Below are 71,184 nucleotides of genomic sequence, written 5' to 3'. Positions count from 1 at the left end.
ATCTTTAACCACCTCATCTTCCGTGTACAGTAATAAACATAATTCATACATCTTCTTGATTAAATGATTATCATCTTTACATAAATATAACTCTAATTGTGATTTTTCAACTTCAAATTCCCATAGCTTCTTATCCCTTTCATATCTGTCCTTAATCTGTCTATAGAGCCACCAGTCTACATATTTATATTCTTGCGCTAATTTCTCGTAAGATTTAATTCTCAACTGCATTATTCCTTCTTGAGTAAAAGTCTCAATTATATCCTTATAATTTAACCATTTAGTTTCTGATGTTGCTTGCCCTCTGAACAGAGCTTCCTGTGGTGACAACCATAAAGGAATTTTAGAATATAATTTTCTTTTATACTTATTCCAAACCTTAAATAAAGCAAATCTTATAACATGATGCAAAAATTGTTTATTTGCTTTCTCTTTTTCGTACCATAAATATGCGTGCCAACCAAACCTCAAGCCTGCACCTTCTAATGTTAATAATCTCTGTTCTCTCAAAACTATCAATTCCTTTATCCAAACCAGACTACATGCATCAAAATACATCCTTAAATTTGGTAATGCCTGTCCTCCCCTCTTTTTAGCATCACAAAGAATTTTCATTTTTATTCTAGGTTTTCTCCCTCTCCAAACAAAGCTTGCCAAATCCCTCTGCCAGATTCTGAATGGCTTATCCGATTTAATAATTGGAATATTCTGAAACAAATACAAAATTTTTGGCAAGATATTCATCTTTATGGCGGATATTCTACCCATAAAAGATAAATTGAGAGTCTCCCATTTTTTAAAATCTTTTTTGACCTCTGTCCATAGTTTCTCATAATTATCCTGGAATAGACTCAAGTTTGTGCTAGCAATATTGATACCTAAATATTTATAAGTTTTAACTATTTGACATCCTGTTTTCCCTTCTAAACCTTTCTGACTCTCCTTATCCATATTTTTCACAATTATTTTTGATTTAATTTTGTTTATTTTTAAACCAGTTACCTCTTCAAAATCTTTAAGCTTGCCTAATACCACATCTATACAATCTAAAGGATCCTCCAAAATCAATATTAAATCATCTGCATAGGCCCTCAATCTAAAGGTCTGTTGTTTAATTTTCAGACCTGTAATATTTTTGTCTTCTCTTATGTCTTGATTAAAGACTTCTAGAGCCATGATAAAAAGTAAGGGTGAGAGTGGGCAACCTTGCCGTGTTCCCTTCTGAATATTAAATTTCTCTGTAAGCTCACCATTTACTATTACTTTTGCCCACTGTTCTTTATAAATCTCCCTTATCCAATTTATAAATGTTCCACCACATTCCATCCTTTCAAGTAAGCTAAATAAAAAACTCCAATCAACAGAATCAAAAGCTTTTTCCATATCGATAAAGAATAAAGCCAGTTGTTTATCCGGTCTCAGTTGGTAATATTCAATAACATTTAGTATTATCTTTATATTATTTCTAACTTGTCCACCGGGCAGAAAACCTGCCTGGTCTTCATGTATTATCTTAACCAGTATCCCTTTCAGCCGATTAGCCAGTATATTAGTAAAGATTTTATAATCTATATTTACTAAAGAAATAGGCCTAAAATTTTGCACCTCATTTGTCTCCAGTTTAGGTATAACTGTAATATGTGCCTCTTTCCAGGAGTCTGGGATGCCATCAATTATAATCTTGTTCATTGTCTCCTTTAAAGCTATTAATATTTCTTCTTTAAAAATCTTATAATATGCACTTGATAACCCATCAGGTCCCGGAGCTTTACCATCTTTTAGATTGTTAATTGTGTTTATAATTTCCTCTGAAATTATAGGCTGATTTAATAATTCTAACTGTTCTGAATCCAATTTCAAAATATTCTGTTTTTCTAAGTATTTCTCTCTTTTCTCCCTAGAGATGTCCTGCTTCTCATATAATTTTAAATAAAATTCAAAAAAACCTTGTTTAATTTTTTCTTCCTCCAGTAATATATTCCCATATTTCTTTAGAGCTGTAATCAATTTATTTTGTTGTTTCTTCTTTAATTTCCAAGCGAGCCATCTGCCTGGTTTATTTCCCAGTTCAAAATATTGTTGTTTTACTTTATTTAACTGTTCACCTAATCTGGCCACCTCTAAGAGTTCCAGTTGTTTTCTTAATAGCTTTAATTGTTGTAGAGTATTTTTATCTTTTGGTTTTTCTAACAACATTTTTTCCTTGTTTTTTATTAGGAACTTTCTGATGCTTTTCAAATAGTTTCCTCCTAGGTCCTGATTGGTTCAACTGGTCATTTCCTGTTCCTTTGAGCACATTTCCTCCCTGCTTGCCTCCAGAACTGTCAGAATGAAGATAACAGAACAGTTGGACAGTTAGTTAGGTCTTTTCTCTCTCTCTCTCTCTCTCTCTCTCTCTCTCTCTCTCTCTCTCTCTCTCCCCCCCCCCCCTCTATAGAAAGTTGTTTTCACAATAACACTATTATATTCTTTTAAGCAGCCTGGTGTTTTGCCCCTTTCTTGCCTATTCAAACTCGGCCAACATCATTTGCTGTAGCAAAGTACAATCCATAAAGTATTTGGAGCCCCTTCAGTTCTGAGCAGGCTTCACTTGCAGAGCTGGCAAGCTGGTAACCCTTGTTTCAGTTCTCCAGCCTGAAATGGCACGAAACATTGTCTTTCTACTCACAACATCATCCTCAATGGAAAGACCTTAATTTCACATAAGGGGTGTGGTGCACAGAAGGGACCCTGTTCAGTTTCCATTGCAATCATTTTGCAGCAGTGCCAGAGCAGTCAAAACTTGACACTATATCGCTGGAAAATCTTGGGTTTGTGCTTTAGTTTGCCCAAAAGTTCAGGAATGCTCAAATATGAAATTTCTAGGCTGGCTCTTGAGATGTATGCCATCTACTGAGTGTTATTGGTATCAGATATGAGGCTCTCAAGCCAATCTCTGTGACAGGTTTTGTTTAGACTAGAATTAGACTAGTCTGTAGGAGAAATGAGTCAGTTGGGGGAGGGTGCAATTCCACCCCACCCCCCACCCCAATCTCCATCAGCACTGCTACAAGGCAATTCTAGTCAATATTGGGGAGTAAGGAGCAGAGACAACGTCTAGTAACAAAAATTAGGTAAGTGCTGAGGGGGTATTGCTGAGGGATGATGGGTGGTCTGATGGTCAGAAGCAACCTCATAAATGCTGAAATTGAAGTTGGTCCAAGTAGCACATCATCCTATCAAAAAGGCCTCCAATTAAATTTGGTTTCGGTGCTACTGAGTGGAACCCCTTGCTTTCGCCTGTAAAACTGTCATATGCACTCTACCAATCTTCCTTTCTTTTAAAAATAATGTTTATTTCACACGTGTGGCATGCTGCAGGGGGCAGTAGTCTCCCACACACTTTTTAACATCTACATGCGCCCTCTGGCACTGCTGGTACAGGGCTTTCGGATGGGCTATCCTCAGTATGCAGCTGACACCCAAGCTCTTTCTCCTGATGGATGCATGGCCTCCCCCCCCCCACGGATATAGTTGCCAGGTGTTTGGAAGCTGTAGTTAGGTGTTTAGAGCAGAGTCACCTGAAACTCAGTCCCTCCAAGATGGAGGTCCTGTGGCTGGGTATAGGGGGCAGGACCTATATAGGCCCCTGTAGAGTCCTGTAGAGCAGGGGTAGTCAACCTGTGGTCCTCCAGATGTCCATGGACTACAATTCCAATGAGCCCCTGCCAGCAAATTCTGGCAGGGGCTCATGGGAATTGTAGTCCATGGACATCTGGAGGACCACAGGTTGACTACCCCTGCTGTAGAGGTATGCCTTTGGTCAACTGGGCAGGGACACCTCTCTCAGGGATGATGGTGGATATTGGGGACCGGTGTGCCCTGGCATTATAGGCTGCAGTCAGGGTAGCGGGAGGGATAGAGATTATTTCACCCACCATTGAGGGCTATTGTCATTTGTGTTTTATGGGGTTTCGTTTTTTAATTGTAAACTGACACGTGCCAGATTGGTTTCGGGAAAAGAAAGAAAGACAGAAAGACAGAAAGACAGAAAGACAGAAAGACAGAAAGACAGACAGACAGACAGACAGACAGACAGAAAGAAAGAAAGAAAGAAAGAAAGAAAGAAAGAAAGAAAGAAAGAAAGAAAGAAAGAAAGAAAGAAAGAAAGAAAGAAAGAAAGAAAGAAAGAACGGTTACAATTTATAATACATCAATCACAATTTTTATTACAGATATCTCACCTTCAAGAAGTATTAGGAATAAACAATTGGTACAGTTATTACAGTGGCATCTTTAACCCTTATTGGCATAACAACCACCCAACTAATCACTCAGTCTTTAACAATTTACTCTTTTCCAATATCCTATTTAAAAGGCTGAGAACAGCTGCTCTAGGGAATGGGAACCCCAAGAATACTAGATGCCAATGTTCACCCACGGAATGGTTCACATTTTGCTCATAAAAGATGCTTCCCTGATAGGGACTATTCTCAATGACGGGAAGAATTAAGCCACTTTGTTGGAGATATCAGGGCTAGGGAAGAGCTACACATCCCCCTCCATGGTCCCTTATATGGGCCAGGGCCCTGTGGCAAGGGCTCTCATAAGGCTCTCATAAGGCTTCCTGGTGCCATTTTCCTACAGCTGATGTGCATAGAATTCCAGAAGTACCACCACTGAACAGTCTCATCCCTGAATCCTGACTGGCTAGCTGAAGAGGAAAGCAAGAAGGAAGGAATCAGACATTAATCTGGACTGCTCTGCAATTCCAGGGTGGGGGCCTGCCCATTATTCTGAAAGCCACTCAGAAGAAAACCTATGCCTCTTTTCACATGTAATGCTGTGTCCCACACAGCCTGTGTCTGGGATGTGCTCTAGGGAGCTTCTTTTCTGCTAGACAAAAGGGGCAACTTGCACAACAGCATGCATGCTTTGTTCTGCTTTTTGCCACTGGGGTGATGGAGACCTGGAACGGGAGGACCACCTGTTGCAGCTGCTCACAATAACTGCGAAGAATTTTTGGCAGGTGCCCTGGAGGAATCCTGCCAGTTCGGAGCAGCTCATGTCTGGTTGCAGTGACCATGCTGGGCAGAATTCAGCTCAAGTATCGAGCTACAATCACATCACTTCCCCACAAGTGGTCTCTCCTGCCAGAAGATTTTTGTGTTACATGCAAAGTTTTCCACATAAAAGATTGGAAACAAATGTTATTAAGCTTTTACACAGAACAGGGGGAGAAAAGAAAACGAGATGAAGGCAGCCTCTACTCTTGAGCCATTTTGAATTTCTGACGGAGCCATTTTCTGTGCAGGTCCTTTGGAGCACAAGAGATTGTCCTCCTGGTCTATGAAAATGTAAACAAGGTGAAACCTGTTCAGTATCCCTGCAGGACTAGCATCTGAGCAATCGAATATTAACAAAGAATGGAGGTGATGTACTCCTGGCAAAGCAACCTTCTGATCCTTCCTTGGAGCCAAGCAAAATGCCAGCTTGGTGTAGCGGTTAGGAGCGCAGACTTCTAATCTGGCGAGCCGGGTTTGATTCCCCACTCCCCCACATGCAGCCAGCTCACCACTGCACTGATAATGCTGTTCTGACCAAGCAGGAATCTCAGGGCTCTCTCAGCCTCACCCACCTCACAGGGTGTCTGTGGTGGGGAGAGGAAAGGGAAGGCGATTGTAAGCCGCTTTGAGACTCCTTCAGATACGGAAAAGTGGCATATAAGAACCAACTCTTCTACTTGGATCTCTTCTGGTGACATCAGCTATAGCTAGTTCACACACAGTGTCTTCCAAATGTTGAACCAGGTTTTGGAACCCCCTTCATAACCACAGCAAGACCACAGACACTGCAGCAGATCTATAGCTGTGGCATGGCTGTTCCTATAATTGAGTTCTCCAAATGAACTTGGCTCTGCAGGTCTTTGGAAGCAATTCACTGACGTGCAGGCCATGTGGTACACTGGTTAAGGTTGTCCAATTAGGAAGCTTGCTGAGTAGACTTCCTCTTGATCTAATCCACCTCATAAAGTTCTTATGAAAGGAAAATTGGGGAATGTAGATCCTGAATGCTGCCTTGAATCCCTTCATGGTGAGATACAAAGGTACGAGATCCATAGGCCTTGCAGGAAGGGAGATAAATATTTCTTGGGGGTAGCAGTGGCTACACACTACCATCTCCTTGACCTCCAATATGTAGTATCTACAGTCATTAGATCCACCAAGAGTAGCAATGTATGTTAGAAGAATTCCTTTGGCAAGCAGAGTATCTCTTGCAGATATCAGATCTGCTGCACAACACTTAAAACCATTACTGTGTCCCTGCTGAGGCATCGATCTTCTCCAGTTTCATCAAGCTGCCAAGAAATGCTATTAAAATTTGGCACTGCAGAACCATGTCTGGCATTCATGACATTTTATTAACATAATGGGTCTCACTCTGACCTGCACTAATTTAATGCCCATGGCTATTGTGGAACTGATCCAAGTCTTTATCAGCTGAATTGGACCTAGTGTGTCTAATTTAATTTACAGGATTTTTTTTTAACTTTGAACATTTTAGCTGTATTTTTGAAGTAGTGTCACTGGAAGCCTTAAAGGATTTCTAATTCTCTTTTTTTAAACGCCTGCTGCAGGTGAATCATGGCTTTTGGCTCTAGAGTAAACTCCCTCCCCAAGGAAATGAGGGCAATGAAATCCTTTTGAAGTCCTTTAATTGATCTTCAGTAGCTTAATCAAGTAAAATTTTAGGTGATTAATTGACAGATGCAAATCTTAGCTAATGGAGGCAAATTTAACTGGTGGGCGAGATTTCTCAAAGGCTTGGATTCTAACCATTTTTTCTCTGGCATGTCACCTCTACAAGAGAACATACTGCAGAAAAGGTCAGAAAATGAGGCTATTAAAGCCAACATTTCTGTCTAACAACAAATGGTTGAATTGATTGGTTTTTAAATAGTAAGCTCTCACAGTTCCTTTAATATCCTTCACAGGACTTTTCTGCAGACTTTTCTCCAGAGTCGATCCACAAGCACTGGGATTTGATTGAGTTCTCCCACCCATCTCCTCTCTGCCTTTTCACAGTTGTGGAGTCAGTTTATTTTCTTCCCCATTTTCAAAGCTGTCTTCATTGCTGTGCCTCACAGCAACTTCTCCTCTCTTTTTAAAAAGACCCTAAAACATTGATATCCAATATACTGTTGTAAAGACAGTTAAGCAGGTTCTCTGTATTCCCAGCTGGTAAAAAGATATCTATCCAAATGAGTGCTTAATTTCTTATTTGATTTATGTTTCTAAGCTGCCTTGTTAAACATTGCCACTTGTTAGTTCTAGTTCCAACCTTGATGAGAGAGGGAGAGAGAGATTCCAGACTTTATTTGCAAGTTTTCTAATGTCAAAGTAGGGATCAACAACCGTGTTGCCAGTATTCCAGATCCAGCCTTAATGTCGATGAGGAAGGTGTGGCTGTGATGGAAAGAATGGAGGTTTGGCTGCCAATATCAATGGCAAAGAACCCAACGACCCAGGAATGGCTACAATGGAAGCTGCCGCGATGAGGCAGGGGACGGACAAAGGAAAACAGGTGTTTGGGCAAAAACAAAAGCAATTAATCAAGTAAAAAATAACTCTATTTGTGAAGTGGAAACTCAGTGAGTTTGGCAGTGATGCAGAAACAAACCACTTTTCTTTGAAAAATGAGTTGTTTCGCAGGCCATTGGTTCCTTCTTTTTAAAATGATCATCAGACCACAGAATATTCTCTTGCTGAAATCAATATTGTTACCGGCTGAAAAGACAAGATTGTCAGTACTCTAAGCTGTGAGGCGATGGGGATACCAAGAAAGAATTTTATATATGAAAATGTATCATATTCATCTGCTTCAGACTTCTTACTGAAGCAGAGTACAAAAGCTTAAAGAATACAATGAAAGTATTGCAAGCCCCTAAGGCTGTCTCAAGCAGACTACATGCCTACATATCAGTGGATGGAGAGTGCAGAGAGCCTAGTGGAATCTGCTGCTTGCTTCAGAGCACATACGCTGGTCTTCTCTTCCTGAAGAAAGAGGAAATGGACAGCCGCCCATCTTAAACAAAGGAATTCCCTGGACATGTGCTCAGGGTTTTTCCATTGCAACTTCCCCTGTGACCACTTGATGTACTAGTGAGCCCATAGGTACACCTCAGCTGCCTAAACAGCTTAACAACAGCCTTTCAAGGCTGACTTCACCAAATTACTTGCTGATTGCAATTCCAACATGGAGCCTTTGGCAGAAGCTCAGTAACAACTTCAGACCATTCTATAGAAACATGGACCTGAGAGATCTGTCCCCTGGTCCTACCAGCTCCATGCCTTCATCTGTTCCAGACATAATATGAGACCAATAGCTTCACTTGATCTCCTTTCTGGAACAGATCTTCCCACAATGCATTTATCCAGTCTTTACATATAAGAATGAACAAATGGAGCTCAGCCATTAAAATGGGAACATACAAATCACGATTAGAGTATTCCAACTTTTCAGGACATTCTGCACCACACCAAAATATTCAAAGGAATAATATATCTGATGTCAAACCTGACATTGCTCATGAGTTATGTTCAAAGAGTAACTGGGTCAGATGCAACCAGCTTTTCCATACAATGTCACCTGTATCCCCTCCATGTGGGACCTTTCCTCCACATGGCTTTCTCAATACACTCCTAGGATCAACAGCATAACCTTTTTGGTGAGCAAAGGGGACTCCATCCTCGCTTCATGTTCATGCTTTTACAATTGAGTTATGCATTGTATTCACATTGCAAACCTATTTGTCAGGACATGGAGAGCCCATGGTGGTTAGCTCTTGCAAAGTGTTTTTCCTCCCTCACACCTCATATATTTTCACTGTTCATGCACCTGGTGCAGCAGGTGTTCCTCATGGGCAGAACGCTACATGGAGCAAGGGCTGGGGAACAAACTGAAGAGACTTAAGTCGGCTCCTCTCTTGTCCTCCCTCCAACGGGTTACAGAATGCCAGTGAGCTCTGCAGCCATCTGTGCTGGCTAGCTGGCGTATCTTTGGGTTAGGCCATGTTGGTGTTAATGCTGACCTAGGGCTTAGTCAGTATCCCAAACCATTCAGAGACAGAGTTTAAGATTGTTTTGTATGGTGATGATGAGGGATCATATTGATTCAGTCGCTGGGTAACATCTTGACATTCACATGAAGAAGATAGAAAAAGTAAGGCTCCCTCCAGTCCAAAAGCATGCATCTCATGAAGGGTGGGTCTGCTGTGGATTTTAGTTCTGAAGTGCTTTGTCATTCACAAATGCTGTTCTTAATCATACAGGGCTGAAGAATCTTCCATTATTTTTTATTTAATGACTTATTATAGTTATACTAGAAATAAAGCCCATGTTATTACTGAATAAAATGGGCGCTAGGAGCAGGTCTTCTCTCGGCTCCGGGAGCAGCCTCACCACAACGAGGCAGCTCCGGGGGCCGAGTGAAGGCCGGCTCCCGCCCCCCCCTCCCCAAAGGCAGAAACGGCTTTCTCTTGGCCCCGGGAGAGGCCTCGTCAGGCGAGGCCACTCCCGGGGCCGAGAGAAGGCCGGCTCCCACCACCCACCCTCCCCAAAGACAGAAGAGCGGCCTCACCAGGCAAGGGGAGCTTACCGGCGGCTGAAGGTTGAGGGCGGCCATTTCGGATTGCGTGACGGGCTGCTGGGGGCTTGGCGGCGGCTTGGGGGTGTTGGCGGCGATGTCCGGGGGCTGTTGGCAGCTCGGCGTTGTCGTCTCCGTGGCTCGGTCGGGGGCCAGGCTCGTCGTCTTGGGGTGGAGAAGGCTTCTCCCGGCCGTTGGAGCAGGCTCGCCGCGTGTGCGACGTGGCGAGGCCGCAGCAGCGGCCGGGAGAAGGCGGCGGGCCCTGACGGTGACGGGGAGTTAGCGGCAGGCTTCTCCCAGCCGCTGGAGTGGAGTCGCCGCGTGTGCAGGTGTGGGGGTGCTTTCCCCGCATTGATGCGGAGCCAATGGCGGCCAAGGAGGCAATGGGGAGGTGTGCTTCGAGGCATCCTTGGTCCAGGATTGGGGAGGCATCCTTGGTCCAGGATTGACAGTCGGAGGAGCGAATCAGGAGCCGCTTCGCGGCTCCTGATTTGCTCCTCCGAGTTTTTATCCCAGACAGAGCCCACCCTAACTCCTCCCCCCAAGCCCTTACTGCTTTATTTAGTCCGTGGCGCCCGCGGCGCCGCGGGAGGTTTTAAGATACCACCCTCCACTGAGGCTCAAAGAAACATAGAATCATAGAATCATAGAATCATAGAGTTGGAAGGGGCCATACACGCCATCTAGTCCAACCCCCTGCTCAACGTAGGATCAGCCCTAAGCATCCTAAACCATCCCAAAAAAGTGTGTATCCAACCTTTGCTTGAAGACTGCCAGTGAGGGGGAGCTCACCACCTCCTTAGGCAGCCTATTCCACTGCTGAACTACTCTGACTGTGAAAAGTTTTTTCCTGATATCTAGCCTATATCGTTGTACTTGAAGTTTAAACCCATTACTGCGTGTGCTTTCCTCTGCAGCCAACAGAAACAGCATCCTGCCCTCCTCCAAGTGACAACCTTTCAGATACTTAAAGAGGGCTATCATGTCCCCTTTCAACCTCCTTTTCTCCAGGCTGAACATTCCCAAGTCCCTCAACCTATCTTCATAGGGCTTGGTCCCTTGGCCCCAGATCATCTTCGTCGCTCTCCTCTGTACCCTTTCGATTTTATCTACGTCCTTTTTGAAGTGAGGCCTCCAGAACTGCACACAGTACTCCAGGTGTGGTCTGACCAGTGCCGTATACAATGGGACTATGACATCTTGTGATTTTGATGTGATGCTCCTGTTGATACAGCCTTAAATGGCATTTGCCTTTTTTACTGCTGCTTCACACTGCCTGCTCATGTTTAGTTTACAATCCACAAGTACCCCAAGGTCTCGTTCACACACAGTGTTACCTAGAAACGTATCCCCCATCCAGTAGGCATGCTTTTCATCTTTCTGACCCAGATGTAGAACTTTACACATATCTTCATTAAATTGCATCTTGTTCTCATTGCCCATTTTTCCATTGTGTTCAGATCTCGTTGAACCCTGTCTCTATCTTCCGGAGTATTTGCCAGTCCTCCTAATTTGGTGTCATCTGCAAACTATTTGGTGTCATCTGCAAACCCTCCACCCCCTCATCTAGATCATTAATAAATACATTAAAAAGTACCGGGCTGAGCACTGAGCCATGAGGTACCCCGCTACTCACCTCTCTCCAGTCTGATGAAACACCATTGACAACAACTCTTTGAGTGCGGGTCTCTAACCAATTCCCTATCCACTTAACTATTTGAAAATCCAGATTGCAGTCCTTCAATTTATCCATCAAAACATCATGGGGAACCTTGTCAAAAGCTTTACTAAAATCCAAGTAGATGACATCAACCGAATTTCCCCGATCCAACAAACCTGTTACTTGGTCAAAAAAGGAAACCAGGTTGGTCTGGCAGGACCTGTTGGAGACAAATCCATGTTGACTTCCTTGGATCACCAAATTGTTCTCCAGATGTTTGCAGATCGCTCCCTTTAATATCTGCTCTATTATCTTCCCCACAACAGAGGTCAGACTCACTGGTCTGTAGTTTCCCGGATCATCCTTCCTCCCTTTTTTGAAGATTGGAATAACGTTTGCTCTCTTCCAGTCCTCCGGGACATCTCCAGTCCTTAAAGAGGTTCCGAAGATGATGGACAAGGGCTGTGCAAGTTCTCTGGAAAGTTCTTTGAGTACTCTCGGGTGCATTTCATCCGGACCAGGGGATTTGAACTCATCCACTGCAGCTAAATGTCTCTCGACAACCTTTTTATCCATGTTAACCTGCCACCCAGACACTATCCTTTGGCTACGGCCATCTCTAGATGTGCCTAAACACTTTGACCTGTGGGAAAAAACAGATGTAAAATAGGCACTAAGCCTTTCTGCTTTCTCTGCATCCTCTGTTAGAGTTTGTCCATCCGCACCCAACAGTGGGCCTATTGCCTCCTTTACTTTACGTTTGCTCCTCACATAACTGAAAAATCTTTTCTTGTTACAATGGGCTTCCCTGGCCAATCTTAGCTCACTCTCAGCTTTGGCCTTTCTGATGATTGATCTACAGTGCCTAGTAACCTATAGGTACTCTTCTTTAGAGCTCTGTCCTTCCCTCCATTTCCTGAACATTTTCCTTTTCTTTCTTAGTTCCTCTTGAAGTTCTCTGTTCATCCAAATAGGCTTCTTAGAGCTCCTGCAGTGTTTTCGTCTTTCTGGGATAGTCATTGATTGAGCATGCAATAACTCCTGTTTAAGTAGCGCCCACCTTTCACATGCTCCCTTCCCTTCCAGCATTCTCGTCCATGGTACGACACTCATCATGTCTCTGAGTTTATTAAAGTTTGCCCTACAAAAATCCAACATCTGCGTCTGGCTACAAGCTTCCTTGGCTCCCCGTCTCAAAAGGAATTCTATGAGGACATGGTCACTTCCCCCTAGGGTCCCCACTAAGGATGGGCGATTCGGATTCGGAAACGCCCGAATCGGACGAATCGGGGCCGATTCGGGCGTTTCCGAGCCAGGAACGGTCCGAATCGGACCTCTGGCTCCCCCTAGCGGTCCGAATCGCCGAGATTCGGCGTTTCGGACCGCCGAATCGATTCGGCCCGAATCGATTTGGCTTGAGTCGGAGGCTTCAGGCAGCCGTTGCCTGAAGCCTCCCTGGCTGTCTGGAATGTTTTTTTTTTTTTACTGAATTTTTTTTGGCGCCTAAAATGGCGGCGGGGGGGAGGGGGGGAGTGAGTGGCCAACCAGAATGCCTGTAGCTTTTCAGCTCAGGCATTCTGGCCACTCACAGAGGGGTTTTTATTTTTTAAATCCCCTTGCTTTGTAGCCTGCACAGGAGGAGGCTACTTAAAGCAAGGGGCTGCTTGCTGGATCTCACTTTGAGCTCTGGCTGGCTGGCTGTGTGCTGCTCCTAAGCTCCTGCTTGGTAGAGCGGCCGGCCTGCCTGCTGCCTTCTGGACTCCTGGACTGGTGGACTTCTCTGGACCTGGCCTCTGTGGACTGCGCTGGACAAGACAGCAATAGTTTGTTTTAGGGGTTTTTTTCTTCTGCTTTTCTATTTTTCTCTCTCTCCCTCTCTCTCTCTCTCTCTCTCCCTCTCTCCTCTTTTCAAAAGTTTTTTGCCTTTGGGTTTCTGTGGGTGGGGGCCTGGGGGGGGTTGGGGAATTGTGTTTGCTGTTCATTGTGTTAACTGTTTGCTGTGTTGTTTTTTGTTAAAGTATTTTGGGGATGGGGGTTGGGGCTTGTATTTTAAAGTTGCCTTGTTTCTGATTGTTTGTTTTTTTTGGGGGGGGGTTGGTTGTTTTGGGTTTTTTTCTACAGGTTTCCTCAGTTGCCACCTTTGGGCTTCGTGCCCTGGGTGGCAGCTGGTTGTTTGATAGGTGTGTAGGTGTTTTTTTGGTGGGGGGCTAGTTTTAGTTTAGTTTTTTCTTTAGTTTAGTTTAGTTTAGTTTGTTAGGTTGTGTTTGTTAGGTTGGTTTAGCTTAGGGCCTTGCAGGGCCAGTTTTTGCCAGCCACCTTTGGGGGAGTGCCCTGGGTGGCTGCTGCTTGTTTGCTGGGAGCTGTTTCTTTGGTAGAGTTAGCTTGTTTGGTTAGGGCCCTGCGGGGCAAGTTTTTCTTGGTGGCCACCCTTGGGGGAGTGCCCTGGGTGGCTGTGGTTGTTTGCAGAAGCTGTTTGGTTGGCCTAGGCTAGGCTTGGTTTGATTTGGCAGTTTGGGCCTTGCAGGGCCACTTTTGCTTGGTTGCCACCTTTGGGAGAGTGCCCTGGGTGGCTGGCAGCTGGTTGGTGTTTTGGGGATTGTTTGTTTCCTTCCTGGGGGGAATTGCTGCGTTCTTCTTGGGGTGTCCAATTAGTGACCCTTTAAATAGGCAGTAAAATCCATAGTGTTAGGAGAAATTATAAAGTGCAAATAATTTTTTAGAATAGATAGTTTCTTTCCTAAGTAGCCAGATAGGATTTTTATAAGAGAACAGTGATTTGGGTTTTAGGTTAAAATTGTATTTTCTTGATAGTTAAAAAAACATTTAAACCAGCAGGGGCTGTGTCTTATTGAAGGCCAGCTTTCCTGGTAGAGACAGGAATTTTAGAGGCCAACAGGTTTAGGGGTTCTTCTTAGCAGATCAGGTGGGGGCTTGGTGCACAAATCTGCTCCAGCCTTCCTTCTAGCTAGTAACACTCAGGTAGTTTAAAACACTTTAAAAGTCTAAAAAGGTTTTTTTTCCTAATTTTTCCCTGCTGTAGGTTAGGTAGGGACAGTTAAACTTAGCTAGGACCAGACAGGTTCCTTTAGTTTAACAAAAAAAAAAGGGGGGGGAGAGAGAGAGAGAGAGAGAGAGAGAGAGAGAGAGAGAACAGGAAAACTCCATAGAAGTTAGGTCAGCTTAGGGTCTAAAAAAACTAAACAGGTAGCTGGTGGGAGGGTTTTATAAGTTTCAAGGTTTCCTTAGAAACAAGTGTTAGGGCAGTTAGTGGTAGGGCCTCAAATTTCCCTGTCTCTTAGATTACAGACAGTTAGTAGGAAAAGTTTGTCCAAGGGAACATGAGTGGGAAGAAGGAAGGTCAGGCTAGGGGCCCTGGGGGAAAGGCCCTACAGAAAACCAGAGGGGTGGAGGGGAGTGAGAGGGGGAAGGAAGTGTCCTTCCCCCCACCTGAGAAGAGGCCTGTCTTGGGTCGACCTTCCACCACTCCGACCTCTGGCCGGAGTGGTGCAATAAAGAGTGTCTGCAAGGGTCTCTTTATTGAGGCGGCTGACGGGGCGCCCCCTTCTAAGGTGCGGCAGGCAGGGGTCTTTGCTGGCACTTCTGCGGGGCCTGCTGATCAGGCAGCCCCTCGTGCCGCTCCTTTTGCTAGCGAGGCATGGGGGCGTCAGGAGGATTTGCCTGATCTCTCCCTCGGGGTGAGCCTTGGGGACATGAGTGGCTTGTCCTTCATGACCCCAGGCATCACCTCGGGGGTGCAGAGAGCCCTGGAGGAGATGGGTGAGGGACTGGCCCGCCAGTCTACTCCCCTTTCTCCTCCAGGATCCAGCAGGCTTCAATTGGGGGGGGAACAGGAGCAGATGGTTGAGGTGGTGCAAGAGGGAGAGATGGAGGTGGCACCCCTTGCCCCGCCATCTCGACCCCTTCCCCCTCTCTCACCTCTTTCTGTCCCCACCTCAGGACACGGTGTGTCCGGCCCGAGCTCCTCACAGGAGGCAGCTCAGAGGACTTCGCAGGCTGCAAGCCAGCCTACGTCGTCCAAAGCCTCCAAAGTCTGGAATTACTTCCAGATAGTGGAGGGAACCCACCTAGCAGAGTGCCAGCTCTGTAGGCAGAGGGTTAGTCGTGGAAGGCAGGAGCGCCACTACACGACTAGCGGCCTCATGAACCACCTGAAGAGGCACCACCAGGCTGTCCTGCTTCAGGGGGAGAGACAGGCTGGCAGTGGGGTGCCTGCGCAGGCACAACCTACCAGCACGGGGCTGGAGAGTCTCCCTGGGACCTCCACCTCGAGAGCTCTCCCTAAGAGTTCTGCTCAGGGAGCGGGTGGAGTTAGAGGGAGGCAAGCGACCATGGTGGAGATGCTTGCCCGGGCTGGCAGTGGCATGCCAAAAGGGGGGTTTGAGGCAGGGTGTAGGGCCGCGAACCATGACCTAGCTGCGCTCATGGCCGTGGGTGGGTACCCCTTTCGTCTGGCCGACGACATGTACTTCCACCGACTATGCCGTCGCATATCCACCTGGTACACGCCTCCTAGTCATACCACGATTAGCAGGACAGTGTTGCCCTCTCTTTATAGGGCAGCCAGGTGCCGGGTGGAGGTAGAGATGTCCCGAGCTTCAGGGACCGTACACTTCACCTCGGATATATGGACGTCATGTCATGCGCAAGATGCGTACATCTCGCTGACTGCGCATTGGTGGGACGTACGGGAGGTGCTGGGTGGGGTTGAGCCTGTTAGGCAGGGTGAGGGCTGCCGGGCAGGCTATCGCCATGCCTTGCTGCACATCGAACCCTTCGATGTGCGGCACACGGCAGACAACATCGAGGGCACCATTCGTAGAATGGTAGATGGCTGGGTAGGCAGTGGGACGGGGGTCACCAAGGGCTTCTTGGTGACAGATGGTGCCCTCAACATGACCAAGGCGGTCAAGGGCATGGGCCTGAAGCACATCTCCTGTGCGGCCCACCTTCTCCACCTCGTGGTTAAGGATGCCCTTGGGATCGGCTCCAAGGGAACCGGTTCATCCGCCGAAGCCATTGACTTCAGGCATCTCATCGAGAAGTGCTGGAAGATCGTGGCGCATTTCTCTCACAGCTCGTACGACGTCTCGAGGCTGGAGAGAAAGCAGGTCCTGATGGGCGTGCCGCAGCACTGCCTTATCAGAGACGTCAGCACGCGCTGGAACTCCACCCGCGCCATGCTTGAGCGCTTGGTGGAGCAGAGGAGAGCCTTAGACGCCCTTGTCCAGGAGACGAGGATGTTTATGCCTGGGGAGTGGCTCACCCACCGAGAGTGGGAGATCATTTCTCAGACCGTGGAAGTGCTTGCGCCCTTCAAGACTTCCACGGAGATGCTCTCGTCTGACACGGCGAGTTTGGGTCTGGTCGTGCCCATGGTCCACAAGGCCCGTGTGGTGCTGGCCCCCTTCCTGGACCCGGCTCGAGGACGTGCAGACGTTGTTCCAGCCGTGCGCGCGCTTGCGAGGAGGCTTCTGAGAGGGCTTGAGAGCCGCTTCAAACCCCTCTGCAAGTCTGTGACATACAGGCTCGCCGCCATGTGTGATCTGCGCGTCAAGGGCAGCTTAGCAGAGAGGGAGAGGAGCCTTCCTGAATGGCGCGAGCTGCTCATTCAGAGGCTTGCCTGGTGGAAGTCCAAGGAGGCTGAGGTGTCAGGCCAGGCAGGGGAGGAAGGAGCCAGCACGTCCACTGCTCCTTCCCCCCCAGCCTCAGCTGGCACATCAGCCACTGCGGGCCACCCTAGCGAGAAGGCTGAGCAGGGCAACTTCTTGCTGGGGTTCCTCCAGCCCACTCCTTCTCTTGAGGGCAGCGGGTGCCCGAGGGAGGACAGTGCGTCTGGGATGGTGAGGGCTTACCTCGGTGAGCCCCTAGAGTCCGAGAACGCCTGTCCCTTGAGATACTGGGCCAGGATGGAGGCGGTCCGGCCGGCCCTCTCCCGCCTGGCCCGTGTCTACCTTTCGTGCCCGCCAACGAACGTCCAGAGCGAGCGGGCATTTTCTCATGCTAGCAGCACCGTCTGCGAGTATCGCTCCCGCCTGGCACCCGAAAGAGTCCAGCAATTGGTCTTCCTCAAGGTCAACTTGCCGGCTCTTGGCCATCCAGAACTATTCTTGGAGGAGGACTGAGGTGAGCACAGAATTGCTGTGACTGCATCCTCTCTGAGTCTGTTCTGGGTGGCGGGGATGAAAAACGCTCGCCCAAGGTAAAAATTCAGACAGGACCAGTGCCCTGGCCAATCTAAATTGCCCCCCCAACCACACAAACAGAAATTCTGCAATCACCAGAGGGCCAGAGATTAAATCTGGGTCCCTCAGTCATGCCACCCATTTGGAAAACTTTTCCCAGTCCCAAAGTGAGCCTTAGAGCTCAAGGTAAACCCAAGAAGTAACTGAGCATTTCTCAGTGGGTGCCCAGGAGGAGTTTGTTGTGCGTGCGCCGATTTGTCTTTTTGCTGCTGCCAGGGCTGTTCTCCCAGAACAGCTCTGCCAGGGCTCTCTCAGTATGTGGCCTGAGTAGAGCAGTTGGGTTAGAGGTGGTTTGAGGCGGTGGCCTGTTAGGTTGTTGGATTCCCCACCAGTGTCCACTGCGCCGTGTGTGGACTTCTGGGGGGGGAATGTGTCTTTTTGCTGCTGCCAGGGCTGTTCTCCCAGAACAGCTCTGCCAGGGCTCTCTCAGGATGTGGCCTGAGTAGAGCAGTTGGGTTAGAGGTGGTTTGAGGCGGTAGCCTGTTAGGTTGTTGGATTCCCCACCAGTGTCCACTGCGCCGTGTGTGGACTTCTGGGGGGGGAATGTGTCTTTTTGCTGCTGCCAGGGCTGTTCTCCCAGAACAGCTCTGCCAGGGCTCTCTCAGGATGTGGCCTGAGTAGAGCAGTTGGATTTGTGGTGTTTGAGGGCGGTGGCCCAAGCGTAGGAAGGGAAAGGTGAGTGGAAGCTGCTTTGATACACCTTTGGGTTGTGAAAAGCAAGTCTTCCTCTTGCTTTGTATTTGTTAGAGGGGGGAGGCTGGATGGGAGAGCCAGTGATGAGTCCACAGCATGGATGGAGCATCCAGATTCGCCTCTGAGCTCCTCCATTTGCTTTCTGAGGCTCTCCTGGGTTAGTGCGTAGGCGCCGTGAAGCTTTACAGCTTCACTGGGGGTTTCTGGGGGGATCTCCAGGTCCCCCCTGGAGGTTGACATCCCTGAGCCACTAGTGTTCCTAGTGGTGCAGGGATATCCCCCCCACAGGCCAGTGCAGGGCCCCCCTCTCCTCTGCAGGGGAACCCAGGTGAGAACTCAGTGGACCTTATTGGTTCTGCGGTTCTCACCTGGAGGCTGCTTAGGCTGCCAGCCACAGGTTCCCCTGCACCTGGGAGAGAGAGTCCCTTCCTGGCCTCTGTTTGGTGCCAATGCAAGTCAATGTCTCCATTGACTTGCATTGGCAAGCCTTCCCCCGCCTTCCTCGGGGACTGGGAGGGAGGGGGTGCAAGTTGCACCCCTGAAACTTCTTGGGGATCTCAGGGAGGGTCTTCCCTGAGTCCCCTGAAAGTTTCAAGAAGATTGGACCACGGGGTCCAATGCTACGGGCTCCCAAAGAGGGTGCCCCTATCCGCTCCATTGGTTACAATGGAGCGTCAGGTTCTCTAGGCTGAACATGTTTCTCCATAGACTTCTATGGGGGATGTTCCTTGGGAGCCCCCAGGATGGGACCCCCTGGTGCAATCTTCCTGAAACTTGCAGGGGATGGAGGGAAGACCCCCCCCCCAGAGATCCCCTGCAAGTTTCATGAAGATTGGACCAAGGGGTCCCCATCCTATGGGCTCCCAAAAGCGTGAGAAAAAAATGATTACAGAACAAGGAAATTGGCAATTTACCTGCTGAAATCATTTTTTTCTCACGCTTTTGGGAGCCCATAGGATGGGGACCCCTTGGTCCAATCTTCATGAAACTTGCAGGGGGGCTCTGGGGGGGTCTTCCCTCCATCCCCTGCAAGTTTCAGGAAGATTGCACCAGGGGGTCCCATCCTGGGGGCTCCCAAGGAACATCCCCCATAGAAGTCTATGGAGAAACATGTTCAGCCTAGAGAACCTGACGCTCCATTGTAACCAATGGAGCGGATAGGGGCACCCTCTTTGGGAGCCCGTAGCATTGGACCCCGTGGTCCAATCTTCTTGAAACTTTCAGGGGACTCAGGGAAGACCCTCCCTGAGATCCCCAAGAAGTTTCAGGGGTGCAACTTGCACCCCCTCCCTCCCAGCCCCCGGGGAAGGCGGGGGAAGGCTTGCCAATGCAAGTCAATGGAGACATTGACTTGCATTGGCCCCGAAACGCCCGAAACGATTCGGGAGGCTCCAATGCAAGTCAATGGCTTCCATTGACTTGCATTGGCCCCGAATCGGCTCGGACAGCTCCGAATCGATTCGGGAGCCTTTCAATGCAAGTCAATGGCCTCCATTGACTTGTATTGGCTCCCGAATCGATTCGGACCGGTCCGAATCGGTCCGAATCGGCCGATTCGGATCCGAATCCGTCCGAATCGGGCCGGTCCGAACCCGAACCGGTCCGAATCGGGCCGATTCGGATCCGAAATGGTCCGAATCGGGGCCCCGATGCACAACCCTAGTCCCCACCTCCTTCACCTCATCCACCAACTCTTGCCTGTTGGTCAGTATTAAGTCCAGTATGGCTGAAACTCTTTTTTTCTCCATGGGAGATGATCCCTGTAACCAGGAGATCATTTGTAATTCTGAGTGACTTCCAGGCCCTACATGGAGGCTGGCAACCCAACCACCTAGGCCTGTACTGTTTTGCTTTCCTGGCACTAGAGCTTCAGGCCTTTCCCACTGCTGAGATCTTTTGACTGAAGTTGCCACTTGGGATCTCTGGCACACAAAGTGCACTCCATCAGCTCCTGCACTGACCGCTGCACTTCTGATGGCTGGAGAACTGCCCAGTTGGAAGAATATGTTAATTAGCAGGGTGGCATTTCTGCCAAGGAAGACACGACTTGCGTTTGGCAAAAATACAGCTGCAGCATTTTATTATGCCCCCCCTTCCAAAAGGGGGTTGACCTGGTACAGTAAGTAGCCTGACCCCTCAGCCGTCCGGCTGTTTGGCCCGAGGGTCCTTGGATGGGACAGGACCCCTTCAATCCCAGCCGGGAGAGCAGGTCCTCACCGGGAAGCGGGAGGAGAGGCCGTGCTCGATCATTGCCGGTCTCTTTAATGAGACCCCCCAATCCCTAGGGAGCCACAGTATGCAGCCTGGGCTCCCTGACAACAGGCTCTTACCATGCCTTACTTCTGGCTGCGACGAAATATCAATACCCAAAGACAAATGAACACAGGGTGGGAGGGCGGGAAACAGCTTGGCCGTCCGGGTCACAAGAGGGAGGGGGCAGCACACACAGAGCCCATATAAGGCTCGTGCATGCCCCACCTCCCATGCATGCCGCAAGTGGCGTGGCTTGTTGCTCTTCCGGCCGCCCCCCTGCATCATCAACGGCGGCCATGTTGAGTACCCGGCCGCTATATATTTTTGAGGTAATGTCCACATTATGGCTCAGAAAGCAATGAGATTATCCCTGTCCACAAAAATTAAAATTCTATTTCAGTCTGTATGAAAACTCTTAGTGACTAGTTTCATGTTGTTTTACATGGAGGCCTCTGAAACCTGGATGGAGAATTAAGTGTCAGGTCAATGTTTTGTTCTGGATTAGAAGAAGAAGAAGAAGAAGAAGAAGAAGAAGAAGAAGAAGAAGAAGAAGAAGAAGAAGAAGAAGAAGAAGAAGAAGAAGAAGAAGAAGAAGAAGAAGAAGAAGAAGATGAAGAAGAAGATGAAGATGAAGATGAAGATGAAGATGAAGATGAAGATGAAGAAGAAGAAGAAGAAGAAGATGAAGATGAAGATGAAGATGAAGATGAAGATGAAGATGAAGATGAAGATGAAGATGAAGATGAAGATGAAGATGAAGAAGAAGATGAAGATGAAGATGAAGATGAAGATGAAGATGAAGATGAAGATGAAGATGAAGATGAAGATGAAGATGAAGATGAAGATGAAGATGAAGATGAAGAAGAAGAAGAAGAAGAAGAAGAAGAAGAAGAAGAAGAAGAGTTGGTTCTTGTATGCCACTTTTCTCTACCCGAAGGAGGCGCAAAGCAGCTTACAGTCGCCTTCCCTTCCTCTCCCCACAACAGACACCCTGTGAGGTGGGTGAGGCTGAGAGAGCCCTGAGATTACTGAAGAAGAAGAAGAATTACTTCTTATAGACCGCTTTTCCCTACCTGAAGGAGCCTCAAAGTGGTTTATAATCCCCTTCCCTTTCCTCTCCCCACAACAGACACCCTGTGAGGTGGGTGAGGCTGAGAGAGCCCTGATATTACTGGAGAAGAAGAAGAGTTGGTTCTTATAGGCCATTTTTCTCTACCCGAAGGAGTCTCAAAGGGGCTTACAGTCGCCTTCCCTTTCCTCTCCCCACAACAAACACCCTGTGGGGTGGGTGAGGCTGAGAGAGCCCTGAGATTCCTGTCTGGTTAGAACAGCTTTATCACTGCCATGGTAAGCCCAAGGTCACCCAGCTGGCTGCATGTGGGGGAGCACAGAATCGAACCTGGCAGATCAGAAGTCCGCACTCCTAACCACTACACCAAACTGGCCCTGTGGCAGTTCCAGAAATATGGAATATGTCAGAGAAGCCCTGGTTTTTACACATGTCACTTTCATTGCTTCATTTCTCAGAATTTCTCCTGTTTTCTGTAAAGCCACGCCCCCTGTGAGCCCCACCCCCCTCCACCCAAAAGGATTTCCTAACCAATACCTGCACAACCTGCAGTTCTCCAAAACAGCGCACAAGGATAAAAATAGTTCAAAGGCAGACCTTTTAAAAAGAGACAAGCATTCTGGCATTCGTCCTCTGCAGTCTGTTTGGAGGTATGCGCAGCACCAATGCTGTTACTTGTTGGAATGTTCTTTTTACACATTTTCAACATTTTTATCCCTTTTAAAGGAAACTGTTATGGAAATTCTCGCTTGTTTCAAGGCCAGCTCCATCGTGTGAGGCTGAATCGTTTTGTTGTGTGCACACTTCTGTAATCATCACCATATTTGTTTTCGGTCCACTGAAGCGGGTTGGAGGAGGCAATAAGCTGGAGTCACACATGTTTATAGCTTTCTTTAGAGGAAGCAGAGAGCTTTTTAAAATTCTTGAGCTTTCAGGAATAATTGTAGAGAAGCAGCTTTCACTGACCTTTCTCAGTACACATCTGCAACCTTCTGATGTTGTGATGGGACCAGACCTGGCTGCAGAATGCCATGGGGCAGAAAATGTTCTTTTAGGCTATCATGCCAGTCCCTACATGACTTTCTCTCCTCCTCCTCCTCCTGCTCCTGTTTGCCCTAAGATAGCTGTATTTTGATATGCAGTGGCGTAGTGGCTAGGAGTGCGGACTTCTAATCTCTAGCATTCTGGCTCTTCTGTGTAATGCAATGCAGTGAGGTGAACCGAACCTTCAGGTGTCTAGATTTGTAAACAAAACAGCCTGACTGAGCTTGTGATCTCAAGGCCCCATGGAGTCCAGGTATGATATTACCCTGGCCCCAGAAGGAAGTACAGAGTGGTATTTGCCCTGATGTGCTAGTTGCCCTGATGGACGACCTCCGTCGCCAGTTGGACCGAGGCGGGTCGGCACTGCTGATATTACTAGATCTCTCAGCAGCGTTCAACACAGTCGATCATGAGCTACTAGCTCGCCGCCTCATCGATGCCGGAATACGAGGGACAGCCCTCCTTCCTCCGGGATCGTGGACAGAGGGTAGCAATAGGAGGAAGAACATCAGACCGCCGACAACTTACTTGTAGAGTCCCACAGGGAGCGGTCCTCTCTCCTATCCTATTCAACATCTTCATGCGCCCTCTCGCACAACTGGTACGGACATTTGGGCTGGGTTGCCATCAATATGCAGATGATACCCAGCTCCTCCTCCTGATGGATGGCCGCCCTGACTCTCCCCCAGAAGCATTAGCCAGCTGCCTAGAAGCAGTGACAAGATGGCTCAAGCAGAGTCGTCTGAAGCTCAATCCTTCAAAGACGGAGGTCCTGTGGCTGGGTAGGAAGGGCCCATGTGAGGAAGCGCGCCTGCCTACCCTGAATGATGTGCAGCTCTCTACGGCTCACACCGCCAGGAACCTAGGCGTGATTCTGGACACTTCCCTCACAATGGAAGCCCAGATCACAAAGGTAGTGCGGCTGGCATTTTACCATCTCCGCCAAGCCAAGCTACTAGCGCCCTACCTGGCCCCGGAACACCTAGCCACAGTGATCCATGCAACGGTCACCTCTAGACTGGACTTTTGTAACTCACTCTATGCAGGCCTGCCCTTAGTCTTGACCCGGAAGCTACAGCTGGTTCAAAATGCAGCGGCCAGGATCCTCACTGCAACACCGTGGAGATCCCACATCCGGCCCACTCTCAATCAACTGCAGAGGTTGCCAGTTGAACTCTAGATCAGACTAAAGGTTCTGGTAATTACCTTCAAGGCCATATGCGGTCAGGGCCCAGTGTACCTGAGGGATCGCCTCCCTGCCTACGCTCCCAAAAGAGCCCTGCGCTCCACTGCTACCAACCAGCTAAAGGTCCCTGGCCCTAAAGAAGTCTGCTTGGTCTCAACCAGGGCCAGAGCATTCTCTGTTCTGGCCCCCACCTGGTGGAACGAGCTCCCGGAGAAGATCAGGGCCCTGATGGAGCTCAAACAGTTCCGCAGGGCCTGCAAAAAGGAGCTCTTCGGCCAGGCATTCGGTTGAGACCAGATATATATAACCAACAGCGACCAAAGGGCCCCTGCTCCCCGCCCCGCTCAGAACACCACCTATACACTCTGGACCTGTTTGTATGTTGCAACGTTGTATTGTTTATTGGTTACACAATTATAATGTTATATGTTTACAATTAAGGTATTATTGCACCGTTACCCAAATGTTTTATAAGACTGTTCCATGTATTGTTCTTGAGTTATTACGTAAACCGCCCTGAGCCCCCGGGGAGGGCGGTATATAAATAAATAAATAAATAAATAAATAAATAAATAAATAAATAAATAAATAAACAAACAAACAAACAAACAAACAAACAAACAAACAAACAAATAAATAAATAAATAAATAAATAAATGTAAACGGGCACTGTTTTTTTGGAACTAAGGAGCCTGGAAAGAAAGCCCAAGTGTTGGAAGGCTAGTTCGTACAGTATGGTTGATGGTGGCATTGGTTTCAGACCAAGGAAGGTTTCACTGTAAGTAATGAAATCACGAAAACATTTACTGGGGGGGCGGAATTCTTGGGTGTCAGTGTGATGAGCAAACTGCTCTTGGAACGACGCAAAATCATAAATTTCAAACACACAACACAGTAAACAGAAGGCTACTGAGAGATACATCCGTAGGTTTAACCACATCTTAAGCAGAGTGGTACATTTTTAAGTGGCCAGCAAAACGTCACATGAACTTTCCTAAGGAGGCCAGGTTCTGGAGCTGGAAGAGATCTTTATAGCTTGGTGCTGCAGCTGCCTTCAGAAAGGAAGGACCGTGTAATGAGGTGGATAATCTGTACAGCCCTGTGTCCTGTTTTGTTCCCTAATGGATAAAAAATGTGGGTAAATCTATATTTAGATGAAAGCAAATGAAGTAAATTCTGGTTCCAGTTTTGAAAGGGAGGATGAGGTTCAGAGGTGGAGAGAAATTATTCTTAAAAAGTTTGTAGAAGAAAAATATGCCTGTAATTCTTTAAACAGAATATCTAGTAGGCATCACAGAAACTTGGTGGAATGATTCTCATGACTGGAATGTAATGGTGGATGGATATGAACTGTTCAGAAAAAACAGAATAGATCGAAGAGATGGAGGAGTGGCACTGTATGTGAGGAAGGGGCTTACCTGTCAGGAAATTCTAGTGAAGGAGAGCATATCTACAGTGGAAAGCATCTTGATGAAAATAAGCGAGGGGAAAACAAACAGTGTGGTGGTTGGTGTCTGCTACCGACCACCTGACCAACGAGAGGATGTGGATGCTGCACTTTGTGAGCAGCTTGAGAAAATATCCAAGCGGCAGGACCTTGTCATCATGGGTGACTTCAATTTCCCAGATGTGTGCTGGGAAACAAACTCTGCGAAGCGTCCTCAGTCATGCAACTTTCTGACCTGCCTGGCTGACAATTTCATTTATCAAATGGTAGATGAACCCACAAGAGTTTCAGTCATACTGAATACTGACCAACAGGCAAGAGTTGGTGGATGAGGTGAAGGAGGTGGTGACCCTAGCGGGAAGTGACCATGTCCTCATAGAATTCCTTTTGAGATGGGGAGCCAAGGAAGCTTGTAGCCAGACGCGGATGTTGGATTTTCGTAGGGCAAACTTTAATAAACTCAGAGCCATGATGAGTGTCATACCATGGACGAGAATGCTGGAAGGAAAGGGAGCATGTGAAGGGTGGGCACTACTCAAACAAGAGCTATTGCATGACTATAATCAATGACTATCCCAGAAAGACGAAAACACTGCAGGAGCTCTAAGAAGCCTATTTGGATGAACAGAGAACTTCAAGAGGAACTAAGAAAGAAAAGGGAAATGTTCAGGAAATGGAGGGAAGGACAGAGCTCTAAAGAAGAGTACCTACAGGTTACTAGGCACTGTAGATCAATCATCAGAAAGGCCAAAGCTGAGAGTGAGCTAAGATTGGCCAGGGAAGCCCATTGTAACAAGAAAAGATTTTTCAGTTATGTGAGGAGCAAACGTAAAGTAAAGGAGGCAATAGGCCAACTGTTGGGTGCGGATGGACAAACTCTAACGGAAGATGCAGAGAAAGCAGAAAGGCTTAGTGCTTATTTTACATCTGTTTTTTCCCACAGGTCAAAGTGTTTAGGCACATCTAGAGATGGCCGTAGCCAAAGGATAGTGTCTGGGTAGCAGGTTAACATGGATAGAGAGGTTGTTGAGAGGCATTTAGCTGCACTGCATGAGTTCAAATCCCCTGGTCCGGATGAAATGCACCCGAGAGTACTCAAAGAACTTTCCAGACTTCTAGGTAACACTGTGTGTGAACGAGACCTTGGGGTACTTGTGGATTGTAAACTAAACATGAGCAGGCAGTGTGATGCAGCGGTAAAAAAGGCAAATGCCATTTTGGGCTGTATCAACAGAGGCATCACATCAAAATCACAAGATGTCATAGTCCCATTGTATACGGCACTGGTCAGACCACACTTGGAGTACTGTGTGCAGTTCTGGAGGCCTCACTTCAAGAAGGACGTAGATAAAATTGAAAGGGTACAGAGGAGAGTGACGAAGATGATCTAGGGCCAAGGGACCAAGCCCTATGAAGATAGGTTGAAGGACTTGGGAATGTTCAGCCTGGAGAAAAGGAGGTTGAGAGGGGACATGATAGCCCTCTTTAAGTATTTGAAAGGTTGTCACTTGGAGGAGGGCAGGATGCTGTTTCTGTTTACTGCAGAGGAGAGGACACGCAGTAATGGGTTTAAACTTCAAGTACAACGATATTGGCTAGATATCAGGAAAACATTTTTCACAGTCAGAGTAGTTCAGCAGTGGCATAGGCTGCCTAAGGAGGTGGTGAGCTCCCCCTCACTGGCAGTCTTCAAGCAGAGGTTGGATATACACTTTTCTTGGATGCTTTAGGATGCTTAGGGCTAATCCTGAGTTGAGCAGGGGGTTGGACTAGATAGCCTTATGGCCCCTTCCAACTCTATGATTCTATGATTCTAATATATTTGGTGTGGGCCTTGCAAAAAAAAGAATATCCTGTTACTCTACTTGAAGTGGACAGGACATTTGAACACCATTCACTGGGGGCTAATCTCTCACTGAGCTCTATTGGCCAGGTTCAGATGCAAATTACTGTTGGATTAAGTAAGGTCTGTATTGTGCATGATTGAACAGAATATGGGGAACATCCCACAGGGGGCATCCTACATTGGGCATCGAAGGAGACTGGTAGTACAAACATGTAGTCCTGCTATTTTTCAAATACTCTCCTGTGCCCTAATTGGCTGAACTAGAGATTTTCTGCTTTGGGGGGCTTACTTCCTCCCTGCTTGCCTCCAGGACTTAATGAAAACTAAATATTTAGGCAGGACTCTCTCCTCTTTCTTTACAAAATTGTTTCTCTTCTTAAAACACTGTTTTATTCTTTTAAGCACCCTGGTGCTGTGCTGTCTTGCATATTTAAACTCTGGCAACAATTACATGTTGAAGTTTCTGTATCTATTACTACTGGCATCTGGCATCCAGGTTACTCACAGCATCACCCAGGAAACTTGGGGATTGGTTGTTCCAATTCATGGTACAGTCATTATAGTTACTTGCAAGGAAACCTGGAGGTGACACCATTGTATTGGGGCAATGTTCTAGGATTTGCCATTAAATCTATGATTCAAACACAGGTCCATTCCGCACAAGTTTAATGTAGCAGGAGTGTGGCAAATTGTAATCGCTACTAATATGCAATTATGCACGACGTCATACACAATCTGCTACACTCCTGAAACAGTCCTGCTAAAAGCGCTTCCTTGTAGCGCTTCCAGGGAAATCCCAAAAAGTGGTTTCACCCTCTGGAAAGCGCTACACTTTTACAAACAATCTGCAACAGTTTCGAAAACGTTCTGTGCATTACCATTGTTGCGGTTTCAGCAAAGTCCCTCCCCCTGGCTCTCTCCTTTGAACTTCTGGCAAAGCGATCACCATTTTTTTTTCTCGGAGCGAGCGGAAAACAATGAACCGGTGAGCCTTCATTCACCCAGCGAGGCTTCTCTGGCTGCAGTCTCTCCACAGAGCTGCTTTAAAGCTCGCCTCAAGTCACCAAGCACAACACAGCCCCGTTTGTAAGTTCCCTTTATTTTCCGCTGAAAATCGCGCCCGTGCACGGGGTGGGGGATTTATTTTCATTAGGGGGAGTGTGGCAACGATGAATCGGCAGCTCACAGGCCAGCTGCCAGCTAGATGGGTCTCTATGTTAGGAGGAAGCAAGGAATCAAGGCATATTCGTTGCAACGTGTGTTTTTCTTTTTCTTTTTAACTGTTCTTAAAGGCAAAGGGGCTTTTCCAGAGCATGGTAACAACCGCCCATTGGCTGCTCATTTGATTGACAGCCAGGGGCGGGACAAAGCACGGAAAAAATCGCTTTTTTCTAGCGATTTTTGCCAAGACCAGAAACCTGTGGGAAACGATTGAAACGCAACTGGATTCCACTACAAAGGCAGGTATGCGTTACGCCGAATTCCACTATTTTAAATTCCGTTTTTTCTTTCCGAAAGCAATTTGCCACATTGTTTTTATATCTCTTCAATTTTTCTTTTGTTTCAGATTAGTCATGCAACAAAGCTCCTGCCACAGTATAGCAACAAAAAGATCCTAGAAGATCAGTTTATAAATCCAACAGCAACAATGCTAGTTTTGGGCGAATAATAGAGCATCGCTTCAACATGAGGTGCCAACATGTGTCAGTACAACATCTGTTACCTTTTCCACACCAACAGTGCTGCACCAGTCTGCCACCAGCTGTTTCAACTCTTCCCGGATCCATATGGGGGTGCATTTTCCCTGCTGGACCCGGTCCAACCCGGATTTGTGCCTCCAGATGAGGCAGCCATGACAGCTAGGTTCCGCTGCATGATTCCGCTGCCGGGTGCATTTTAAAAAATTGATGGCACAACGCCGCCTTCTTTAAAAGGTGGCTCAGTGCTGCAGAACCACCTGGGCATTTTTTGTCCCTTCCACTAAAGAAGACCAAGTGGAACCTGTTCAATTACACAGTTTATGACTGTTAAAGTGTAATTGTGTTTAAAATATTATACGGTTGTTTTCAAATGTTATTCAAATGTTGTGATTCCAGAACTGCTATTGTGTTCTCTGCACTGTGCCAGCTTCACAGTGAATTGTGGGTCATACATTTCGTTTTAACCACCCTGAGCCACAGGGGAGGGCTGACTAGAAGTATAACAAACATACAAATAAATATTTTATATCAATTTACTTCTACTGTGCTTTTCTTATATTTAAATATGTAATTTCATAGAGAAGACATAAAATGTTTATATCATAGCATTATAAAGTTTGATGACACATCTCTAGGTATCTAGATATCCAAGCTTAAATTTGAAATATTTTAACCTTTGAATATGTATCTAGATTTAAAAAACAAGACAAAAAATTGGTTACCAATCTTGAAATCCTTATACTGGCTTGTTCATGGATTTTGCACTCTACTGAGAAAGTTTTGGAAAAGGAAGAGTTGATTACACATTGTGCATCAGTACAGATGAGAAAAAGGGGCATCCACACTGCTTTCCCACCAACCTGCAGTTTGTGGCATCCTTCCACGGATGTGGGGGAACAGCAGAAATTGATGCTAGAGGGAAGGATAAGCTTTAAATTTGGCACAAGCAAATTTTACCTTGGGGAGGGGGGTCCATATTACCTCCAACATAAGACTTTTGCTTCTAAAATTCTATGTTTGGGACTATGTACATCTGTGTACATCTTTTCTGTAATAAATGTCAACAAATCAGAAGTATGTTCTCAGCTTACAGATATATACCTAAGCAGCACTCTCAAGATGGCTCCAAGGCAGACGCTGACTCCAGATTTTGATGCAACAATTCAGAGCAAGAGTATCAGTTATCAAAGATGGTTAAATAAAGGAAATACCACAAGAGTATTAATGTTTTAAGAATGCTAGTATTTTGAGTAAAAAAATAATATCATTAATTGGGTTTGCCTGTGTCCTTTTGAAAGTTTATATCTCCCATATCTGGCATTACATTTTATGGCACACATGATCCTGCCTGACAAAGTGACATCTGGCCCTCGTAACAACTGAGTCCGACACCCCTGCCCTAGATTATAACCAGCGAACAGGCCTATGGTTAATTTCCACCATGTTGTTTTCCAAACATACTCAGTACAGACCGGGTTCTATTGTGTACCTGAGAACCAAACGACAAGGGATGGCCGCCAACAGCACTTCAGAAGCATTTGTCATCCTGCAGAAATTGCTCTGAGGCAGCCCCCACTTGTTCCATGCCCCCACTTGATCCCCTCCCCATGGCTTGTTTAGTACTTAAAAAGGAGGGGCAAGAGTTTCCAGGGGCACTGACTCCACACAGCAACTACAAACACTTCTAAAATGGCGGCAGAGGACACAGGGTGGATTCTAAGCGACCACCACCTGTAGTTTGGTCCTGGTAGATCTTCTTATACGGATATATTTGTAGAACTAAACATCTTGTCAGTGATGGAGCAGGGCTGAAAATCTTTTCATTTAAGCAAAACCAGTAACATGAAAGCCCAAATATGCATATTGCTTTCTATTAACTTTAAATGAGATCCCAAGACAATCACAGCAGGGTAGGTCAAGCCTGCAGTGAATTTCATGCTTCTGGGCTAATGGAGGCAAGAGGTGAGATAAGGGTGGGATTAGATTGCCTACATGGTCCCTTCCCACTCTAGGATTCTAGGAGTCTAGTTCAGCAGTAGAATGCACTGCCTCAGGAAGTGGGGAGCTCCCCCTCACTGGCCGTCTTCAAGCAGCGGCTGGACAGATCCTTCTCCTGGATGCTTGAGGCTGATCCTGCCTTGAGCAGGGGGTGGGACTAGATGGCCTTGATGGCCCCGTCCCACTATAGGATTCTAGAAGTCTAGTTCAGCTTGTGGGATGGGCTGCCTAAGAAGATGGGGTGCTCTCCCTCACTGGCGGTCTTCAATCAGCGACTGGTAAAGCGGATTGCAGAAGTCTAGCCTGGAAGTGAGGGTTGCATGGATCAGGCCTATTATGCACAGCCAGTGAAACGGTGGCATGGAGAACGCAGAGGAGGAAGAAGCGAAGCAAACCGCTTATGCACGGGACGGGACGCAATGGCGGCCAAACCCAGAGTATCCGATTATGCACGTGGCTACTCTGGAGTCGCTTCTGGTTGCGCCCTGGTCCCGGGAAGCTCCACTTTCTTCCGCATCTCACTAACGCGGCTTTTTCGGCGGCATACGTTGACTCTGTGCCCGGTTGCCGCCTGCAGAGTGCATAATTGGTGATTTTAGCCGCCGCCATTCCACCCGAATGCGGACCTTCCACTCCATGCATAATGGGCCTCACAGAGGCCAGGTGTTACATAAAGGGGTCGTTCAGTTCATTCATTGTTCATTGTTGGTTGTTATGTTGGAGCCTTGGCGTTATACAGCATCAGTTCCCATATTCAGTTATCGCACAACCTTTAGGCATAACTTGCCATCACTATTTGTAATGATGCACATTTGGGGGGAAATCACTTAAATCACAGGCATAATAACCACAATTTTTGGCAAGAGCCAAATTTAACCTGAAAATGGTTCCTTTATTGTTCTTCTGCTACTTTCAAGAAGCCCCCCAGTAGTTTGGACATAAATTTTTTTTGTGATTTCACTGAGAGAATGCTTGTTGCAGAGAAGGGTCTTTTAAACAGTCACATCCAATATAAATTAGTTAAGAGCGATGTTAGCCAGTGTTTGCTCTCTGCGCCATCATCTCTGATCCACTTGAAATATTTTCTCCCCTTCTCAACAACTGAAGAAAAACTTACCTCCTTAGTACAAAACCCACCTGCAGAGTCTACCTAGACTAACAGAATTTTTGGCCAACCTGGGTGCATCTCTCCATCCAAGCTCACCCACCCACTCGCCCCTACCTACTCGGACATCACGCCATTCTTTGCCTCCCTTCCTCCTTTGAAAATCTGCCAGCCTTCAAATGTCTCTCATTAACTTTAAAAACCTATGCTCTGTTTAGGAGGAATTATTACTTTTTTCCTGGCAGGAGGTGACTTTGCGAGGCCTGCACAAAGGCTTTGTAGCCTAATAGCTACCCAAGGCAGAGTGGGAAACAAATGCGCAATACGACACATAAAATCCGTCCATTGTGTGCAAGAGTGACAGTGGGAACCTTCAAACACCAAATGGAAAAACTTGCTATTTTAAAACATACACACACCATTTTCCAAAACAAGGGGGAAGATGATTGGGTTTTTTTTAAGTGGCTTTTTTGTTTTTTGCAACCAAAGGAGTGGACAGTGTGCCTTTCCTTCTAAAAAATGTAGATTTTGCATGGTTGTTTAAACCAGAGTTTGTGGATTATGGAAAGGTTTGCCGTGATGGAGTGTTGTGACTTGTTACAATGTTAATGTAGCCTTTCTCAACTTTTTTACCCTTGAGAACCCCTTGAAACAATCTTGTGGCTTTGAGAAACCCAGAAGTGGTGTGATTTTCCTGAATATGGTTGGGAAGCAGAGCTGTGGACACGCCCACTCCCTCCCCTGCCCCACTTCCAGGCCCGTCATTGGCCATTTTGGGAGGGGAGGGAATGGGTTGACTAACCAGATATGGTCATATCATCAATAAATGTTTAACAAGTTTTAAAAATATTTTTTTCAATAATTAACTCCCAGTTATTTGGAAAAGCTTTCCAGGGTTGTGAAGAAACCCCAGGATTTCACGAACCTCTGGTTAAGAAAGCCTGAGTTAATGAAATTATATCCTGCAATTACAATTTATTGTTTTTCTTCTAAATAAAACTATTGTAACAATTTAAGCTGCTTGGTGCTTGCCCCTCTTTGCATATTTGCACTCTGCCAACAGCCAGTATTTTTGGCCAACCTGGATATTTAAGGGTGGGACATGGGGAGGACAAGAACTTCAGTGGGCACAATGTCTTGCAGTCCACCCTCCAGAGCACCCATTTTCTCCAGGGGAATGGATCTCTGTAGTCTGGAGCTAAGCTTGTAATTCTGGAGGCTGACATTCCTAGTTATATCTGAGTATTGGCACTTTGTTTGTTTGTTTATACCAAAAAACCCTGGTCTTGCTGCTCAGTAGATGGGTGTCGAATGTCTAGTCCTGCACCCGGCCCAAGATTACACAGGCAGGGTATCTTGGAAGCTTTGGACATTGCCTAATGATACAATTGAGTTATACGAGTTTTCCATTCATCCGCAAGCTAAATTCTGTTCTGTCCTCATGATGTAATGGAAATAATGGGTCCCCGTCCTCCTCTTAACACAACTCCATTCCTTTGCTGACGGTTCTGAATCTTCTCCAGGTTCTTTCACTTGAGGCAGAACTTTCTGACCCAAATCAACTATTAACTGGCATTTAAGATCAAACTTTGCCCTCTACTGTGGAGCTAGAGCCCCGATGGGCAGCCAGTGTGTCTGTTCACAACACTAAAAAAATACTGCTCAGAATTTGTTGGTCCTTTATTTCTCATTATGAAACCCCACACATTTCAGTCAATTGCTACAGTTCTGTACAGTTCAATTGCTACCTGTTCTGCTGCTGAGAGCCCCCTGGGCCCCCCAGATAAAGATTCCATCTCCCCCCACCATACGACCCTGAGACAAACCAGCTATCATAACAAAATGAACAAATCACTTGACTTGCTGATGTTGTTGTTGTTAGTTGCGAAGTCGTGTCTGACCCATTGCGACCCCATGGGCACAACTTTTTGCCCCCTTAAATCCTCCCCTGGTTTAAGTGTACCAGAAATGGTGCCCCAGGCTGACAGCAGAGCTAGATCCAGGTGGCTCTCACAGTTGTTGTTGTTGTTAGGTGTGAAGTCGTGTCCAACCCATCGCGACCCCATGGACAATGATCCTTCAGGCCTCCCTGTCCTCTACCATTCCCCGGAGTCCATTTAAGTTTGCACCTACTGCTTCAGTGACTCCATCCATCCACCTCATTCTCTGTCGTTCCCTTCTTCTTTTGTCCTCGATCGCTCCCAGCATTAGGCTCTCCTCCAGGGAGTCCTTCCTTCTCATGAGGTGGCCAAAGTATTTGAGCTTCATCTTCAGGATCCGGCCTTCTAAGGAGCAGTCAGGGCTGATCACCTCTAGGACTGACCGGTTTGTTCGCCTTGCAGTCCAAGGGACTCGCAAGAGTCTTCTCCAGCACCACAAAAGGCTTGCTGATACTATAGTAATAAAAGAATTGTCATGTCTGTCCATGCCTGTTTGTTTATTTCTGTCCTTCCTTTTCCCGCAATGAGAAACCAAAGAGCCTTATACTTTTCCTCTCCTCTCTTTTCTCCTCCCTACAATTCTGTGAGGTAGGTTAGGCTGAAAATGTGTGACTGGCCCAAGGTCACCCAGTGAAGATTTAAATTCAGGTCTCCCAGCTCCTAGAAGACAATTTAATCACACTTTCTATTTTTTCAGAACTGGTATTATTCACAAGGAAAGAAACCATAAGAAGATCAGGAAGTCCCATCTTATTTATCAGAATGGGGCTTAAGTATGTTATATGAATATCTGTGTAAAATGTTTAGTAAAAAAGACATGCAAAATAGTTTGGATGTTTCTTGTTTTACATGGACAGTGTCTATCCGAATATGCTGCTTTATAGAATCTTCCTGGCAGGATTTCTGAAGGCAAGGCATTTCATCCGGCCAGATTTGGTATTTGAAGATGATATTTAGTAATAGTAGATTTATTCAGCCAATTTGACAGTACTTTGACCAAAATTAAAAGCCATAAAGTTAATAACAATTAATAACAAATAGGATAGGATACAAAAATATCACTTACAAAAAACATTAAAATATTAACACAATATTAAAACAGATAATTGAAAACATGTTGTTTACCATAAAAGGATACTTACTGGTTGACCATCCTGGTATATATGAAGAAAAATAGCGTTGATCATTTTATTTGTGTAATCTGCCTTAAGTCTCAGTGAGAAAGTTGAGTTATAAATAAAGTATGTACATAAGTAAAGCTCACTGCATGCTCAAAGACTGCAGGCTCATTCCGTACACGCTAGATAATGCGCTTTCATTGCACTTTTGAAGTAGATTTTCCTGTTCAGCTGCAAAAGCACACTGAAAGTGCAATATCCAGTGTGTGCGGAATGGGCCTGTAGTCTCACAAACGTCTGTGCAGTTTTTCGACTCACAGAAAGCAAAACATCTGTTTTTCAGAGTCCTGAGAGAGGCACAGAGCAACTGGTTTGCTTGCAGACCAGAAGAAGCAGGCTGGGAATTCATACTTGGCAGACTCTCCCCAACCATGAGGCTGTCCAAAAAGAAATCACACGTGGGGCTCTGTGCTTTCAGATGGTCCAGGCTAGACCAAACTCATCAGATCTTGGAAGCTCAGCAGGGTCAGAGATGGTTAGTGCTAGGAAGGGAGACCAGCTGGGAAGTCTAGTGTCTCAATACCAGCTCTGGACATCCTAGCCTTGGGAAAGACACCCTGCTCTGACTTGTGCAGCACCAGGAACAGCATCATTGTGCTCTGCTAAGGCCCTACAGATCCGCCAACTGGCTCTGGTGGGCCTTGCAAATCCTGACAGCACGCCTGCCGACTCAGAGCTGAGAAATTTCTGGAAATTTGGTGGCAGAACGCAGAGACAGAACTCAGCAAGGATGTGATTCTTAGAGCAGCCTTTTCCAAACTTTTGACTGAGGAGGAGCCCCTGAAATACATTTCCAAGCTTCAAGGCCCCCCGGAAATGATGTTAGGTGGCCACACCTCCCTATCACACCCCCTGGAAGGGACATGTCGCTGGAAATTACATCGGTACCCACACCCTTCGCCCTCCTTTTGCTCCCCCTCACACACACCTTTACTACTGCTACGGTGGCTCTGCCTCATGTTGGCTTTAAAGAATGGCAGGAGCTGAGAAGACACCCCCATACCACAACACCACCAGCTCTCCCCCCTTTGAGTTTTACACCCATGGCCTACCCAGCAAGCCCTCTGGTGGGTAGCTTGTGGCCAAGTTCATTAAGGTAGGAAGGAAGAGGCTGTGGACCCTCAGGGGCTCCCAGGAATCCCCGGCTGTCCGTGATTGGGAATCCCTGTTCTAGAGTATACCCTCAGAAGCTGCTTTTTTCTCCAGGGAGACTGATCTCTGCAGTCTGGAGATCAGCTGTAATTTGGGTAGAACTCCAGGCTTACCCAGAGGCTGGCAGCCCTAAATCAGAGGCATCCATGCCCAGTGCTCATTTCTCCTGCTATTGAGTCAGCCTTCCTCACTCAGCTTTGCCTGCTCAGATTGTCAGCTGCTCTGGAGAGTCACAGAGAAAGAAGCACCTCCTGACCTGAAATCAGGGATTGAACTTGGCACCTTCCGTGTACAAACTATGTGCTCTGCCACTGAACCTTAGTCCTTGGGACAAATATGATTCGTATCCTGAACGTTATGTACAGTTTCACTTTCCAAGTTTTGTTCAAAGTTGTCCGTGTTTTGAGACAGGCGAGGGGAGAGAGTTGGGGGGGGGGGGATTCTGGGATTGATAAATAATGATCCAAACAAGCAAACCCTGCCTGGGAGTAGGGCTGGGCGATGAGGACGTTCCTTTCCAGAAGCCCACAGAGCTGCAATCATTAAGAACTATTAGGGCAAGAAATTGCAGAGTCTCGTTTTCCCCCCCAAAAGGTATGTTACAGTGGAGTTCTCAGATGGTTATATTGTGCAATAATGAATAACATTTGGAAGCAGATATCAAAGGAATCATTGTTCTTCGAAAAAATAATCTCCTCCCCCTTTTTGGTCTGTTGGGCTATATGGGGGGGGGGGAACGAAAAGCTTAAAATACATTGAAACCACAGAAATTGAGTCATGAGCTAAGCCCTTGGGGGTATCTTCTCTGTGACCTGAGGACAGAAGCCAAACCTTTGCTGTTTTGAGGACTAGAAGTACATTGCTGTTTCCCTTGCTTTCATAGTGAATTTCCATTTTCACTGCTCATCTCACTTGGGATTGCTTTCTGCATCGCTTTCCCTCACTTCAGCCCTCATTTCGCTTTCTGGTCACTTTATCTCTGGCTTAATTGAAAGTCTCCATGCATTTGGTGGTGCTTTTTGAGCAACAGAGCAAAAAAAAAGCAGAAGAGTTTTTTTCAGAATTATTGCCTGGCACAAATACGACCCCAGGCCCTAAGCAGAGGGCAACATATTTCACAGTCTTTATTCTGCAAGGGATCCTGAGTCCTCCTTTCAGAGTCCCGTTATGAAATGGAATTGCTTTCCCATCTCCATCTTGCATTTTCTTTCCATTGTCTACCATGAAAACTTTTAACTTCCACATTCCAACTAAGCTATGCTACTTTAACATTTTGGATACCTGTCAATGTTTTCCTCTTCCATTTGCCCAAAGCTAAAAGTGTGTTCATACATCATGTTTTTGTCCCTTGATACCTCAAGTATTTTCCACATGCTCTGCTCTTTTTCCAAGTAATGGGCCAAGGTTAGAAAGAGGAATAGGAGGCGAGCAGTGGTTTCCAGTTTAGAATATCTTGCGGACTTCATGAGCATTCTGGTCTGCTTCATACAGCACTTGTCTCTCCATGTCAGGGGTAGTCAAACTGCGGCCCTCCAGATGTCCATGGACTACAATTCCCAGAAGCCCCTGCCAGCATTTGCTGGCAGCAGCTTCTGGGAATTGTAGTCCATGGACATCTGGAGGACTACAGGTTGACTACCCCTGCTCCATGTGGTCGCTAAAGCAGTCCTTCCTGAGCAGCAACCAGGGATGAAGGTTCAAGCACATGTTAAGGAACACTGGAATATCCTTCCTATGATACTCCACAATACGTTATCTTTATTTGTACATTTTCCTCATTGATCATTTGGGAATCTAGAGGCGAGTGGCACAAACTCCAGTTTTTACTTATTTGCTTACAAAATCACCCCAGCAGATTGTATACATTCATTCCACTCCCCCCCCCCCTGCCCAGTGCAAATGCTTCAGCATTTGCTGGTTTCCCTTTCAAGAGTTTCGAGAAGCTGAAAGTGACAAGCCAGTTAATCAAAAGCAGCCATTCCCACAGTCCCAATCTCTTCCCAGATTAAAACCAAGAGAAACAATTGCCAAATCTTTTCATTTCTGGGTCTCACTGTATTTAACGCCTCTTAACCGCTGAGGTACTCTTGAAATATATGTACTTCTCAGGTTGTTCAACAAGGAGAGCAGGTTGCAGATGAAGCCACGATATGCCTGTCAATCTCTCTAGCCTGTTGCTTAACACTATTTGGAATTTCATCTAACTTTGAGTGACATTGTTCAAAAAGAGGCCATTTGTGCGTCAGAATGAGTTGCAATCGTAGTAAATGGAAGTGTGATTTCTTTGATTGATAATTTGTAATGTGTGATGGTTATGATTGCTACCCAGTTGTACATCTCCCCTCCCATTCCTTCACCCACCCCACCCCACCCTACCCAAAATGCCATGTAAGACTAGCAATTATACACAGGTGGTACCATCTATATTGTTCCAGCTCCCCATTTGGCAGTTTGTATTACTGCACTGCAACGGGTACCAATTAACCATTGGTGGGCATCAGCCAAGGAGGGGGTCTCTTGACGTCTTCACTGGCCGTGGGGGTAGGTCCATCTGGGCTACTGAGCGAGATTCAAAACACTGACTGGGGGATGAGTGGCAGGATAGCGAACTGAACCTGGCCTCACTAGTCCCAAAACAACACGCTAACCACTGCATCATACTGGCTGGCTTCACGATTGCCCTGAATTGCCTGAAAGCAACAATTAGCTTGTGATAATGTTCACGTAAAAACTAACAATAATTAGCTGAAATTACTGACTTCACAGAGATCAATTGAGACATCAAGGTGATGCTAAGTAAACAGAGAAAGGCAAGCAAATGTACTCATTAATCCAGGTTAAATTCTTTGTTAATATTTTTAGGCAATGTTTTTAGGCTACTTGCTATTTGCTCAGGTCTGCGTAGGACTGCAGAAAGGTACTGTGATCCTTGAGGTACCTTATTGTATTTCAAACATAAGCACCTGCTGCAGAGAAGACATGGGGTCAACGACAGGCATATTGGGTGTCCCTGGTGCATACTTTGGTTTTCATTCCCTTCACCCTGTTCCAGGAATGGATGGAACAGACTGTACCTAACCAATAATGTGTCTGATTTATGTGTCCAGAAATAGAGGTTGTTCCCATCGACGACATTGTTGGTGCAGAAACTTTGAAATTAAGTTATCCTAGGGTCTCAGTTCAGGCTCAGGGTGACAATACAGCTGTTCTCCATTTGATAGTTCTTGCCATTTATTAGCTGTGAATTTACTAACTCTGAAATGCAGAATAAATAATGTGACACTTGCCAAAAAACCAGGCATGTACACTGTGTGACGGTGCCATCCTGCTCCTCCAAGACACGACAACATCTTACTGCAGGGTTTCAGAGTTGTAAGACTGTAATCTTGACTTCGGATTCAACGCCTGCCTTAGGCACCGCCCCCCCCCCCGTGGGTTATTATTCTACAGCTACAATTTTTTAAAGGAGCTTTTCTAAATTGGGGTGAAATGATGTCTGTGTGTGGGAGGGGGGAGGGGTGCCAGCATCCAAAGATTTCTCAAAAGAATTATGCGATTGTCCTGTTTCAGCTGGACAGTAGCATCCAGCAAGGACCTTCCACTTAAACCCTTGTGGTTCAGGTTTTCCACATGCATCTTTAGCCTTCATTTGTTGAATGAAAGAGAACAGAAAGGAATGCAGGCAAAGACTGGAAAGAACTACAGAAGCCCTGCTGAAAATGAATCCACAGGCCTACCAGGGCTGATGCTGCACTTACTCTGTTTTTTCTGATGTGGATTCTGCTGAATTCAGTTTGATTTGAACTTGGGTCTTCCTCTATTTCCCCCCCCCCATTGAAACAGAAAGTGTTCTGCACTTGATTGGGGAAGCTCAGAGTGGGGAGGGGAGCCAAGGACAGCAGGAGTCTCTTTCTTTTCTTGAACGAGGGGGGAGGTTTGGAGACAGCAGAGGTGGGGGGAATAAATCCAAGAGGCAAATCTCTGCTGAGAGAAGTTAGAGCTTCTGGAGTGCAGTCACTTTAAGGGAAGCCTTGCAACCGGGAACCATGAAGTCTTTGGACTGACACCCTGGCCAATCAGGGAAGACTGCTTTGCTACAGTGTTGGAGGAATGAGGCAGGAAGTTAATTTGCAAAAGGCAGAGATCTGCAAATTTATTGATGCTGATTTTTCAAATATCAAGGCTTATATCCACTTCTGGATATCGCGGGGGAAAGGTAGGGTCACTCTGGACAAATCATGCATGTTGCAGAGGGAAAATTTAAAGCCCCCCAAATCAAAGTGGAAATAGAATTCAGTGCTGACGGCAGGGATTTATTCAGACTGGGAGTGGGTAAAAAGCCTCATGCAGACTACACCCAGGTTTCTTGCTTATTTCTTCATGTTATTTATATGCTGCTTTTCCCGCAGAGCCTGAAGATGGATTATACAGAGTAAGCCAAGACAATCAGCAAAATGGGGAGAGGAAGGGAAAGGCATTTGTTAGCCACTCTTATGGTTTGTGGTGAATGCACTTTGGGGTATAAAAAACAGCTCTTCTTCTCTGTCCATGTAAACTTGTCCGCCATTTTCAACGGTGCAAAAGCTACCTTCGCATTCAGTTTTGCACAATTTGTGGAAAGCCAGCACCTCCTGGGACAGGACAATCCATATGGTGGTGTCACAACAGAGAAGACATGGGCTGCTCCCAATAGGCTATTGAGCCAGTATTCTACAAGGGGCTATTCGCTGTAGCAGGACAACTTGGAGACTTTGATTCTTAGGAGAACTAGAAAGCTCCTGACTTTGCTAATTGTTACTATATCAGTGAACTCAAACACAAGAGAACAGGCATAGAAACAGGCAAAAAGGAACCAAGTTAATTTGACCATGTGAGCAAATTTGAGGGAGTTGTCTACATCAGAGACAGGGCAGAAATCTGGTGAGAGACTCAATGTTCTGAAAATGTTGAGGCCAATGTTCATCATCCCAAAACCAAGATTTTCCAAATCTCTCTCTCTCTCCCCTCCCCCCAACAGATCACAGCTGTGGACTGATAACAAACTGTACTGTTCTAAGGGCCATCAGGTCTTCTTCGACATTCATAGCTCCTGAGTTCGGGCCAGGGGGAGCTTCCAGACCATGAGGTCAGGGTTGGCTGAAATGTGCAGCAGCTTGTTGCACTAAGTGGATACTCTTATGGTTTGTGGTGAACGCACAAAGATTTCTACAGTACAGGGCTGTACCTAGATCATGGAAGAACCACATCCACTATGGATTCATTGTTTTCAGTACAGCAATGCCAGGATGCCCTCATCACATGGAGGACTTCTTGCAGCTTGGGTTGAGCACTGGTTCATAAGATTGCTAGCTGCTGTTTGGTGGCAAAGAGCAAAGGCCGCTGATCTGGAAAGCCAGGCTGGATTCCCCACGCCTCCTTCTCATGAAGCCTGCTGGGTGACCTGTGACCACCCACAGTTCTCCCAGAACTCTCTCTGGCCCACCGGCCTTACAAAGTGACTGTTGTCGGAAGGGAAACAAATTTAGAGTCCAGTCAGGCATCTTCAAGGCCAACCAAGTTTTATTCAAGGTATGAGCTTTCGTGGGCATGCACACTTCCTCAGATCCAAGATCATGGGATGGCAGCAATCAGCTCACACTTATGGATGGAGTGAGATACATACAGCGTGATGAAATTGCCCAGGTTCCACAGATACATTGCTGAGTGACCCAGAGCAATTAAACGTTTTATTTCCGTACTGCAATCGCCACTCATGTCACTTTTCCTAGTTAGTTGCAATCATCCCTGCTTAAATGGGTGGGGGAGGGTGTTTAAAATGAGACCTGACATGGTGATCTCTTGTTTGAAGCAGTCAGTCAGGAAACTGGCCTGACTGACTGCTTCAGAGGAGGAATTGCCTGCTGTGTTGCAGGAAGAGGCTAGCCTCCAAACTGTAAGGATTATTGTGTGGATTCTGGCGGCCTCTAATGGTGTGCTGGAGAGGCTGCCTTCTTTTCCTGTTGGCAGCTGAGACCCCTGCCCTCCCTCGTCCACCCCCTGGGTGAGGGCAGCAGGGACAAGTGACCTTATCAGCTGCCTTGCAGAGAGCTGCTTGATACACAGCTGGTTTCTTACATGGACTGAATTTTTACACAGGGTCCCAGGTGCTTAGGTGGTAACATTTACACAGCTGCCTCTAAGAGAAGAACCCGTAGAACAGCTGCCTGCTGGAAGTCAATAAATGCACAGAAATCCTCTGGGAAACAAGGACCAAAGCCTAAGAGAAAATGCAGATGGGACGTTTTGGGGCACTGTGAATGACTTGGAAGTTCATCACCCCTGATGTACTTTTCCCTCTTAGGATCTTTCCTGGTTTGAAAAGAAACCATCTCACCAGGAGCTGGTGGTGCACAGTGCTGACAGGCCAGTACCAATGAGAGTAGTATGTGCGAAAAGGATCTAAGAGGTACAACGGGAAGCCTCCTTTTGAGTGCAGAATAATTCTATTATGTTGCCACCAATGCAGAGATGCGTCTGGCCAATTCGCAATGCAGCCGTCAGCCGGCAGGCGGCGCTGCGACACCAGGAGGCGCGCACCCGCCCAGGGCTGCTTTGATCCCGACTTCTGCTGCCGGTAGACAACAAAGAGTGCGGGTGGAAGCCAGGCATGCGACGCACACTTCCGGATCCACTACCACCTTATGCGGGGGAAATGCCCAGAGCTCAAAGGAGAGCGGCGCGATTCATCCCCCCCCCCCCCAACTGCTCTACCGCTCACCCAGGGCCGCCAGCGGTAGGCTGGGATATTGCACGGCTTAAATGCCATTTATCTATTCGGGCTCTCTAAACCGCCCCAACCAGAGCTGCATCCCAACCTGGGAGAGGCAACAGACCGGGATTGCGGGAAATCTGCCCAGGAGCTGCCCCTGTCCGTCGGCGCTGGGAATCCGGAAGCGCGGCTCTGCCTGCGCTGCGGGGCGGCGGCGGCGGCCCTTTGGCGCTGGCGCGGCCGGCGAGTCGATCCCCGATCCTCCGGGCCGGCCTGGGCAGGCAGGCACGCTCAGCCGATGGCCGAGGCGTGCGGGCGGCGCGGGAGGATGGCGCTGTCCAGGGGGCTGCGGTGCTGCCAGCGCGTGCTGGGCTGGGCGCCCGTGCTCGTCCTCGCCCTCGTCGCGCTCTGGTCCTACTACGCCTACGTGGTCGAGCTCTGCCTCGGTAAGGCGACCCCGCTGCCAACCTCCCGCCGCGGCCGGGAGATCCCCGGAATAGGCTTCCCGGGAGGAAGGGGGGGCTTTGCAAGGGGGACGCCGTTGTATCGCGCTCCGCTGCGGCCCCTGCCGTCCCCGGGCTCCATCTAAGGGCCAGCCTCCAGCAGGGACCTGGAGACCTCCCGGAATCGTAGACCATCCCCAGAATATGCAGAGTAGTTCCCCTCCTCAGTTCCCAAACCTCCAGGATCTTTCCAGCCCGGATCTGGCAACTCTGCCCCCTCATCTGCTGGAGGTTCCCTGGAAGGACGGCTGCTCTCCAGATTATCGTTCCCATGGAGAAAACCCGGGGGGGGGGAGACTCTGACACTGGACCCCAGGGGCGTTGAGAGATGCACTGGATCAGCTCCCCCAGGGAACGGTGGCTGCCTTGGAGGGTGGGATCTATGGCATTGCATCCCACTGCAGTCCCTGCCCCTCCCCAAGCTCCAGCTAGGGATACCAGCCTCCAGGCAGGACCTGGAGATTCTCCCAGAATTCCAGCTCATCTGCTGACAACATCAGTTCCCTAGGAAAGAATAGCTACCTTGGAGGGTGGACACTGTTGCATTATACTCCACTAAGGTCCCTCCTGCCCACCCCCCAAAGTCCCCAGGCATTTCCTAACCCTGCTCCAGGGTTAGGGGCCCTGCTCCAGGGCAGAGGTGGGTCTGCAGGGCCACAATTCCCACCAGGCTTCTGTCTCCACATACACAGGCCGTGGGAATCTGATTTGGCCTCTTGTTTTGGGCATTCTTTCCTTTCCCCGGTTGAGTCTATCACAACAACCCTGTGAGGGAGACGAGGCTCAGAGAGACCAGAGGAGAAAGAAGAGGCTGGCTGAGGGACCTCTCCAAATTCCCTGGATGAGAGCAGTCCTGAACCCTCTGGCCATTAGGCAGTCAGCAATCCACATGCACCATCTAGACTTGATTATCACAATTTTAAAAATACTGACTTTCCCTTGAGGATTTCACCGTCACCCTGGAAGGTAGAGAGTGGCAGTCTCAAGGTCATTGAGCAAAATGGGGCTTTGAATCAGAAGCTTCCCAATTTGACACTCTCAACTACACCACCACGCTGTCTTTTTGCCCTTAGAACAGGTAAACTGGGCTGAGGGGAAGTGGGGATTTGTAGCCTGGCCCCCTCTAGGATCCCTGGACAAATGCAGCCAAGAGAATGTAGGGCCGCAAGAATTCCCAAGGTCACAGAATCTTCCTTCCTATTTGCTTCCTTTGCAATTAAGACTAAGCTTATGAAGCTCAGAAGTCTGCTGGCTGCTTGGTGGTCTTCAGCCGGGCTTTGGCAAAGGATCTCTTCCCTGTCTGGAATTTCCCCACCTTCCAGATATTGCCCTCATTGCATGGCTGGGAGAGAGAAAATTGTGTGGGGGGTGGATGTAAGAAAGCCTAATATGAGCCGGGGGAACAAGGAAATGGTAATGAATATCTGCTGGATGATACAGACTAAATCCACTTGTTGAGCCATGTTGCTAAGTACCTGGCAGTAAGTTCCTCTGAACATAGGTTGACATATTGCTAAGTAAATATGCATTGGATTGCCCAGGCAAATTAGTGCTCTTCTCTCCTGAGCCAAGGCAGTGCCGGGGACATGAGAAGAGCTGTGCCGCTGCTTGATTTGATTTGCCTTGCTGGTTCTTCTGAAGGAGGTGTGGCATGCTCCTTTCTTGAGGACCTTGGCTGGATGGGGCCGAGTCTTGTTTCTTTTCATTTCCCCCCACTTTGTGGCTGAGCCTCTGCAGACACATGTTCCAAGTCAGCAGGGTGAGTTGGTTAAGAGCGGCAGACTCTAAACTGGAGAACCAGGTTTGATTCTTCATTCCTCTTCCACCTGCAGCTGGGTGACCTTGGGCCAGTCACAGTTCTCTCAGAGTTCTCTCAGCTCCACCTACCTCACAGGGTGTCTGTTTTGAGGAGAGGAAGAGCAATTATGAGCCGCTTTGGGACACCTTTAGGTGGTGAAAAGCAGATAACAAAAAAAAAAGGTGAGTACCTTAAACTTGATCCAGAACTCAACTGGAAGCCAGTGCCTGTCAAAGCTGTGAGCAAAGCTGTGTTTAATGTAGACCTTGCAGCATGCAGTAAAAAAAGAAAGTGCTATCCTGTCATAGCTAATGGAGACCCCCGTAGTGTTTTGAAGGCAGGGTGTGATTTGCCATGGTCTCCCTCTACATAGCAACCACCGACCTCCCTGGTAGTCTCCTATTCAAGAATTCACCAAGGCCAACCTTGCTTAGTTTTCAAGATCTGACAAGATCTAAATTCTAATTAATCGTTATCATGTTGCATTCTCCCTTAGAAGTTTATTTGTTGAGGTGTGATAAATTTGGGACAGGTCCATTCCCTGGAAGAAACCCTTCTTAAATGAAGATGACAATTAAACTAATGTGGTGGGTGCAGCCACAAAATGGCTGCCTTGGGAGGCAGAGCCGGCCTCAAAATGGCTGCTGGAGCTTAACTTCAGTCACACGGTGATGCTCCTTTTGAAGAGGTGGCAACTGCTTCCAAAGAGCATGGCCAGTCAGAACCTGTTCCAGGTAAAAGCCTCACCTGGCCCTGGCTGCTTTCTAAAAACACTTGGCAGGTGTCAGAAACGGGCATCACTTTGAGACGCCCTGATGTACCTTCTTTAGAAGAAGAACAATTTTATACCCCACTTTTCACCACCCAAAGAAGTCTCAAAGCGGCTTACAGTTGCCTTCCCTTTCTTCTCCCCACAGCAGACACCCTGTGAAGGAGGGAGGCTGAGAGAGCCCTGAGATTACTGAAGAAGAAGAAGAAGAAGAAGAAGAAGAAGAAGAAGAAGAAGAAGAAGAAGAAGAAGAAGAAGGAGAAGAAGAAGAGCTGGTTCTTAGATGCCGCTTTTCTATACCAGAAGGAGTCTCAAAGCGGCTTCTACTCACCTTCCTTTTCTTTGCCCCACAACAGGCACCCTGTGAGGGAGGGGAGGCTGAGAGAGCCCTGACAGGACTGTCCTAGGTGAACAGCTCTATCATGGTCACCCATCTGACTCTGTGGATACAGCTCTGCCCCAAGGTCACCCATCTGGCTGCATGGGGAGGAGGAGTGGGGAATCAAAGCTGGCTTGCCAGATTCAAAGGCACTGCTCTTTGCTGCTTAGCCTTAGAGTCCTCTGTGTTTTCATAATGCTCAGTCTGGATCCATCCCTGTTGTTTCCAGTGGGCAGCTGCCCTTGAGGTACATCAGAGGACCTCAGCCAATGGGAGTTTCCTGTAGGAATTTATTGAGAGTCTCTCCTGCTATTGCTGGACTTACATGGCTCCTGTTCAAGGCATTGGTTTCTACTTCTAATGCCTCCAGTGGGTCACGCATTGTGCTCTGAGGTGTGCCTCACAGGGACAAGAAGGGTTTTTTTTTCACTTTTGTGGTCTCTGTAGAATTCCCCACCTAACCTGTTCTGGGGACTTCTTCAGGCAGGCAATGGAAGCAGTTGTCTTGGGAAGAGCTTTCTCTTTTAGCAGGAGGCTGATAGCTCAGTTGTGCCCTACTTCTCTGGCTTATCCCTTCCAGAGGGACCTGAGAGATTGATTTGGAAAGAAGGAAATCTCAGCAGAAAAGACCCATGGAAGGAATTCCTTACGGAGAAAATGTTGCCCAGCTGGTTATGATCTTTTTAGGGTTGGGTGCTCTCTCTCTCTGAAAACCAGTACAGGCACTTCTTAATGCGCTCTGTGTCAGACAATTGAAAGGTGTGGCATTCCCTCTGACTCATTAGCAATGACCTTTGCTCCCATGGAAGGACAGGAGCTGGATTCAAAGTGCAGCCTTCTGCTCCATGCAGCCAGGGGAAAGATCTCATCTGAAGAAGAGACCAGACCGGGGGAGGGGGGGGGGCTTGGTTCAGCATCTGGCAGGTGGACCCTGCCAGACAAGTACAACAGTCAGGGATAGCTGTGCACAGGCTGCTGTCAGAGAGGAAGAAAGAGAACAAGCTGTTGGTAAACCACAAGATGACACAGCCCTTCTCTCTCACTCAGAAGTCCAAGTAGGCAGGGCCTTCTGTGAGAAGCAACAGGAGCCCCAGGAAAAACCAGAGCTGCCTCAGTGGTGGTTTTATTTATTTGTTTGTTTATAATTTGATTTATATACCACCCCTCTCAGATGAGCCGTTTCAGGGCAGTGAATAGCAAAGTACACCACATTCTACAATAAAATGCACAAAACATCATTAAACCAGATTCATAATTAAATTAAAATTAAAAATCATTGCTTGTGGCCTAGCTATTTGTCAGCAGCCAAGCTGAAGAACTGGAGAAAGCAGGGGGAGGGGGGGCGGGAATGAGAGAAAGGAGGCCTGGTTAGATGCAACTCTGGTTGGCCTCAACTATAGGCCCAGTGGAAAAGCTCAGCCTTGCAGGGGTGTCAAAGATTGTTAACAGACCTTGAAAAAATATGGCTGAAATGATTGTGGTTGTAATCCAGGAGTGGCCAAACTGTGGCTCTCCAGATGTCCATGGACTACAATTACCATGAGCCCCTGCCAATAGGTGGCATTTATAGTCGATGGACATTTGGAGAGCCACAGTTTGGGCACTCCTATTGTTGTTCAAAAGCAGCCCTCCCTCCTTTAACTCATTCTGGTCCGGAGCCACAGGGTTGCAGCTGCATAACCAGGGGTTGAAACCCATAAGCAAGTTGTAGGCATGTCAAGACCAGTCACATCTGCTTCCCACCAGGATTCTTTCTACACACGTCCTGCTTGCTTTTCTTGGATGCTTTAGGATGCTTTGGGCTGATCTTGCGTTGAGCAGGGGGTTGGACTAGATGGCCTGTATAGCCCCTTCTAACTCTATGATTCTGTGATTCTATGATTCTAAGATGGGAGCAGGTGATGATTTTGACCCTGGCAGGGGGGCTTCATCCATGCAGAAGTCCCACCCATTCAGGAAACCTTCCCAGGGCTGTCAAGAAGTCCCCGGGTTTCACAAAACCCTGGCTGAGACAGCCTGCTTTAGGGGTAACCATGATGCTGATCCTGTGAGGAGAGTTCTGATGTGTTCTTCCCTCAGGATCAACTCCTTTGCAGGTGCTGTTGGGCAGACGGGCTGCTCATTAATAATGTTACTGATAAAATTGTCTTAATGTGATAAACTATATGTGTTTTTTAAAGGCAGATGGCTCAGGGACAACTTTGGCGGAGGCAGGAGAGTAGCAGTTGGGGTTAGCACAGGACAATAACAGTACCAAAATAACAACACAAAATGCCAGCACGGTGGGACAACAAATTGAAATTCAAGAATTCCTCACTTGGAAACTTGAGTCAGGATCCAAAGCGGGGGGGGGGGGGTGCTATAAGAGAGAATTCAGAAAATGTGGGGGGTAAAGGGGTGCAGAATTCAGACCTACTACTGGAGAGGCAAAATTTGGTGCAGAAGTATTTGCATTCATCAAAACTTTAAGAACACCAGTGCATGGGTCTGCTCTTGTGTGGAAATGGTCTCAGTCATTGGGACTCTCGAGAAAAATTAGATTTTGTAGCAGAAATGCAAAAATATTTGACCGCCAGAACAGGATCTTCCATCAAGCAAATCAATGAACCAAAATGCAGCTGAGACAGCAGAGAATTATACGGGTCCTGTTTCTTTTACTCGGCAACCATGTTGAGCCTGAGCTTTCCTTTAAAAATGGCCACTGTGTTAAATATTACTTTTGTCTTCTCTTTCAGTGACTCTGACCAGCTCTGCAGAAAAAGGTACGTGGACACTTAGTACGTCATGTTTTCTCATTGTGAAACACTGTTTGACCGTAATTGTAAGTTTCCAGTAATGGAAAAGGGAAGGGAATAGAGAAGTCTGAGGGAGGTGGCACTACAGTCTGGCTGCTGATGAGGAGAAGGGAAGGAAAGGGCATCACAGCAAGGTTCTTGTTGCTGAGTAGTTTGTTTTCCTTCTCTGTTGCTTCTTCCTTCTTTAAGGTCTTGTGGCACCTTGAAGACTCATTTGTTTACTGTGGCATGTTTTCGAAAGCCAAAGCCAAAGGCTGAAGCCAAATACCCCTCTGGAATTTTTCAGGCATTAAAAACTGAAAGCAGCTCATTCATTGGCTCTGTAATCCTTTGGCTCTGTATGGGAAGCCAATATTTTTGCCTAATGGAGAGAGAGGATAATGACAAAATAACCAAAAAGACACTGAACGTTATACAAAAGTGTGTGTTATTCTATTGTGCATGTAAACAGTCATGAATAATATTAAATTTGTAAAAGAGAGATATCAAAGTAGGCAAACAACACCAGAATGCAGCTTAAGTCAGAAAGGTAAAATTGGGCATAGACTTCAACTTCCCCCAGTGCTCTTTCAGTCAATGATGAGATTTGAATTGTGACTTTGCTCTAAACAAGGCACAGATCTGTTCCCTTTTTGGCAGGAGCCTTAACCAGAAAGTCCTTAATCAAGATGCAGCGGAAGCTCCTTTCAGGTGCAATATTTGGATAAACCCTTGGAGGAAAATCAGCTGAATAGAAACTCCTCTTTCAGAAGGGCATGCAGGGATACAGCTTCAGGTTGGGAAATTCCCAGGGCTTCAGGGGATGGAGCCTGGTTTGAGAAGGGATTCCATAGAGCAGGGGTAGTCAAACTGCGGCCCTCCAGATGTCCATGGACTACAATTCCCATGAGCCCCTGCCAGCATTCACTGGGAATTGTAGTCCATGGACATCTGGAGGGCCGCAGTTTGACTACCCCTGCCATAGAGTCTACCTTCCAAGGCGGCCATTTTCTCATGGGGAATGGATCTCTTTCACCTGGAGATTAATTGCAATAATATGAGGAAGCATAATTCCAAATTGGCACTGATCAACTATTATTTTATATTGTTTGTTTAGTTATTAATTCTGTCTTTCTTCCCTGGCAAACTTGAGGCTGCATCTGAAACAGGAACAGGTCCAAACCCTCCATTGTAAACCACCCCAAGACAGCTGTGCTGAAATTTAACAATCTAAATCAATCAATGGCTTTCCCCCCCAAAATAATCCTTCACCCCCAGTCTATAAGTGGGGGTCACATGGTGATGACTGCAGTGAGTGAACTCCTTCAGATTAATAAAATATTTCCAAGCTAAAGGATCCTTGTGAGTGGCATATTTCCGGGACCTGAAATGTCCAAGCCCTCTTGAGTAACTTTGTGTTGCACCTATTTTCTGTCCGAATGACTTAACTTACCTTTCAGGCTATCTTTGCATCCTTCCATTTCACCTGCTTCTCTGTATAAAACAGGACTCTGAAAACTTTGCTCTGTGTGTCACTCACAAGGTCATTCTCTCCCCTTAACAATTCCATTCTATCAATGAACCTTGCTGTTATGTAAGTTTAAAAGAAAGTTACACCTGGGATTCAAAGACTCATTGGGGAGTGGGGGTCCTTTTAACTAGAGATGCCACTGGGGATTGAACCTGGGACCTTCTGCCTGCCAAGCAGAGGCTCTGCCACTGAGCCAGGGTCTCAGGCCAAGGTCTTTCCCATCCCCTCCTTCCTGGTCCTTTCAACTGGAGATTCTAGGGATTGAGGGTCTCAGGTCAAGGTCTTTCCCATCCCCTCCTGCCTGGTCCTTTTAACTGGAGATGCCACTGGGGATTGAACCTGGGACCTTCTGCCTGCCAAGCAGAGGTTCTGCCACTGAGCCAGGGTCTCAGGCCAAGGTCTTTCCCATCTCCTCTTGCCTAGTCCTTTCCACTGGAGATGCCAGGGATTGAACCTGGGACCTTCTGCCTGCCAAGCAGAGGCTCTGCCACTGAGCCAGTGTCTCAGGCCAAGGTCTTTCCCATCCCGTCCTGTATGGTCCTTTTAACTGTAGATTCCAGGGATTGAGGGTCTCAGGTCTTTCCCATCCCCTCCTGCCTGGTCCTTTTAACTGGAGATGCCACTGGGGATTGAACCTGGGACCTTCTGCCTGCCAAGCAGAGGTTCTCCCACTGAGCCAAGGAAGTGACAGAGAGCTAGAGGCATGTCTGGTAGGAAAGAGAATTCTTTGAACCATTTCCCTCTTACCTGTGACAGTCTGTGAGAAGGGTTTGTGAGCGAAGGGAGGAGAGGGAAGGAAACCCACCCTGCCATTCACGGCTCCTTCCTTACCTTTTAGTGGCCTACCTCACCATATTCCATGTGATCTTCGTGTTCTTCGTCTGGACCTACTGGAAGTCTGTATTTACTCCCCCCCAGCAGCCGGACAAAAAGGTAACACCCCTCACCCCCCACCTGGGGCTGCAGGAATGGCCAAGGGTCCACACAGCTCGTTCACCTCGTGCTTTCTTACCAGGCAGCCCCCCTCCTGCCCTTGTGACATGAACAGGTCCATTTGGTACCACAGGAGAGACAATACCACAGCAGGGAGAAATTCACAGAGAGAACAATTTGTATTTATTTATTTATTTATTTATTTACAGATACATTGCAGGAGCAATACAGTCTGAACAGTCTAAACTAGAACATAGGGGGCTGACACCACATGCCAGGTGTACAGTTGCTTCTTGAAACACTGATTTTATGAACTTAGGCAGATGGTGAGTGGGTGGGCAGAAGAGATTGTGTCTGAGCTTGGCTCTTGTGGCCCTTTCTTGCTGGCCCAGGGAAATGCCGATCGCCACTTTGGAGTCAGAAGGCAAACTTCCTCCAGACCAGACTAACCAGAGATATTTTTTGGGGGGGGCACCTGGACATGAAATTGGGGTCACTGTGGGTTGGCAGGTGGTTGTGAGGTTCCTGTATAGTGCATGGAGTTGGACTAGATGACCCTGGAGATCCCTTCCACCCCTATGTGTGCCACTTGGGAAGAGCTGGGGGCAGTCCTCCTTTGCCTCTGCCAGGTGACAGGATGACCTCTCTGATCCTCATCTGGAGACCCAGGCACTACCACCGTGCCTGCTCAGTTGCTGCTGGCAGGGTGCAATCCCACACACTGGCCTCTTCCCCTCCTTGCCAGCCAGTGCTGCCTGTCTGAAGCCAACGAGCAACTGGTCTCATCACTTCCTGGCCCCCTCTTGGTTCATCACTCTTTTCCTGCCATTTTCCTGACGTCTGTGCTACCTTGCTCATTCTGGCTTCTTCACGATCCCCAAAGGGGGATTGTTTGAGATTCCCCAGAAGGAAGGGATTCACAGTTTTGGTTGACATCCTTCTGGCTTTGCAAAATTAAATGTGTTGATGAATGGGCAACCCCAGGGGCAGTTACACAAACAGTGCTGAAATTCATGCTATTTCTCTCAGCTCCCCTGCCCTACAGGAACCTACTGGCCAACTGCCCCTCTTTCCCTTTCTGCAGCTGTCCCATTCCTCTCCCCCTCCCCACTCCCAGGGCCCCGGCCTTGCTGCTCAAACCCCTTTGCTTGGAGCCAAAGAATGCCACTCAGTGTTTCTGAACATCAGTTTGCTTATCTCAGAGGTAAAAGCCCGTCCAAGAGAAATGAAAATCTGTCTTGCCTGGACGTGGCCTTTCTAACCAACAGTGGATGACCAGTCTTCCACGGCCCGTTCCCCCATGAGACACGAGTGGTTCTGTTCTGCTTTCAGTACCTAATGTCCTACGCTGACAAAGTGCGGTATGAGAACGAAGAGCGGCCGGAAGCCCAGCGGCAGATTCTCCTGGAAATGGCGCGGAAATTGCCTGTCTACACAAGAACAGGGAATGGAGGTTCGTTTGGTGACGTCTGTCAAAATCCACTGGTCTGAGCATCATGGACTGGCAATTTTGTGGATGAAACCTGTACCTCTTGCCACTGAAGGACTCTGACCAGGGTCTCAAGAGCATCCCTGCAGAGGGCAAAACCTTAGCTGAAAAGGATCGCCTTTCTAACTTTCTCCCCCAACCTTCTTTGTAGAGGAAAATGCCCCATAGATTCTTTTAAAATTTTATTTCTGTATCAATTTGTATCCTGCCACTCTCACAAAGTGGCTCATGGCAGGTCACAATTTCAGCTTTGTGTGTCTCTCTGCCCGTTTGGGACTCTAGGACCCTGTATTGTGTATCAGCTCTGAGCAACGCAACTACACCAAGGGTAGGTACTTTTAAGAGTACCTATAAGCACCTACAAGGAATTCTGGTGGGTGTAACCACAAAATGGCTGCCCCAAGAGGCAGAACCCTCCACCAAATATCGGGGAATGAGGCCAAGTAGAACTGTGTAAGCACCCACGGGCACTATGTTTGGATCCCCCTGATGGGCCAAACGAGATGGGAGAGGAAGACCCCTTACTTCCTCATTTTGGGATCTGAAGAAGTAGTCAAGGAGGGAGGTCTGGGCTGTGGCAGTGTTAAATCATCCCCCCCCCCACACCACACACACACACAAGCTGCTCTTAAGACTACAGATAAGCTCCCCAAATGGTTCGCAGGACCCTTTTGTAATTTTGGAGCAGGGGTCAATAAATCTAGGTACTACAGAAGACAATTTATTTATTACAACCCAGCTCCAACCTGCCTAGAAACTGAAAGCCAAGGGGAAAGAACCAATTCAGGGGGTGGAGTTTCCCTCCACTCCTAATCAGGTTCCAGTTAATTCCTTGTTATCCATTTTACTACAAGCCCTAGGATTTGAACCTGGGGCTTCCCATCTCAACTACAGGGTTTCTGAAGGCGATTTTTGTGTGTGTTTCTCCCCAGCCATTCGGTTCTGCGACAGGTGCCAACTGATCAAACCTGACCGCTGCCACCACTGTTCTGTTTGTGCCATGTGAGTACCGGTGGGGGGGGGGGGGATTGCTGGCTCAGGCCTGGCCCACCCAAGCCATAGGAAACCAGGGCTAACACCTGATGCATGAAATTTACACAGCAGTGCGGAGGTCCCCAGCATATTTGAGCAGTGCTGTGCAAGGCAGGGGGTGTGGCCTCTGAATGGGTGGCACTGTGTACTTCAGCCTTACCATGAAGATTTTGTGGTGTGGCAACAGCTGCTGCCAAAGCAACGCTTTCAAAAATGTGCACACCCAATCTCCAATGGGAATCTCAGCAGCAGTGAGGGGGCTGGGCTAGGACCTTTCTCCCTAGGGTGTTAATCCTTGACTTGCAGGGAATATTTTCTGTGGAAGATGCTTGCAAATGCCACACATCTGCACCTCTTGCAATCTCACATTGCCACGGTCCACGTTATTATGTCAGCATCGTGATACTTTTATTAGACCAAAGTCAAAGGCACGAAACACTCAGCCAGCTTTTGAGACACAGTCCTCTTCCCTGGGCTGGATGCTAAATAAAAAGCATGGTTGGAAGAGGAAATTATGTTGCTGACCTGGGGCACAGTTGGTCTACATGTCTGCAGGTTTTGATTCAGGAAATTCTCCATAGACTAAGATTGTCATTGTAAGCAGAGTTACACCACTGATTTCAGCAAAGTCAATAGGGGATAATGTTGCCATGATGTCTCTTGCCTTGACCATCCTATGGGGTCAATCATGTGACTTGACAGGATTTGACACACACACGTCATAGAATCATAGAATCATAGAGTTGGAAGGGGCCATACAGGCCATCTAGTCCAACCCCCTGCTCAACGCAGGATTAGCCCTAAGCATCCTAAAGCATCCAAGAAAAGTGTGTATCCAACCTTTGCTTGAAGACTGCCAGTGAGGGGGAGCTCACCACCTCCTTAGGCAGCCTATTCCACTACTGAACTACTCTGACTGTGAAAAATTTTTTCCTGATATCTAGCCTATATCGTTGTACTTGAAGTTTGAACCCATTACTGCGTGTCCTCTCCTCTGCAGCCAACAGAAACAGCATCCTGCCCTCCTCCAAGTGACAACCTTTCAAATACTTAAAGAGGGCTATCATGTCCCCTCTCAACCTCCTTTTCTCCAGGCTGAACATTCCCAAGTCCCTCAACCTATCTTCATAGGGCTTGGTCCCTTGGCCCCAGATCATCTTCGTAGCTCTCCTTTGTACCCTTTCAATTTTATCTACGTCCTTCTTGAAGTGAGGCCTCCAGAACTGCACACAGTACTCCAAGTGTGGTCTGACCAGTGCCGTATACAATGGGACTATGACATCTTGTGATTTTGATGTGATGCCTCTGTTGATACAGCCCAAAATGGCATTTGCCTTTTTTACCGCTGCATCACACTGCCTGCTCATGTTTAGTTTACAATCCACAAGTACCCCAAGGTCGTGTTCACACACAGTGTTACCTAGAAGCATATCCCCCATCCAGTAGGCATGCTTTTCATTTTTCTGACCCAGATGCAGAACTTTACACTTATCTTTATTAAATTGCATCTTGTTCTCATTTGCCCATTTTTCCATTGTGTTCAGATCTCGTTGAACTCTGTCTCTATCTTCCGGAGTATTTGCCAGTCCTCCCAATTTGGTGTCATCTGCAAACTTGATGAGTAGTCCCTCCACCCCCTCATCTAGATAATTAATAAATATGTTAAAAAGTACCGGGCCGAGCACCGAGCCCTGAGGTACCCCGCTACTCACCTCTCTCCAGTCTGATGAAACACCATTGACAACAACTCTTTGAGTTCGGTTCTCTAACCAATTCCCTATCCACCTGACTATCTGAAAATCCAGATTGCAGTCCTTCAATTTATCCATCAGAACATCATGGGGAACCTTGTCAAAAGCTTTACTAAAATCCAAGTAAATGACATCAACCGAATTTCCCCGATCCAGCAAACCTGTTACTTGGTCAAAAAAGGAAACCAGGTTGGTCTGGCAGGACCTGTTGGAGACAAATCCATGCTGACTTCCTTGGATCACCAAATTGTCCTCCAGATGTCTGCAGATCACTCCCTTTAATATCTGCTCCATTATCTTCCCCACAACAGAGGTCAGACTCACTGGTCTGTAGTTTCCCGGGTCATCCTTCCTCCCTTTTTTGAAGATTGGAATAACATTTGCTCTCTTCCAGTCCTCCGGGACATCTCCAGTCCTTAAAGAGGTTCCGAAGATGATGGACAAGGGCTGTGCAAGTTCTCTGGAAAGTTCTTTGAGTACTCTCGGGTGCATTTCATCCAGACCAGGGGATTTGAACTCATCCAGTGCAGCTAAATGCCTCTCGACAACCTCTCTATCCGTGTTAACCTGCCAACCAGACACTGTCCTTTGGCTATGGCCATCTCTAGATGTGCCTAAACACTTTGACCTGTGGGAAAAAACAGATGTAAAATAGGCACTAAGCCTTTCTGCTTTCTCTGCATCTTCCGTTAGAGTTTGTCCATCCGCACCCAACAGTGGGCCTATTGCCTCCTTTACTTTACGTTTGCTCCTCACATAACTGAAAAATCTTTTCTTGTTACAATGGGCTTCCCTGGCCAATCTTAGCTCACTCTCAGCTTTGGCCTTTCTGATGATTGATCTACAGTGCCTAGTAACCTATAGGTACTCTTCTTTAGAGCTCTGTCCTTCCCTCCATTTCCTGAACATTTTCCTTTTCTTTCTTAGTTCCTCTTGAAGTTCTCTGTTCATCCAAATAGGCTTTTTAGAGCTCCTGCAGTGTTTTCGTCTTTCTGGGAGAGTCATTGATTGAGCATGCAATAGCTCCTGTTTTTTTTATATATAATGATTTTTTTTTATTTTCATAAAGATAGAAATATAATCATCATTTGAGAATATACGACCCCACATTGACTCCACAGTGATATAAACTTTTGCCCAAAACTCTAAGAGCCATGAGTCTAAGAGCCGTCCACATTTCCACTACATTAAAAAAAAAAAAAAAGGCCTGTTTAGATATACAAAAGAAAAGTTATTATTAGTCAACTTACTTGAGAGATCGTAGACCTCACATTAACTGCTTGATGCAATCTAAGAGCTATCCTAGCAGATATTTCTAGGTTTGAGTTAGATGCTTAACATTAAACATTTCTTATAGCACAGTATGAGTTTTGGCCCTGTATCAATACCCTGATGAAGGGAGAGGAAAGTAGGGCTTTGCCTTAAAGATGTACAAAGAAAAAAAATTACAAAAGGATTTCATAATTTCTCCTTATCCTTAATACAGATACATCTACAAACCATTTATACTTGACCCATTCTAAGAGCCATCCTGACAGGTATAAGTTGAGAGCTTTGCATTTTCTACAGATCAATATGGGCTTTGGCCCTATAACAATACACCAATAAAAAAAAATAATAAGGGGGGAAAGCCCCATTTTATATTTCCAACGCTAACGATTATATTACCTATATGCCTACTAAGAAAAAGAAACAAGAGAGAAAAAAGGCACTGCTTCCCCTTTTTCATAAAAATAGCAATGTAGAATACAGTATATGTTGTTAATACAGAGAATAATAAGATTTTCAGGTTTAGATTAAATGCTTAACATTAAACATAAAACAATATAAGCTTTCAGTCTTCTATAGCTTCTCCTTATCCTTGGTTCTGATACATCTACAAAGCAATTTATGCTTGACCCATTCTAAGAACCATCCTAACAGATATATTTTCAGATTGAAGTTGAAAGCTTAACATTAAACATTTTCTACAAGTCAGTGTAGGCTTTAGTCCTAGGACAATACACTAATAGAAGAAAGAAAAAATAAGGGGGGAGAACCCCATTTTACATTTTCAGCACTAATGATTATATTACCTATATGCCTACAAAAGAAAAGAGACAAAAAAAACAAGAGAGAAAGAGACACTGCTTCCCCTTTTTCATAAAAATGGAAATATAGAATACAGTATAACATTAAACATAAAACAATATGAGCTTTCGGTCTTCTTAAGGGGGTCTCATCTCGAGGCTTGCTACATCTTGTCGTTCCCGTAAAATTATATTCTGTCCCATTGGCCTTTGGCGTAGAAAGTGCAGTTGTACTCTTTCCCGCAGAGTATGCATCAATAAATCTTGAGGCCGTTGCACCTCCTGGACTCCAGTATCAATACAATTTTTTCCCCAGAGAGATCCTTTAAATCGGTTACTTTCACTGCAGATCCATATTTCTTTTGATTGATTTTTGTACACTGTTGCTTTGAGATGGCTGTATGTCTTTTTAAAAAGGGTGTCCTTATCTGGGCTGCAGAACTCCGGCATCCCATTTTCCGTCTCCAGAATTTCAGATTTCTCTTCTACTGTTGGTTTTCCACCTTGTTTAGAGCTGTCATCAGCCACTGTTATTGATCCATTATTCCTGTTAAAGACGTCTTCCTTGGCTTCTTGGATCTCCTTGAAGATATGAATTTCAGATTTCTCTTCTGCTGTTGGTTTTCCACCTTGTTTAAAGCTGTCATCAGTCACTGTTATTAATCCATCATTCCTATTGAAGACTTCTTCCTTGCCATCTTGGATCTCCTTGGAGATATTTTTGATCAATCCATCTAAGAATACTTTGTAATCTTGGGTTTGTATCTCTATTAGATGAGCCAATCTTTTTAACATAGACATGATTTTGACTTTAAAAAAAACCGGCCTCAAACAATTTTACAAGTGGCCAGTAGATGTCCTCTGTTTTATCCTCTAATGTTCCGGCACAGGCATGTGGCGTATTGAAGTCAGTTAAGGCAGAGATTCTCGTACTGGCACAGAGTTCTCGTGAGATTTTCCCATTCACAGCTCTTATCTTCTTATCTTCGAAAACCAAAACAATTACAATAAGAGCTTTTGCCAATTAGTTCGAGTTGATTTGAGTCCTTCTTCTGCTTGGTTAGGAGAATTAGCCTGCCTCTTAACGAGGTGGCTTCAGGCAGAGCAGAGTAAGAGGAGGGGGGAAACAAAGGGCTTTGATGCAGGAAGAAAGACGAAGAAAAAAAAAACGAGAGATACTTGCAGTAAATGATGTTTTGGAACTCAGCCGATGTCCTCCCCTCAGTTCAAAGCGTTCATTTGTGGTAAATCATCATGTAGGGTTGAAGCAGATACTTTAAGATTAAAGAAAGAAAGTCCGAGGTAGAAAATGGCAGTCGTCCTCTGGACCTGGAACGCTGACAGCCTATAATCCAGGGAGATATACTCCCTAAAGGATTGGAGACGGCCCCAAGAACTTCCTGGGTAGAAAGGTGAGGTGGGGTTTGCGTACCCCTCCTCTTTTCTGCCAATTGCTTGCGCAATTGACCCCTGTCAGGCTTCAGAGATAGCAGAGCAGATGCCCTGCCACCCTCTCAGGACGACATCTTTAGCCACACCCCCGCAATAGCTCCTGTTTGAGTAGCGCCCACCCTTCACATGCTCCCTTCCCTTCCAGCATTCTCGTCCATGGTATGACACTCATCATGTTTCTGAGTTTATTAAAGTTTGCCCTACGAAAATCCAACATCCGCATCTGGCTACAAGCTTCCTTGGCTCCCCATCTCAAAAGGAATTCTATGAGGACATGGTCACTTCCCCCTAGGGTCCCCACCTCCTTCACCTCATCCACCAACTCTTGCCTGTTGGTCAGTATTAAGTCCAGTATGGCTGAACCTCTTGTGGGTTCATCTACCATTTGATAAATGAAATTGTCAGCCAGGCAGGTCAGAAACTTGCATGACTGAGGACGCTTCGCAGAGTTTGTTTCCCAGCACACATCTGGGAAATTAAAGTCACCCATGATGACAAGGTCCTGCCGCTTGGATATTTTCTCAAGCTGCTCACAAAGTGCAGCATCCACATCCTCTCGTTGGTCAGGCGGTCGGTAGCAGACACCAACCACCACACTGTTTGTTTTCCCCTCGCTTATTTTCATCCAGATGCTTTCCACTGTAGATATGCTCTCCTTCACTAGAATTTCCTGACAGGTAAGCCCTTTCCTCACATACAGTGCCACTCCTCCACCTCTTCGATCTATTCTGTTTTTTCTGAACAGTTCATATCCATCCACCATTACATTCCAGTCATGAGAATCATTCCACCAAGTTTCTGTGATGCCTACTAGATCATACCTTTCCATCAGCATGAGAAGTTCCAGCTCTTCCTTTTTATTGCCCATGCTTCGGGTGTTAGTATAAAGACATCTGAATCCTTTTACTTTTGTTTCCCTATGAGCTGGCCTTGCCGGTTGGGCTGCCTCCGATCGTTTTCCTTCCATACACTCCCTATGTTGATCGTCTCCTTCCCCTAGTGGCTTTAGTTTAAAGCTCTCCTGATGAATCTCCCCAGGTTCCTGCCAAACACATTCTTCCCCAGTTTCGATAAGTGCAGTCCATCAGGTGCTAGTAGGCCTTCCTCAAGAAAGTCTATCCCATGGTCCCAGAAACCAAATCTCTCCTGCCGGTACCAACTACGCAGCCAGTGATTCACCTCCATTATCTTCCTCTCCCGACGTATTCCTCTTCCCTTGACAGGCAAGATTGAAGAGAATACCACTTGTGCCCCCATTTGCTTGAGCTTCCTCCCCAGATCTTGATAGTCTTTTTTAATAGGAGCGATGGTATTCAGGGACATGTCATTCGTTCCCACATGGACCATCACAAATGGGTAGCGATCCGTAGATTTGAGGAGTTTGGGCAGCCGTTCTGAAACATCTTTAATTTTCGCCCCTGGCAAGCAACACACCTCTCGGTTTAGGGGGTCGGGCCCAGCCACATGGCGATCCATTCCTCTTAGCAGGGAGTCTCCAATTACCAGTACTCTCCCTTTTTTTTTCTTCTCAACTCCATTTCCTTCTGTCCCCGTGGCCTCTTCCCTTTGTCTTGGACTTTGTTTTGGGACCTCTTCCCTTGTTGACCCTTGCACCTCCTCTGCAAGGGCCTGAAATCTATTCTGGAGCTCCAAAGGCCCCGAGAACTGTCTCGCTCTTCGCCGTTGAGTCTTTTTCCGAACTGTCTGCAGAGGCTCCCTATTGTGGTCAATCTCCTTATCCTCTTCAGGACTAGTTGTATTGTCTTTATTTCGAGTTGCAGGGCTCTGGTCTATGAACTCCTCCCTTTTCTTACTTTGGGTCAGAGTAATAATTCTGTTTTCTAATCCCCTAATCTTTTCCTCCAAAAGTCTTACCAGTTTACACTTGGGGCAGCTGTAGTCCATCTTGTCTTCTGGGAGGAAGGCAATCATGTCACATTCACTGCAGATGATGGGATGAATGTCCTGGAGGTCCATTGTAATGTCTAGGCAGTGCAAGTACTAGGGAAATATAATCTACTGATATAATCTACTGGTTCTAATTGCTCGGCCAAGAACCCCAGGCTAAGAGCCACAGGCCAAGAGCCCTTTGTCTCTTGCCCTTTTTTTTTTTTTTCTTCTCGCGCCAAAGGCTCGCGCCTCTGGTGAGGAGTAGCCCTTTTTAATCCTCCCAACAATTACCCAGCAATCACCTCACCCAGGCAGCACAATAGCCTCACCTGGTCAGCAGCAACTCTCCCCAGTAGCTCTCTCCACGTGCTCTCAGTTGTCTGAGCTCATTTAGAACGTCATTTAGAACTGCACCCAAAGTTAATCTGTGCTGCACACAGAAGAGCTCTGGTTGCACCAAAGCCGAGTGAGGCAAAAGGGCCTCTGTAACCCTGGGAAATATTAATGCCAGGGGCTCTTAAGATCTCTCTCTAGCGCTCATTGAGCCTCATAGTGCCTTGGCCAAGTTGTGCGCAGAATCAGAGGAGTCCCATTGACTCCAAGGGATGCATTCAGGGTGGTGTTGGATGTGCTTGTTCATGAGGTGTCTTCACAGAAGCCCACAGGCTCCCGTAGCTGGACACATAAAGAATTCTTTATAGAGCACAGCATGAAATGCAGACGGACGTTATTACGGTCATAGGCCTGCATAAGTGTGCGATGTTCCTTGTTCCAAGCAATTACATATCCATTTTCGTATGCAAGGTTGGTCGGGATTGTTATTCCCCCGTTATCCAAGCGGAACTGAGGCCGAGGGGGGGGGGAAGGGCAGAAGGAGGCTGGCCTAAAACTTCCTAGTTCAGAAACTGAAATGGGGCACGGCTTCAGGTCACGCAAAACAAAGAGCAGCTGGTGCCTCTCTTCCCTGAAGCCTACCCATTATGCCCTCTTCTCTTTTGTACAGGTGTGTGTTGAAGATGGATCATCATTGCCCCTGGTGAGTAGGTGCCAGCAGGTTTTGCCTTCTCAGAAGGGACGGCTCTCTCAGCCTTTTGGCTCATGCCTGGGTAGCTGCATATGTTTTCTAGGACAGGGGTAGTCAACCTGTGGTCCTCCAGATGTTAATGGACTACAATTCCCATGAGCCCCTGCCAGTGTTTGCTGGCATGGGCTCATGGGAATTGTAGTCCATGAACATCTGGAAGACCACAGGTTGACTACCCCTGTTCTAGGGAACATCCTTGTTCAGAGGAGTGGTTAAGGGATTTGTAGGGTCCATAGCATTTCATCCCATTGGCTCTGGTCCGACCCTCTGGAGCATCTCATGGCTGAACACTCTGCAGTCCGGAAAGTATTTAAACCCTTGAAAGGGATTCTGCCCATGGTTGGTGTTGGTCTTTCTGAGCTTTTCTCTTAACAAGCACAGGACTATGAGGCTGGTCTCTTATATGGGTCTCAAATGCCAAATTGAACATGCTTTCCTGTGGACAGAACCAATTATGCCAACCAGTTGAGCCCATGTCCCAAAAAGGACATTGCAGAGCTAGAAAAGTAGAGGAGGTAACCAGGAAGATAATGTGGTTGGTGACCTGCCCTAAGAGGAAAAAGACTGGGATTTTTCAATTTAAGAGACAACTTAAATGGCATCATGATAGATGGCTGTAAAATTATGCACAGGATGGAGAAAGTGGACAAAGGGATCTTTTTCTTTTGCCTCTCCCAGACTACTAGAACTCAAGAACATCTAATGATGTGCAGTAGGTTCAGGACAGTCTGAAGTAAATACTACTTTACACAGAGAATTAAATGTGGAATTTGCTGTCAAATGGTAGGGTGATGGCCACAGGAAGAAAAGAGGATTAGATAGATTCATGGAGGATCAGTTTCTCAGTGGCCATGGTGATGGCAGAAAACCTCTGAATCCCAGAGCCTGGAGGCAACATTAGTAGAAGGCCTCGCCTCTGTGCCCTGTTGTTGGTTCTGCAGAGGAACTGGTCAGCTACTGTGTGAGACAGGATGCTGGACCAGATGGATCCTCCCTGGTCTGGTCCAGCAGGGCTCTTTTGAGGTTCTCATGAAGTCCTCGGCCTCTCTGCCCTGTTGTTGGCCCTCATGGGGAACTGTTTGGCCACTGTGCAAAATGGGATGCTGGACAGATGGACAAGTGGTCTGATCCAGCAGGGCTCTTCTGATGTTCCTAAGATCACCCATGTGCTGGTCTTTGTTTTCACTTGGATATAGAACGGTTCTCAACCGTGCTGTTCTTCTACTTTGCTCTGTAGGGTGAACAACTGCATTGGATTCTCCAACTACAAATTCTTCCTACTGTTTTTAGCGTATTCTCTTTTGTACTGCATGTACATCGCTGCTACTGTTTTCAAGTATTTCATCAAGTTTTGGACGGTAAGAACTGGAATTTGGGCACTTATATTGTACACCATTAAGACACTAAAGCAATACCTGTAGCAGGTAGCAGAGTATGAGTTTCAGGTACAGCTCATGAAGGCCAACCCTATCAACCTACTGCCAGGATCCCTGGAAAATCCCTGCCTGCCAGAACAGAAAATACTGGTTGGCTGGACCTAGCCTTGGAAGCAGGAAATCCCAGGGAACTTGAGGATCTGGCCAATTTTTGTTAAAATGGAGATCGGATTTCATTAATGTTTGGTACTGGAAAACAAGTTAGTTCCCGTGAGCATCCCTTGTATTCATGATGGGACCCTGCAAAGCTGCCTCGACTGAGCCGGGATGTCCTTTCAAGCTGCCCAGCACTTGACTCTTTCCTGGCTGGAGAAGACCTGCCATAATTATCAGCCCAGAGAAGCGTTGGGCTGTATCGTGTTTTAGGTCTCTGTTCATCTGTTTCGGTTTCCTTCCTAGGGGGAGCTGACCAACGGCCGCTCCAAGTTCCACGTCCTTTTCCTACTTTTTCTGGCCATCATGTTTTTCATTAGCCTCCTTTTCCTCTTTGGCTACCATTGCTGGCTTGTAAGTCAGAACAGATCTACGCTGGGTAAGACACTTCCCCTACATGACAAAGTTACTTGGGGGGGGGGGAGGCTAGAAGGAGTGCTTTTGGGGTAAGTCTTGAAGTGCCTGCAAGTGCAAATTGTCCTGGCACACATTCTGAATGCAAAGCAGGATGTATCTGGTAACTTCCTTAAGGTGCCCACTCACCAGGTGTGGAAACATGCCTCCCATACTGGGAAGATAGAGTCCAAAGTCAAGTGGCCTGCTGTAGATAGCCAGAAGATGAAAAGCAGCTTCCCCCCACAGAAAAAGAAGAGTTGGTTCTTATAGGCTGCTTTTCTCAACCAGAAGGAGTCCCAAAGTAGTTTACATTTGCCTTCCCTTTCCTCTCCCCACAACAGACACCCTGTGAGATGGATGAGGCTGAGAGAGCCCTGATATTACTGAGGAAGAAGAATTGGTTCTTATATGCTGCTTTTCTCTACCCAAAGGAGGCTCAAAGCGGCTTACAGTCGCCTTCCCATTCCTCTCCCCACAACAGACACCCTGTGAGGTGGGTGAGGCTGAGAGAGCCCTGATATTCCTGCTCGGTCAGAACAGTTTTATCAGTGCTGTGGCAAGCCCAAGGTCACCCAGCTGGCTGCATGTGGATGAGCGCAGAATCAAACCCGGCATGTCAGATTAGAAGTCCGCACTCCTAACCACTACAACAAACTAGTTCTCATACAGCTGTGAGAACAGTGGATCGCACAGAATCTCTTCCAGCTGTTGAGAGGTGTGGTGGTCACAGTGCCAGGCTTAGCTCTGGGAGCCTGGAGCTGAAATCGTCACTCAGACATGAAAGTCAAGTGTCAGACATTTTTGCTCTCCCTCTGTCCCCGGCCCCTGAACCAGGAAAAAAATGACATAAACAACCCCCCCCTTGTGTTTGTGTGCAGAAGCTTTCTCAGCTCCCGTGTTTCAGAGTGGGCCTGATAAACACGGATTCAACCTGGGCTTTGTTAAGAATCTCCAACAGGTGTTTGGAGAGGAAAGAAGCCTTTGGCTCCTGCCCGTTTTCTCCAGGTAAGAGAAAAGGAAACCACCGGCAGGTAATAGAATGTTCTGTTGGTCTTTAGGCTGCTCCTGTGACCCCAGAGGCATCTTCTTTGCATGGCTGCCTAGCATCTGCTTAAAACTGAACAAAAGCCATCTGATGCAACGGAGGGGATTGCAGCTTTTTTCTCCTTGGCAGGACAAACTTCCCCTGCCTGAATTCCCTCCTTGTTCTGATCCTCGGCCTGTGACTGAGCAGTCTGTAGGCCTCTCTCCCACTGGGTGGGCGGCCTGGGTCCTTGCTGGAATTTCCCCTCCCAGGATAACTTTCCCAATGTTCAGGGATGGGGTGGGTGGGAGGAGGGACAGAGACTGAATAGGTCACTCAGGGAGCAAAAGGCTCTCCTTTCCCCACCCTTTGTCTCCACAGCCAGGGAGATGGACACTTTTTCTCAATGAGAACCTTCAGCGAAGCTCGGAATCCACTGCTGGCCAACGAGGATCAGTGGGAAGACAACGGGATGGAGGACGACGGCCACGGTCAGGAAGTTGGGTCTGCATGGAAGCTGAATCCCTGACAGATTGTGTGGAAGGGGAACCCCTCTAGGATGCGGCAGAAAAGGAGGGCAAAATGAGTTTTGTAGCCACTGAAACGCAAACTTGTGTTTGAAGGAAGTCTGAGCCCAGGGGCTCCTTTAAGACCAATGGAGTTTAATTCTGGGTATTTGTCTTCGTGTGTGCGGACACTTCTTTGGACGCATGCATGTGAAATCTTATCCCCAGAATTAAACTTTGTTGGTCTTCAGGGTGGCCCTGGACTCAAACCTGGTGCTGCTGCCACAGACCAACAGGGCGACCCTCCTGGATCGATCTTGTTTATAAAGGCAAGGGCTAATGTAGAAGGTGGGCAGGTCTATACGGGAGGTAGGGTCACAGAGGTCGATGTGGAGTGGGGAAAACCCAAAGATACACTTTGGGGGGGGGGGCTGTGTCCTATGGATCAGTGGTAGAGCACCTGGCTCCAGTCCCAGCAACATCTCCAGTTAAACATGACCCAGCAGGAAGTGGTGGGAGGCGTCTGCCTGAGGCCCTGGAGAGCCCGTGCTGCCAGGCAGGACTGGCCTTGTTGGACCAGAGATCTGATTCCAGGGAAGGCGGATTCATGTGCTGTCAAGATGGGCAGCTGTGTTAGTCTGTCTGCAGCAGCAGAATAGAGCCAGAGTCCAGGATCACTTTAAAAACTAAGAACATCTGAGGCAGGGGAGGAGCTTTTGGGAGTCCCTGTTCACTTCTCCAGGCACCTTATGGCTAAATGTGGTGCCTTCCACGGAGGTAGAGCAAGATGAGCAGCCGTGTTAGGTTCTCTGCAGCAGCAAAGAAAGAGTATGCGTCCAGGAGCACTTTCAAGATTAGCAAAGTCTTCCAAGTGTGGAAAAGGAACGAGTGGGGGTAAACAGGTGTGCATCCTGTCCAAAATCTCCCCAATGAAAGCCCTACATGCAATTGGTCAGAACACAATTAACAAAGAGTCCTGCCGTGAGCTGACCAATCAGACTGTGGCTAGCCATTATGAATCCACTGCCTCCCACATGGAAACAAGCCAGTTACCGGCCAACCAATGGCTCTGAGCCTCCATCCTGTCTCAGACCTCAAGGTCCTCAGCAAGGCTGCACACACAACAGTTCTCTCCTGCTTTATCCTTACAACAACCCTGTGAGGAAGGCTAGGCTGAGAGCATGTGACTGAACGTTTAGATCAGGGGTAGTCGAACTGCGGCCCTCCAGATGTCCATGGACTACAATTCCCAGGAGCCCCTGCCAGCATTCGCTGGCAGGGGCTCCTGAGAATTGTAGTCCATGGACATCTGGAGGGCCGCAGTTTGACTACCCCTGGTTTAGATGATTTGCGGCAGTCAGCAAAAGCATCCTTTCCAGCGGGCTGTGCAGGTTGTCTGTTGGCACAGGTGGCCTCATGTCTGGCCTACTTTGGTGCTTTTCTTGCTTGCCACTTTGTCTGTGGCAGAGTTGCCAAATGGTGAGATGACGAGGGTCAGAGATCAGGAGAGTTTTCTCTCACAATGCCGGCCACTGAAGTGCTTCTTGTCATGTGCAAGGGAGGATGCCAGTCTGCAGTGGGGTCTGGGTGGGTAGAACAGGAGGCCTGGAATGGCTGGTCTGGTTCGTGAAGCTGTATTTTGTGACTATCTGTGGGAAGCTGCTATCGGTGACCGAATAGCTCTGCTTGCCCCTGCAGGCAAGATAGAGGCTGATTCTGTGAAGGCTCAAGGGGGTGGCAGGTTACTGTAGATGAGCAATTGGGATGTGAATGGCCTGCATAGTGCAAAGGGTGGACTAGATGACCCAGGTGGTCCCTTCCAACACTATGATTCTATGATTCTAGGTTGCTACCAGGATTCCTCTCTTGCGATAGAAATGGAGACATAGCGCTACTGGGAACCATATGGTGAAAAACCTCATGAAGACAGGTAAGAGTCTGACTTCAGAGCAGAGAAAATCTCAGTCCAAGAAAGCCCAAGGAAAAGCCTTTTTTGGACCAAATCAAATCAGGTGGCTGATTGCAGTCAAAGAGAATTACATTTCAGATCGAGAGAAAACCTGGCCATAGGGGGGTACGGCTGGCCTTGACTCGGGGCAGGGCCTTTTCAGTCCGACCTGGTGGAATGAGCCTCCAGGAGAGCTGAGGGTCCTGACAGAGCTATCTAGGTTCCGCAGGGCCTACAAGACGGAGACACTTTTGGTCTTTTCCCCTTCCTTAGTTTCTGACAGATTAGGGGAGTAGAGTGGAAGAACTCTGTGGATGGCCTCCTCCCCCCGCAGGACCTGGAAAGGCTGCAGGCAACTCATCAGCAGGGGCAGCTCTCACACAGCAGGGATCTGCAGCCTCCGAGCCTCAGAGGGAAGTGGAAGGAGGAGGGGGATGGAAGGTGATTGGCTGGCTTCTGGACAGACAGGCAAGCCGGTTGGAGGAGGCACTCAGGGGCAGGACAGATGCCCTGAGTTGGTGTTAAGCGCAGAGTGGCACTTAAGCCATGAGACACATTCTTCCTCCAACACCTTACCAGAAATATATTATGTGGAACAGATATACTTGGGGTCACGTAAAAATTTCTTGTGCAAGAAGGCGTTCTGAGTGGGAAAAGCTTAAGAAGCCCTGAACTAGATGACCCTGGAGGTTCCTTCCAGCACCAGGTTTCTAAGTTCTGAAAGGGTGAATCTTTTTTCCCCTAGTAAAATGGGGAATCTGATTTCAACTCGCCAGTGGCTGTTAAAGAACTGAATTCCCTCCTCGCCTCCTGCCTATCTTCAATGAGACTCCCGCTGTCCAAACAGAAAAGGCTGCATCTAGCCAGCGTAATGCCTCTTGTCCCATACGGACCCTGGCCACACCAGCCCACCCAGCGCGTCCTTCCTGTCCCCGATGGCTTCTGGCCACACCAGCAAAGACCTCGTTGGTGGCCAAAGCAGACGTTTCCACCTGCTTTCACCAGCAGGGAAGCTGGTTGGATCCAACCCATGTTGGAGATCTGCAATCTTTGGGCCCTGAGAGAGAGGAGAATGTGAGTTTGCTTGCAATCTGATCCGTGCTGATGCCTCCCCCCCCCCTCTTGAATTACAGCTTCCTTCTTTCTCATCAGCTACTTCCTTTGATGGACATTTGAGGTAGAAAAACACAGGAAAAAAGCACATGGATGTTCAGGACAAGACAACATCATCACCAGTTGTTCCTCTCAGAGTTCCAGGATGGTTTCCTTGGTCACAATTCCAAGAGTTCTGCAGGTTCCTGATTTTCGCACAGCAGCTTACAACTGATGAATGCCACTCATGACTGTTTCCTCATCTATGTCTTAATGCACCCTTTTTGTGGAAAAACATTCCTGAATGCCATAATGGGAGTTGTCTCATCTCGCAAAAATGGGGACGGCTCTGCAACAAGCAGTAGTTTTGCAAATGGATGGTCAACTGCAGTGTTTCTTGGCAGGGATCATGTCTGCCAAACCAGGTGTGGTATCTTCTGGTGGAATGACACCTTAACATGCCCTAAATTCCAGAATTTTTGGTCCTCAAATGTATCCTCCTTGGGGTAGGGTAAAAGCTGTCAGAGCTCCAGTGTTGGGCCTCACAGCAGGTGTCTGTAGTTTTGAAGTTATTAGCATCCCCCTTTCCACCAAAAAGGAAATGTGAGCAACATTCCAGAGTGGGATGTCTGCTTTTGAGCTTCCAAGTGAGCAGCCTGGGTTCCACCAAAGTGGTCCAGGCTGTCTCGGTACCAAGTGTCACAGCGAAATCCCCCTTCTTCCACCTTTGGGGTGGTGATGGTGTAAAGTGCCATAGACCCAACTGACTTCTGACGACCTCATAATTTTGTAAGGGCAAGAAACTAACAGAGGTGGTTGGCCATGGGCCACCTCTGCGCACTGACCCTGGACTTCCTTGGCCATCTCCCATCCAACCAACAACAGCCGTCGGGCCTGCTTGGCTTCTGAATCTGGTGAAATTGGGGCAGCCTCGGTCATCTAGAACAGGCCCTCCACCCATTCTCCTGCATATAAAAAAACCCTATCACATTGGGGAGGCTAGAATTTTTCTCCTGGATGTCCATTTAATTACAGGAATAAGTTAATTTTGTTTTGTATGAAGGCACATCCCCTCCTACGAGTGTCTCCGTGGATTGCGCTAGTATTCACAGACCTCCGAATGTTCCTCTCATGATCAGTGGTGCTGCAAATGTGTGCAAATGTTCTTAAAAAAAAATCAAGCATCTCCGTCTAAAACTTTAGCAGCCCTCTGATTAGGCAGGTTGGAACTATGAGGCCATTTTCTTTTGCCTGGGTTGCACCACCCTAAAATCCTATGGATGCAGAAAGGACTGCTGAATAAGACTCTTATCCTGAGAGATTCCTCCATATCAATGATCCCGTAAGCTGGAGGACAGAAAGCGTACACTGGAAGGACATTGCAGCTGGGGATCCCGATATGAGCATCTTATCGACTTTGTGCTGTTCTCAGCTAGAGATGCACTTGTCAAAACTGCTCTTCAGAAGCTGTCCCAAGACCCTGGGAGACGTGACGGCCAGAGCAATTTCCTGGTACCATTTCTTCCAATAGGCTGCCCTAATGTGCTGCTCCCGTTTCTGGCTCTTCCAACCTCTGGAAGGTTCCGTCTCAACTGAGACCATTTGGGTTCCCCCTGCAGCAGAGACTGATATTGGGGTCCAGCCAACCACAGGAAATTAATGGTGCTGAGATGCCACCACAACCATTGTGCTTCAGTTTATAACTGCTCGTGTCCATAAGCCTCTTGGATTCCAGCGGGTCTTGCCTTCACTTTGTTGTCGGGTGTTCTTTGTGTGATGCAACGCAGGCATAACACAGCGGGGCTGCTTACTCTCGTGCAGTATTAAGCACTGTGTCAAGAAGCCTCATGTGACCATGATTACTAAACAGCGCCTTTGCCTCCTTTTACATGTCTGCAAAACTGCTGTCGTTCGTTTCCCTTTAACACGCCAGCACTTCCTTTCCTGACATAGATTCCTAACTTATCAAGTATTAAAAGGCAGTGAAGTCAAAGTAAGTTCTAGAAAATATTTTCAAGTCCCTATTTTTTTTAACATTAAAAGGAATGGATTTGGACGCAGATCTGGCTCAGACTGGCACAAACTGGGTGGGTTGTCGTGTTTGAACAGGAGCTGGAATCCCCACATGTATGCAGGCTTGCATACAAATGTGATGGGCACCGTATGTGGGAGGCTGGCGGGATAGGAGGGACATAGTCCTTCACCACACATAAATGCTGCTACCTCCAGTTCTGGAGTGCCTGCCAGGTCACCAGAGAGGCGGCACACG

The 71,184-nt window shown here is 47.2% G+C and overlaps 1 protein-coding gene across 2 annotated transcripts; it reads left to right on the top strand.

Moving 5' to 3' along the window:
- The first annotated feature begins 43,015 nt into the window (after nucleotides 1-43,015).
- On the top strand, nucleotides 43,016-70,923 carry ZDHHC15 (zDHHC palmitoyltransferase 15). Of its 2 annotated transcripts, XM_077307466.1 has the most exons (12): nucleotides 43,016-43,352; nucleotides 49,091-49,117; nucleotides 51,499-51,593; nucleotides 52,926-53,046; nucleotides 54,015-54,084; nucleotides 62,280-62,312; nucleotides 63,598-63,718; nucleotides 64,196-64,328; nucleotides 65,224-65,350; nucleotides 65,751-65,860; nucleotides 67,721-67,805; nucleotides 68,957-70,923. In XM_077307466.1, the coding sequence occupies exons 1-11, from the start codon at nucleotides 43,205-43,207 to the stop codon at nucleotides 67,762-67,764; spliced, it is 1,029 nt and encodes a 342-aa protein (XP_077163581.1). In that variant the 5' UTR covers nucleotides 43,016-43,204; the 3' UTR covers nucleotides 67,765-67,805; nucleotides 68,957-70,923. The 2 variants fall into 2 exon arrangements, with proteins under 2 accessions (XP_077163581.1, XP_077163582.1); XM_077307467.1 differs by lacking the exons at nucleotides 43,016-43,352; nucleotides 52,926-53,046 and having other exon boundaries at nucleotides 48,773-49,117.
- Nucleotides 70,924-71,184: the final 261 nt, after the last annotated feature.

The sequence above is a fragment of the Paroedura picta genome, chromosome 13, assembly GCF_049243985.1.
Source record: "Paroedura picta isolate Pp20150507F chromosome 13, Ppicta_v3.0, whole genome shotgun sequence".
In the NCBI taxonomy this organism is placed as follows: Eukaryota; Metazoa; Chordata; class Lepidosauria; order Squamata; family Gekkonidae; genus Paroedura; species Paroedura picta.
The sequence above is the reverse complement of the archived record's forward strand: the minus strand, read 5'-3'. Positions and strand labels throughout refer to the sequence as shown.

What these genes read in the sequence shown, in the direction of transcription:
- ZDHHC15 (XM_077307466.1), top strand. Translation starts at nt 43,205, where the DNA reads ATGGCCGAGGCGTGCGGGCGGCGCGGGAGGATGGCGCTGTCCAGGGGG. An exon ending in GACCAGCTCTGCAGAAAAAG is followed by an intron (nt 49,118 to 51,498) that starts GTACGTGGACAC and finishes CTTACCTTTTAG; the next exon opens with TGGCCTACCTCACCATATTC. An exon ending in CTCCTGCCCGTTTTCTCCAG is followed by an intron (nt 65,351 to 65,750) that starts GTAAGAGAAAAG and finishes TTGTCTCCACAG; the next exon opens with CCAGGGAGATGGACACTTTT.